This window comes from Blennius ocellaris, assembly GCF_963422515.1.
Source record: "Blennius ocellaris genome assembly, chromosome: 6".
NCBI lineage: Eukaryota > Metazoa > Chordata > Actinopteri > Blenniiformes > Blenniidae > Blennius > Blennius ocellaris.
The window spans coordinates 20,731,651-20,802,396 of NC_137655.1; the positions used below are offsets into that span (position 1 = coordinate 20,731,651).

General features: G+C 41.7%; 3 protein-coding genes across 4 annotated transcripts; 1 reads left to right on the plus strand and 2 right to left on the minus strand.

Annotated features, from left to right (window-relative positions):
• Positions 1–3,868: 3,868 nt before the first annotated feature.
• cwc22 (CWC22 spliceosome associated protein homolog) lies at positions 3,869–16,481 on the minus strand. Its single transcript, XM_080498608.1, has 20 exons — positions 16,420–16,481; positions 15,041–15,097; positions 14,710–14,933; positions 13,151–13,383; positions 12,291–12,536; positions 12,083–12,211; positions 11,347–11,515; positions 10,810–10,863; positions 10,577–10,712; positions 9,867–10,073; positions 9,725–9,787; positions 9,545–9,640; positions 8,787–8,868; positions 8,603–8,663; positions 7,850–7,927; positions 7,191–7,343; positions 6,957–7,084; positions 5,954–6,055; positions 4,733–4,896; positions 3,869–4,652 (listed from the first exon to the last, which is right to left on the minus strand). The coding sequence occupies exons 2-20, from the start codon at positions 15,093–15,095 to the stop codon at positions 4,111–4,113; spliced, it is 2,922 nt and encodes a 973-aa protein (XP_080354734.1). The 5' UTR covers positions 15,096–15,097; positions 16,420–16,481; the 3' UTR covers positions 3,869–4,110.
• Positions 16,482–17,526: 1,045 nt separating this feature from the next.
• itprid2 (ITPR interacting domain containing 2) lies at positions 17,527–59,599 on the minus strand. 2 transcript variants are annotated; one of them, XM_080497685.1, is made up of 23 exons: positions 59,469–59,599; positions 52,194–52,303; positions 50,800–50,952; positions 50,194–50,236; positions 48,010–48,059; positions 47,754–47,807; positions 43,894–43,933; positions 43,679–43,774; positions 41,369–41,428; positions 41,102–41,249; positions 39,901–39,961; positions 34,483–34,590; positions 33,362–33,704; positions 31,742–31,943; positions 30,495–30,546; positions 26,722–26,804; positions 24,094–25,893; positions 22,819–22,878; positions 22,481–22,605; positions 22,257–22,371; positions 21,460–21,525; positions 20,722–21,105; positions 17,527–19,898 (listed from the first exon to the last, which is right to left on the minus strand). In XM_080497685.1, exons 2-23 carry the CDS (start codon positions 52,228–52,230, stop codon positions 19,791–19,793), a joined length of 4,188 nt encoding a protein of 1,395 aa, XP_080353811.1. In that variant the 5' UTR covers positions 52,231–52,303; positions 59,469–59,599; the 3' UTR covers positions 17,527–19,790. The 2 variants fall into 2 exon arrangements, with proteins under 2 accessions (XP_080353811.1, XP_080353812.1); XM_080497686.1 differs by lacking the exon at positions 41,369–41,428.
• A 4,808-nt stretch (positions 59,600–64,407) lies between these two features.
• Positions 64,408–67,693, plus strand: neurod1 (neuronal differentiation 1; the record flags this gene model as incomplete). The annotated part of the gene is made up of 3 exons (XM_080498419.1): positions 64,408–64,688; positions 66,431–66,660; positions 67,125–67,693. 3 exons carry the CDS (start codon positions 64,408–64,410, stop codon positions 67,691–67,693), a joined length of 1,080 nt encoding a protein of 359 aa, XP_080354545.1.
• Between the last annotated feature and the right edge of the window lie 3,053 nt (positions 67,694–70,746).

Sequence of the window (70,746 nt, forward strand, 5' to 3'; positions counted from 1 at the left end):
ATTCGTAGTGTTACATCCACAGATGACTCGTCCAGATGTTTGTGGGATTTTAAGGCAAAATCAACCTGCAGCCAGCCTTTGCAAAGTTTGCACTGGATCCATTCCAGCATTTCTGTGTCTGGATAATTAACTTAAACTGAATAATTATTTTTGTTTGATTTAATTTTAAATAAATTAAATAAAGATATGGACAAAAAAACAACTTAATCTGAATGGATGAACGGGAGAGAAGAACAATCTTATAGTTGTCTGTCTCCAACACACACACTCATTATGAACCAATGGCTGGAGACAAAGCAATACCCTAACCCAGATGGATCAGGTGTGATCTTCACGTCAGTATTTATGTAGGTGGACGATGGGTGATCAGGCTGAGTGAGGAGTGAAGAGTCAGAAGGAAGGAGAACAGACGGCCGAGGTTTGTGGGATGAAGCAGCTTGTGCCACTGGCCAGGTGTTCCCTGTTGACAGCGAGTTTCCTGCCAAGGTGCCAAGACAAGGAAGCAAACAGGGTCAGACAGACATGGTGGCTGGACGCATCGACAGATACTTTCGATACTGCAGGCATGAGGAAGCAGAAACAGATTGTGCACTACACAATTTAAATTGTCAAAAAGGCTTCCCATCTCATAATTTAATGTATCCAGACAGGAGCCAGTTGTTCTATACAGACAACTGACAGTTATATTTCTATAGTCTTGAAAAATAAGTTCAACACTAACACACTCCATAATTTCATCAATAATAGTTGTCTTGGTGTCATCTAAGTCAGTGTTTTTCAACCTTTTTTGAGCCAAGGCACACTTTTGTCTTTGGAAAAATCTGCAGGCACACCACTAACCGAAAATGTTAACATTTTAAACTCTGTAGCCTATATTAACAATATAAAGTCATTCTCATCAAATTTTTATCAAGAGGAGTCAAATAAATACAGAAAAAACTATTTCCCAATTTCTTTTTTTTAATTTGTACTCACTCAGTGTGAAACACTGAGTGACAGAGCTGAGCTCCTGGTTAGATTCTTCCTTTTCAAAAACTTCTCCATCACTGTCACTGACACAGTACTTTGATACAAGATGGGAGCAGCAGGTGGTGGTGATTAACCAGACTGACCTCTGTTAAGTTTCAATTTCAACAACAACATTCTGTGCTGCCATCTATTGGCGAAGAGTATTTATACATGATTACTCTGCAACACACTGTCGGCTGTGAGAGCAAATGTTTCTTTTAGAAAAAATGTGAAACTGGATCATTTCCCACGGCACACCTGACTATCTCGCGGAAACACCAGTGTGCCACGGCACAGTGGTTGAAAAACACTGATCTAAGTTACACCTCAGATTTTCATCCACATACAGTGCAACTCCCCCACCTTTTTCCTACTTCTGTATAATGTGAATTATTCATAACCATCAATTTCCACATCAAACCCATTTTCATCGTCTAACCATGTCTCAGACACAGCAATGGCACTGACATTTTTTTAATTGACTCAAATATTCTTTTATATTATTATTGTTTTTATTTATTTTTTAAACAGTGGTTTCACAGTTATACACTTTAACAGCATGTGTTTACATGCTGTTAAAGTGTATAACTGTGAAACCACTGTCACTATTAATCTCTTTGAATTGACTATCATTCTAATATTTGCAATCATTCACAACACTGTAATATAAATGATTATCGAGTTCAGTGTCAATACCAAATTCATTCCTTTTTGCAATCCACAGGGTCATGTGTGTTAAGAGTTAAGTTCTCATTCATGCTATTTCCTAGCATTGTTGTCTCCTTTAGTATCCCTGAAGGAGGCATAAGTATTTGATAGTTCATCCTCACTAGGAGTCATTGTTAGTTATTGTATCGTATGATTTTAGGTGCTTTACCAAAATAGCTCATAATATGTATTACAAAGTTAACTACACAGATCCAGACAAACACACACACACACACACACACACACACACACACACACACACACGCACACAGATAGAGAGAGCCTGTCATACTGTCACCAATGTGAAAATTAGCAACATCCCCATGACAGAAACAGAGATGGAGATGGCACTACCCACTTGGTTGAGACCACCTACCTACTTAATAATTATCACAATCAATATGTGGAAATGCCGAGCTGAATTCTTGCTGTTTGATGATTTAACTCTTGTTATTATTTTTGTTAAAAAAAAGCCCTTCTGGATGGAAGCAAAGTGCATTTCGTGGCCTTGTACTTGTGACATGTGCAATGACAATAAAGTTGAGTTCAATTCAATTCCAGTGGTCACCATGTGTGAAACAGACGGAATAGCTGGTCTCACTATGGGCCTTATACCTCCATCCGAGCTGGAACCCTTCTGTCACAGACCACTGCTGCAATCGAGTCCACTCGGCCTTCCTCTTTTTTCATCTTGCTCACGCCTTCCACTATTTTGGATAGTTGGACACAAGGAGTTGACCTCCTGTCACTTTTTTCAGGATGAAAACTGGAATTTGTGATTCCTGAATAACCGTACAAAGACCACCGACAAGGTAACAGAACGTCTGTGTTCACCTCGTCGTCGTAAAAATGTTGACCTGCCGTGTTAAGGGGCGGGGCTTCTATATGTGCTTCACACATGCAGCAGAGTCAAAGAAAGGCCGTCTTCATGACAACGAACAAATTCTGTGCCAATGTCACCGTCGGGTTGAAGGTTTGCTTTGTCAGCTACATTAGCTTGAGCTCGCCCTGCAGTGTTTGCCTGCAGGCTTCAGATAAGCGAACACAGCGATTGTTCTGTATGTTTGTTTGTGTAAGCTCGGCCATCTGTAGGATCTCTGTGCCACTGTAACGTAAACAGTACAATCTTCTCTGACGAATCACGGCAGGACATAGTGGCGAGTTTCAATCTGATGAAATTCCTCTGCAAGACGATTCTAAAAAATACTCCGCAATAACTTCAGATGGTGAACCTCTGCTTGGAAAATCGAACAAATTCTGATCATTTCAGGCCTCTGCACGTTGCTTTAGGTTCATTAACGTCCATGAATCAGGTGTTGGTGACAACACAGCTTCATAACTGATCAGACATCTAGAGCACAAACAAAAAGTATGTATGGATGTGATCGTCGTCTGAAGAGATTGACTTTATTTATGCCGACATGAAGCACAACTACATGAAAACAGCTCATGTGCACCAGAATTGATGTTCTTAGAAGATCCGGGATTAATAAGGTTTATATAAATGACGCCTTCACAACCTCTGAGAGGGATCACAAAAGTACAACTAAAAGAAAAACATGGAATGAAAGCATAACTATTCCTGTGCATTCATAAAACTTACTTTTGTGGAGATGAATGACGGCCTAAAAAAAAAAATTTTTTTAAAAGGTGAAGCCAAAATATGTTAATTGCTTTCTGGTGGCGGCTTTAAAAAAACAACTTTTAAAAAACATTTTACTGAGGCTTTGAGTCACTTTTTGATGCGGCTCTCGAAATAATGGCCCATATTTGTGCCTTCCTTTGAATTTGAGTGGATCTATTTAGTGAGGAACCACATTGATACTGACAACCTTTATTACCGTAATGTCCGTACTATAAGCTTCTACTTTTTTCACAAGGCTGAAACAATGACTGGGCTCATTTTTAAAGATTAACGAGCTTTGTGCTGGCGATACATGGGTGATGTGTTCAGGTGCGTCACTTAACTCAGACCTTTCTTTTAAAATTTGGTGGTGTGACTTATATTCTCGAGCCAGAGAGCTCAGCATTCGCAGTGTTAAAGCATGTCTGTGGCGTTCACAGCACCAGCGAGCACTTCTGTATCCGAGCACCAAAGGAAGTGGTGGCGGCCACGAGTCAAAGTAGAAACAGAAAGCGATTTAAAAACATCTAAAGCAACTTTTTAATGTTTTTAACTCATTGACAGCAAAATTAAACAATAGAAAAAAAACACTGATGGAGAGACGAGGCTCCCGGAGCCACGATGCAAAAAGGGAGCAAAGGATGAATGGGCGGTATTGGACCATGAGAGGAGGTAAAGAGAGGGATGAGAGGGTGAGGTAAAAAGGGACTGGGGGAGGCAGGAGTTGTCAATCAACAGTCCATCACTGCTTTGTTGGGGAATGAAGACTTTCATCTCCTCCTCTTCTCCTCTCTATTCCGGTCTCGGTTCTCTTTGTTCCTCTCTTGATCTCGGTCTCTGTCCCTGTGCTTCTCCACCTCCCTCTCTCGCTTCTCCTCGGTTTCTCTCTCCCTCACTCGCTCCCTGTCCCTCCCTTGGTCTCGGCCCCTCCCCCTCTCCCGGTCTCTCTCCCTCTCTCTGTTCTCCTCGGTCTCCCTCTCTCTTGCCCGCTCCCTCCCCTGGTCTCTGTCTCGCTCTCGCCCGCTGTCCCTTTGCCTGTCCATATTTCGCCTCCTCTCCTCCTCCTCCTCCTCTTCTGAGCCCTTGTCTCGTCGGCCCCGCCGGGCGCCATCACGTGCACGCTCCTCCACCTCACGTGCACGGTGCCTCTTGTCCTTCCCCGCCCGGTTCTCATCGCCGCTGTCGTCGTCGTCGTCATTTTTGCGCCTCTTATCGGACTGCTTCCCTTTCTTCTTCCTCCTGTCCTTCTCTTTCTTCTTCTTCTCCACACTTTCTTTCCTCTTCTTCTTCTTCCTGTGTTTGTTGTCCGAGTCTGGAGGACCAACAGAAATTTTTACGAGATTCAAACCATGAAAAACACACTTGGATAATGCGCTCTCTGCCTGAATGTACCTGAGCTGCTGGAGGAGTCGGAGGAGTCACTGGAGGAGTCCGAGGACGACGAGTCCGATGAAGACGAGGACGACGAGGACGAAGAGGTGTCAGAAGATTCAACCTCCTGGTTTTGGGTCATAATCATCTTCGGCGCGTTCTTCAAGTGTTCCCTCAGCTCATCTCTGAGGCGCAGAGAGGAAACGTCAGGTTATTTACATCGAATCGAATTTCTCTGGATAACATGAGTCTCATCCTGGGGAAGAACAAGACCAGAAACAACATTAAGGCCAAAAGCACAACGCCGCCGTTCACTGGCCTCTGATAATCAGACATCTGATTTCAGTTTACGTTCCATTTGTAGACCAGTCCTGAGGCCTGCAATACCACGGATTTTCTCTTATCGAGGTAACTTCAAGGATTAACTCTGGGTTTTTTTGTACCGCGACGCTCGTTCACTCCTCACCGGGATAAATCACCGTGGTAACCGACTCTGAATATCTGACCTGCTCCGGACCAGGTTATGTTCTGGATAAGATCACAGTGAGTGTAAAGCTTCCCCTCTTGGCCAATCAGATGTCTCTGAAAATGACCCTCCCATTCTTAAATGAGTCATTGGTGCGCAGGTTCAGCGCTGAGCTGCTCAGGGGGGAGGAGAGAAAGTGTTTAGAACAATCTTTTTGACATAATAAAATAAATCCTGCTCACTGAGGCTTTGAAGGATGTTTGTTGCTTGTCCAATTCTGCTTAGGGTTGATCTGTAATAATGAGCCTAATGATCACAACTGCAGAAACGGGAATTTATGAAGCGCAGAACTTCTCATGCCGTCGTGGTGATGAATTAACATTCCAACACAAAGCACACTCACCTTAAAAAAAACTATAAACTAAAAGAAGAGCAGTGAGGAAGTTCAGCCTGAAACCTTTTGTGCTGTAATAAAGTGAGAGTGAGTGATTAATATTGTCTGATGAATTAATATTATATAATCTCACAAAGTCACGCTTTAATTAATTATTTGAGCCTGGTGGAAGGCGTTTTAATTCTTCATATTCTCAGAGAATAATTGCTCCTTCAGTAATCTGCTCTGCTTGGTTCCTCCATGTGTGTGATTGGTCAGTCGCTGCAAACTCCGCCTCTTTCACGAGAACACACACTGATCCTGAAGGGTCTCGGTAAGTCACCCCAGGAAACAGAGCGACATCCTGGATATGTGTACGTATGTTAATGTTGGCGTTGCTTACGTCAGTCCTCCCAGTCCGATGGATGTGAAGAAGTTGATGGCGAAGCGAGTGTTTCTGGGATTATCACGAGGGAAAAGACCTTCAAAGAACGGCTGCAGAGTCCTGAAAACACACACACACACCGACACACACAATGACGGGATAAATGTAGCAGTTAGCAGGTAGAAGTCAAAGTCGACTTAAAGAGCTTATGACACCAAGACATTTGTGAAAAAAAGCAATATAAAATAAAAGTATTTAAAACATTTTTGTCGAGTGAAATCCAGTGGAGTCTCGATCTCCGCCTATCAAGCTGTTTCAGCCTCCTGCATCTTGCAGCCAAGCTCAACACACGGCGGCGGACGTGAAAAGTAGAGTATGAGAGAGTGTCCGCGGGAGTTGGAGGTCAAGCCGAACAGATTTGGGGGAATATTGACGATCAACCAGCAACGACAGACGGTCCGTTTGCTGAAGAAATTTCCCGCCGGAGGACAAACGAGCGACGAATAAGAAATCAACTCCGCCGTCGATCTGTTTAGTGCAGTGAATGTCTGCTCCAATGCTCCCACGGCGTAGAGATATGCTAGTAGGTCCTTCACACTGTAGAGCCTCTCGTCTGCACGATATAGAGGACAATCTACTAGACAGGTTGTGCAATGGACACACAATAGTAGAGTTCTACCACTGTACATCTATATCATTCTGTATTGAAAATCCCCTCCAATAAAAAAAGCACAAAATGAAAATGCAGCATTCCCTATGGACTGAGAGAAAGTGTTCCTCCTGCTACGTCACCTCCACATTCCTCTGCAGTCTCGGCCTCCAGGTGAGGTTTCTTGTCAACAGGGCAAAATTTAAAAAAATGTGTAAAGTTCCGGGGGCGTCTGATGAAGGCAACAGTGTCTTTCGCTGTTATTTTTGACAGGGAAAATAATTCAACCAACATGGAATGTGGTGTCATGAGCTCTTGAAGATCAGGTAAATCCAAGGCACGACTGCACATTGAGTGTGTGTGAGTTCGTACATGTCTTTGAGCCTCTGGTTGAGCTTGGGGAGGCCCATGTAGGCGCAGAGCTCCTGGAAGAGGATCTTCACGAAGATCCTGCTCGACGACGTCGTCGTCTCCTCGCTCATTCGGATGCACTCCAGCACCTGTTTGTACGGGATGGTTTAACCAGAGTGTAGTCAGGCTGAGAGATTTAATAACCATGAAGGAGAGAGAGTGTGTATGTGTGTGTGTGTGTGTGTGTGTGCTTACACTCCAGGGCACAGAGTCTGTGTAGAGCAGGTGAGCGAAGAGTCGAGCCACGTTCCTCAGTTTGTTGGTCTCCAGACGGTGAATCGTCTCGTACTGCTCGGCGAATATGGCCTCAAAGCTTTCCATGTACTCCTTCTTCAGCAAACAGAACCTCTGAAAACACCCATAGTAACAATTATATGCCACCTTGTGAGGCTGCGAGGGTTTTGAATGTGAACTTCTTAAATTCCTCTGCTCCTTTGTGGCCCGTGGGAGGAGGATCGTTTTATCTACATTTGACCAAGACTCCAATTACAAATCCTGTAAAAACTGTCTTACTGAATGCATTCATGTGGAAATTATCACACTTGATGCTTGTGGTACATAAAGAGGACAAGACTGATCAGGGTGTGTGTGTGTGTGTGTGTATAGGCCTTGAAACCTGTTGGACCTTCTACGAAATCTGATTTTTAGTCTTTTTAAGTATTAGTGACTTTAGTTAATTTATCCAAAGTGATTTACAATAAATTACCAGCAAAATCGGCTGAACATCTTTAAATATGTTTCTTTTTGAAATCATGCATTTTTCTCTGATGCTTTGTAATTTTTATGTGGAGGGACCATAAATAAACATTTTTTAAAAAGGTGTGTGTGTCTCAGATTCAGCGGTGTCATCTCACCCCGGCCAGCAGACCAAAGAACTTCTCGTAGGTTCTTTGTTGAGCGCAGCAGTCAAGTATCATGTTACACAACTCCTTCTGCTCAGAAAAAAACATACAAAAGCTAATTAACACAGTTCAGAGAACATTGAAACTTCCAGAAGAGCAATGACAAGTTAATTTACATTTTTAAACGATGTAACAATACTGTCAAATAGAAAAGCTCATCAGTTCAATGAAATACACACTGAATGAAGGGAAGAGTCGAAATTGATGTTTATTTTTCTGATAGATTTTCTAACCACTATTGAATTTAAAGATTATCATGCACAATTCGAAAAGTGACCTGGAACGATTGACTGGAAGCATTACAATCTAAAAATGTATGCTCAAAACACATTATTTGGTGTGAACACACTCTAGTCAACAGCCCTCTTTTAAAGTTTTTACTGTCAAGAACTGTCGAGAAGAACATGATAGAATCTGAAGAGAATCTGAAATACACTTAAATTGGGACTAAAAAGCAGAATGAAAATACAAATGCTCATTAAAAAACCTTTTAATAGAGATGTATGAAGAATAAACAAGGGGAATGATTAAAGTCATCAAAACATAAACGTATAAATTGTGTTGTGTGTGTGTGTGTGTGTGTGTGTGTGTGTGTGTGTGTGTGTGTGTGTGTGTGTGTGTGTGTGTGTGTGTGTGTGTGTGTGTGTGTGTGTGTGTGTGTGTGTGTGTGTGTGTGTGTGTGTGTGTGTGTGTGTGTGTGTGTACCGTCTGGCTCTCGGGAAAGTCCATCTTGATGAGTTTGTGAGCGCACTCCTCAAAGTCCAAACTGCACAAAGGCACAATGAAGTAAGTAATCATGTGAGCAAACAAATCAACTATGGCAATACAGCTGGAAATAACAGACTGTACTGGAGTGTGAGTGTGAGTGTGAGTGTGAGTGTGTGTGTACCTGGACTGTATAGCAAGGTAAATGGTCCTTCTAAAAGCCACCAGGTTGACTTCTGTCTGATCAAAGATGGTGACTTTCTCATCTGAGGGCGGGACGGAGACAGGCAGAGGTCAACATACATTTTTAAAGTGACAATCAATCACAGGGCGTCGTCCATTATGCAACAAGGAAATACTTTCCCCCATAATGAGTACATCCCCACTTTGGTCAGTTTGCTCTCACTTCTGAGAGTCACCAGAAGAGAGCACCAATAAGAAGCAGTAAAGATGTAATTTCTGTAAACCAACATTTTTTTTTTTCATCAACACAATACAACTCATTTCTTTTTTGTTGTTAATATAATTTTTTTAAATATGAAAATACAAATGAGCAGAATACAACAAATATAGTAGAATTGGTATACGTAGTTCCAATGTTGCTATTTGTGATTGATCAAATGTTTCTTTAATTCTTAAAATGTATTTAAATAAGCATCAATTGGAGTGTTATATATATGTATATACCCACAATTTATCATGACTCAATATATTAATCAATATATTGGAGATCTAGATGTATTTGCATAAAGGTTTGAGGAATTTAATGAAAAATACATTGATTCCGTTTAATTCATAAAGAAACTAAATACATTCAATAAAATTTACGCAAGAAAAATTGTTTTTCCTCAAACAAACCCCTCTCGTGTTTTTTGTCCATTTGACTTGTTTCAGTCCAAACGTTACTCTGAAGTACTTCGACCATCGGCTTGTCTGACTTACCGTCTCCTCCCTCCTCGTTCTCCTCTTCCTCTTCGTCATCTTCATCGCTGCCATCGCCCTCCTCCCCCGAGTCGCTGCTGCCCTCGTCCAGGATGTCTGACAGGAAGTGACAGCTGAATGGTTAAACTGTGAAGGAGGTGACAGCCGGTTGGACGCCAAAAGGTTTGAGTGTTCTCTCACCTCGCTTGATGGTTTTGTATTTTTCCTCGTTGTCCTGGAAGTCTGGATCCAGCTTGAACACGTCTATGTGGAGAGAGACACACACACGATTATTTCCTGGATAGTTCCAAAGCATGGTGACCCCGTCGACCCCGGGTCTTACTGAGGATGTCCTCGGTGTTGTACTCGTCCTCCAGTGGCAACATGTGCGTGAACTGGTCGTCCTCGTCCACCAGGTCCAGACCCTCTGGGACGACGGGATGATCCTTGAAACCGTCTTTCCTGATGGCGAACATCACCTCGATCATGTACTGGACTCTCTTGTCGATGGCCGACTCGTGCAGGACGTTTCGGAGACGCTCAAATATGGCTGGAAACAAGAGGAGGGTTGACAGTTTAAGCACTTTGAGAAAAGCATAATGCAAAAAGCTTCTATTAACGGGACACGTTTATGTTCATGTTCACATATTCCACATAATTTTGGGTCTGTTTCTCTAAAAGACTTGGATTTCTACATTAGAAGAATTTTTTTTATAATCTTTTCTGGTTTAATTATAGATTTGTCCCAAAATTAAACTTTTTGTGTTTTTGTACATTTGGTGATTAATTTAGATTTTACCAAAGAAAACTTAATTTTATTTCAACATTTTTATCAGGAATTTATATCAAAAACACAGTAAATCAACAGTGTAGCCATTGCGTGATGACAAATTATCTTAGATGATACAAGCCGGACTCAAAAAATCCATTTACTAATTTTCTAAATTAATTTGTCTGTGTGAAAACTGTCAATCCAAATGATGTCACTATTATTCCCAGGTCTGCTAGGAGTGATCAGTCTTTTCCCCCCCCGACAGCGACGACATCCAGTACCGTTGATTCCTCGAGGCGACACCTCGGTCAGCTTGAGTCCGCACTCCTTCAGGAAGGAGATGGCGACCTCCACGCTGTCGTCGGTGGGACGCTCCAGCAGCAGAGTGAGCATCTCCAGACACAACACCTCGTGGGCCTGAGAGCCGCAGACACACACCGTCAGAGAGAGGAAACCAGACACCCCCCCCCCCCCCCCCCCCCAGCCTATCCTCAAGTTAAGAATCAGCACGTACCACGTTCTGGTTGATGAGATGAGCCACAAACTTGGAGGCCGTCAGGCACTGTTGCTGAAAGACAGAAGACAAACGGACATTAATATATTCCCAAAACCATAAATATGTAAAACACACACTTATTATTAATGTGGAGAAATTCCTTGATCAAACTGGACACGAGCAGATTATTAGGATACTGACTAAAGGTTGTTCAACAACACTGGGTTCACAAGTTTTCACCGCCTGCATCATTTTTACCCTTAAAAAGAAAAACAAAAAAAACCTTAGTACCGTGAACTCAAACAGTTCAGGTCATATGAAGTTCAAAATGCAAGAATCAGTTTGATCCTCCATCTAAAGTCAATTCTCAAGGGCATGAATAGGAAGGAAGTGTGGCTATTTTTCAAAATTAAACGTTTTATATGTGCATGCTGTGGATATCGGTGAGGCCAACTCTTCGACTCGACCTGACATATTTCTGTGCTTTTGTCAGAACAACTGGAGGCGCATTTCCCCGCGAAGCTCAGTTGTTGCCATTAGAAACGTCGGAGATACCTTGAGGTTGCGTCGGTAGCTCCTCCTGAAAGCCAGGATGAGACGCTTGAGGATCAGCTCGCCGATCTGCGGGAACTTTGAGTTGATGATGGAGACGACGGCGGAGTAGACGTGAGTGAAGATGGGCGACGCCGCCTGAGCCTGCAGCACGGAGCGAGCCAGCAGGCCCCTGCAAGGAAGAACGAAAAGGTAAACGCTCACCGGAGACAAGAGGATCATCACATTATGTATTCCATTACATTCAATTAATTAATCAAACTATCAAGAAGCATGATTTTAACAAGCTCGACATTATTCACCTGATTTTCACAAATTTTCATAACGTAAACGTATATTTCTATATTTAGGATAAAACAACTGAAGTTAGAACTCAAATATTGTGTTTACACTTGTTTGATTTAGTCCGATTAAAACAGAACAAAACAAAAAAAGATGTTTTTTATTTGCAGGATTTAGTTTCACTGGTATTCTGGAGATGATGCTGCATGATTTGAGCAAATCCTAACCCACAATGATGCAATCGTCTAAAAATAGAAACAAAAGCAATTGGAGGTACGTGGGACAATTTCTACAAAAAAAATATCAAGATCTTAAATAAATTGGCAATCATGGATCTTATTTAAGAGTTATAAAGATGCGCAAAGATAAATGTGTCCGTTGTGGTGGTGAGGGCGAGACGTGACGGGAATTGGAATAGCGAGTGTGGACGAGGTTTGGGTGTTTCGTGTTGGCTCACCTCCCCCGGACAATGTTTTCCTGCAGCAGCTCCTGGATGATGTTCACGATGTTGGACACGTTGACTTTGTTGATCAGACCGTTGATGGACTTCTTCAGAGCCTCCCAGCTCATCCTCTGATAGGCCAGACTGCACCGACACGTGGCTTTGGTGAATACATGGAGCCATTCGTGGCGTTCATTAAAGAGGCAGTGAAAGTGTCGCTCACCTGCTTTTGTCTGTGATCTGCTGCTGCATCATGCGCAGCTTGGCGGGGGGGATATAGGCTCCGCCCGTCCTGGTCAGGATGGGATCCACCTCTTCCTTCTTCTTCTTGACCGGCGGTTCTGCCGCGGCCTTTTCATTTTGAGGGGAAGTGGAGCGGCCCCGCCTCCTGAAATCAGAGTTGCCGTCTCGATTTCCACGCCGGTCAAAGCGGCCGTCCCTGTCGTCACGGCGATCGTCATTGCGACCACTGCAAAGTTGAGAGAAAAAATTATGTTATTCGTCTCGGAGCCACTTGGTTGTGAAAAGTGTTTAGAGCATCTAAGAAAAGTCTGGTAATTAGAAAATATAATTGGTTCAAACCAGAATTCCACTCTGCAGCTCATTTTACAAAAGCATGTTACTTACAAATGTGGCACATTTTGGCAAAACAAAATAGACTACACACACACACACACACACACACACGCACGCACGCACACACGCACACACACTCTGTTAGTCTAAACTATTCAGGGACAAAACAACAGATTTTGTCAAAGTGAAAAAAGGAGGACAAGGAGCTGGACAATTCTCTCAAAATAAAGAAACCTAACCTACATTCGTTTTGTGAAAAACTTGAACAAAAGGGTCTAAACTGTGAGCAGATTGCAAGTCTAGTACTTGATCCTGATATGTGATGCGGATGTGTTTCCTATCAGGTATTTGATGACAGCATGACAAATCTAAAACTTCACAACAAAAAAGGCTTCTTAAGAGAAAGTAACAACATGGAGGCAATTTATCTCCCAAACTATAACAAGTCACTGAAGTAAAAGTAATCTAGGTTCATCAGAACTGAAACGGGTTTGTGTGTCTGGTCACCGAGTGTAGCGTCTCCGGTCCCTCTCCCTGGATCTGGATCGATCCCATCCCCTGGACCTGGACCTGTCCTTTCCTCGTGACCTTGATCTGGATCGGTCTCGCCCCCGTGATCTGGATCGGTCTCGACCCCGTGATCTGGATCGGTCTCTGTCTCTGGACTTCGATCGGGATCTGGATTGGCTTTTTTCTCCAGACTTGGACCTGGACCGGTCTTGTTCTTTGGGTCCAGCTGCCTGTCACAACAAAAGCAGAGCATCAACAGATTTCAGTCTTTACATGTTAACAGGATTTGAAAAGAGGAAAAAAACTGAAATAGAAAAACATGGTGCTTGTTTTAAAAGTTTAGAGAGTCTTGCTGAACGGGAGTGACAGCCCAGCATCAGTCAGTCTGGCTCAGTTTCTGCTTGGATTAAAAGCCTTTAGGTACCCGGGGAGTCTTAAGATGACAGTAATGGACACAAAGTCACATTTGATTTGTTCTTCTGTCAATCAACAAGCTGCATCTTTATTCAAAGTTTTTTCCCCCCCTCCCTTCAATGGTCACTTTCATAAAGCAGCTGACCATGAACCGACTACTCAGTCTGAGGACAACATTTCGAGGTTAAACAGGGACCCGTTGTCATGGCAACTACTATTTCAGACCACAGTGTTTTGACACCAGCTGTCCAGTACTGAGAAAAACCTTGTGATGCCTTAAGCAAGACGATGCGCTTTGAGCTGCACCTTTCAAAATGTAAAATTATTGATTAGAGAAAGAATACATTTGAAAACTTTTCTTATTTCTTCAGAAAAATAAAGGTTTCAGATTATTTTTCATGTTTATGAACGAGAAAATCTGAAGATACTTTTGCTTTTTCAATTAAACTGCCTCCTATGGTTCAGAAAGACAAAGTCAATCTAAATGGCATTTTAAAGAAAAGAGTATTGCTATCATTATCAAGACCATGTACATCAATGTGTCATGAGGTTGATTGGATTTATTTACATTGTTACGTCACCAAACTTGTCAAAAATGTTGGTTGAGTGAGCGTGTAGGCCCTGTTGGTTTTCATCTTAAGTATCTTTAATATTTGACCGTTCTTCTTCATTACTGTGTTTTTGATAGCGCTGAAAATTGCACGTTACAAATGTGTGACAACCATCCAGCAGGCGTCCTGGTCCTTCTCACTGCAATAACCGACTATATGAGCACAAAGATCTGTTTGTCTGCCGAGTGTCTGAGATGTGTTGATGAGAAGTACGCACAGCAAAACCTTAAGTTCACAATAAAGTTAACAGGTAATCATGATTCGTACACACTGAAGCAAACTCTCTTAACTGAGTTGGCTCCTAATGTCTGAATCATGGATTTTGGATGCTCCCTGAAAGGTATAATGGGATGAATACATTTATATATATATATTTTTTAGATTGGAACCTCAGACAGTGTTTTGGATTTTATCTAGAGAACTAAGAGAGAACCGCAGTCTTTGCTACTTCACATGTCGAAGATGGCACATGGTAATCATGCATGTAAACAAGTCAAATGTCATTTATGTCCACATCGGCCCTGCTCTTACTTTGATTTGAGCGATACTGCTCCTGATCTTCCTCATTGCCCCTTCATGTTCATCGTCATCGTCACTGCTGCTGCTGCTGTCTGAGCCACTGGAGGCAGCGCTACCGGACTGGCTGCTGCCTGCAGGGCTGGCTTGAGGGGACGGACGCTCGATGGGACTTTTCTCCGCTGCACCAGCCTCCTGGGAACCGTCTGCCACAGGTCCGGACACATCCTCAGAGTCTCCTGAAACAAGAAAGGAGACGAGAGATTGAGCAATGTTGGATGATCAGATACATCAAAGCTTGTTGCTACGAACATAATAAAAAAAAAAGCAAAAATGTTTGATTTACTATTGTGCTCCCTTTGTGCAGGGCTGGAACTTCGGCTTCTGTCTGAAGAGCTCATACCTGGAAAAAAACAGATAGATTAGCCATTAATGAAATCAAATTAACAACCAAAAATAACAAAACCGCCTTTCATTTATGTCTGCATTTAGTCTTCTATTCCTATGGTGTCTGTCGCTACAGGAGATATAATGATGTCTCACAAATACAGTTTTAAAAGGGCAGGTCCAGCAATGGGGTTAAATAATTCCACAATATTTGATAATATTATACAAAATATGACAAGTGAAGGAAGATCATCACTTGATCTCTGTTGATCATTTCACTGCTAAAAACTTTCCATTGTGAACTTGTTGATTTCTACACTCCAACCATTGGTTCAGTTCCACAAAACATCACACGCAGCCTTAAAGATACTGATATAAGTCACCAACGTAGGAATGAAAACGTGATGTTAATTTTTCCCAGCGTGCACACTGACATTCAGAGGATTGATCCACTCTGTAAACTTCAAATACCTAATTTCCTCACTGATGGTAAAATCATTTCACCCCAGCAGCCAAATATCATCTTTGGTGAATGACTTGTGTGACACAACGCAAATAATGCTTGCATCAAATGCTTAGAGTAAACTTTCCAGCTGACATATTTGAAATATGTCAGCTGGAAAGTTTACTCTAAGCAAAGAAACTATCCAAATTTAAATCGAAAACATCAAACTGAACAAGCTTATGGAGATAAAAAATTTAAAATATATATGCAAGAACAGTATTAGGAATCTTTTACAGATTAAGACTTTACACAAATAAACCATTGGTCTTAAAGATGTACAATGACACATATTTACAAAAAGCTTCCTCTCATGGTGTCACAAAAACATAATAACACACCCAATACTTGAGGCTGATTTGAGTTTTCTAATTACATCAATGAATTGAATCAGAACTCTTTCTTGTCAATAACTGCACCAGTGTCAAACTGTCGTTGTGTCAACATGACAAACTTTGCTCTACATGTTTTTGTGTGAACTGACGATTCAAAGACAATATGTATTGTTTTACAGGTCCGACTAATGCAAACGTGGGAACGACGCGGCTACGAAACAAAACCATTAAAGGATAATCTTACTTAAAAAATAAGCATACACGTCTTCATTAGCAGTTCAATATGGATTATTAGATTAAAGTGAATTTTACTGCCTTCGCTTTTTTTTTCGCCATGCGCGTTCGGATTAGCAACAGTTAGCATGCTAAGCTTGAGCCGGCGAAAACAACGGACTGTAAAACGAGTTTCTCAATAACCCTTCAAACATCGCTCGCCCGTGTCTCTGAAAGCGGCCCTTCTTCACTTATTTGGCTTTCTTTGTCTTGAAAACGTGAACTTACCCGCCAGTTTCCGACTTTTTTTCAATCACTGTCGTCTTCAAGGCGCTTCACTTCCGTTAACAACTGACCACACTTCCGGGTCACGAGGTGGTCGCTGTGTCTCCCCCTGCTGGTGCCTCGCGCCCCCTGCTGTCTCCCACAAGGGAGGATTTCAACACCTTGTTTCTTAATGTTCTGTATCCAAAATGAGTGATCGATGTTACAGCCGAATTCGAGAACGTATTCAATTCCAAACTAAGAAATCACATGCATGCAAGTATTCAGTCTTTGCCATAGATTTCAAAACTGAGTTGAGTTTGTTTCCTGTTTCCACTGATCACCCTGGAGGTGTTTCTACAGCTTAAAGATGTAAAAATGTCTGTGCACTGATGCTTCTCATCCAACCTGATGGAGCTTGAGAGGTGCTGCAAAGAAGAATTGGGCCAAACGGCCCAAAGATAGGTGCATCAAGCTTGTGGTGCCACAATCAAAGATAATAGAGGCTGAAACTGCTGCCAAAGGTGCATCAATAAAGTATTGAGCAAAGGCTGCAAAGCTCAATAAACATACGATTTCTGTGGTGAAGTGAGCAGACCCTGGTTCAAAGATCAGTCATGGTGTTTGAAAAGGGACACACACAAAATACTGACTTGTCAATGACAGGCAATACTCATTTATACTGAAAATAAATACATCTTTATTATTATCATCTCTACAGAGTGACCCCTCTCTGCGTCCCCTTACAAGACATCCGTACAAAATGCACATCATTATTAGACATTGACAGAAATTATTAGATACCAACAGTCAGACACTATAGCGTAATCAGAAGTGTGAAAAGGGTTTTTGATCACTGAGAGAAAAACAATAAACAAAAACGTGAGTGTTGGTCCAGCAAAGCAAAGTTTGTAGTCAGTGAACATTAAAAGTTAGAAAAAATTGAAAAAAAATAAAATAATTGAGGGTCAAACATTTTGTCAATAACAATCTGGGGCTTTTACCCAACACTCAAACCTGCTGAATAAAAGCCATTCAAGTTGCTGGAAAGTTCCCAATTATTAAAGACTCAAACTTTTGACCTTCTATTTTCTCACAGAGCAACAACAAACATACATGCAGACAAAGATCAGCTTTCAACACAAAATTCCACTTTTAATGCAAGTCAGAATGGACAGTTAAAGAATTGATCTCCCATTATGAAAATAAGAACATAAAACAAGAACAAAATGAACATCACTATGTCTCCCAGACTATCAGATTTGACTCCCAAGATAATTATTTTCCTGTCCTAAATACCTTTGAGGGATTCACAGGCTAAAGTAAACTATTTTTATTTTATGGCTCCATTAGTTACAAGATCGATGAATGTTGTGGTTTGGATATGAGGAGGGTGAAAATGTATTTCTGATGAAACCTGACGGCATCAGATCAACCGGTATGTTGAGAGATAACCAATCACACCTGAAATGTTAGCAAAAATTTGTTGATAATTTATAAACAATCATCCCAATATACAATAAAAAAAAAACCCTGCACGTTCACATTATTGCACACAGATTTGACGTCAGAGTGAAGCTGAAAGGCTAACGGAGCTCTGAGCAGCTGTTACATCATCATCATCATCATTACGGTTACCATGACGACTTACCAAAAACCTCTGACCTGTACGCCAAAGCATCTTGTGATGCACCGACATCATCACCTGCTCAAAAACAACCAACCAACGGAAACAACACAAAGATATTTTCCAGACACGTTTAACTTATCTTAGCAAAGCGATAAGTAGAGAAATGCCATTGAAATCGCGAGCGGAGCCGATTCCAGACATAAAAATTGTGCTTTTAAGTTAAGTTACCTGAAGTTTGTTCACTTTCAGATATAATACATCTGTTGGTGGTTGTGTCTGGAAACCTCTCCTTTATAAAAATCATACAGTAAATAAATGAACATTTTATTGTTGATAATGAGCAGATGAGTGACAGATTCAACAGTGATGGAGGTGAAAGGAACAGAAGCATGATGATGATGATGATGATGATGATGATGATGATGATGATGATGATGATGATGATGATGACCCAACAGCATGCCTTAAGTTTCTACTTTAAACCGCAACCATTTCACCTTTTGACATTCAGGTGAAATGTGCATGAGTGAGTAACTTTAAAGCAGACAAAGAGCTCAGCTCGACCCTCAGCAGACTTCTGTCAGAGATTAAGAAAAGGAACAAGAAATTAAATTAAATTAAATGGGAAGACAACGATGCTTACAGAATTGTTTTAAATAATCTGAGGATCCATTAAGCATGTTTCCTCTCCTCTGTCCAGCAAATTCGGTCACTTGCATCCATTTTCTGCCTCCAAAGATATTTGAACTTTGAGGCTCGAAGCGTTTACATTTATAGCAGTTACATTGAATTATATTATCTTGCTTTTAGATGTTGCTTCACATAAAAAGCAGAAAAAACTGGCAGAAAAAAACAGTGGCTGTGAATCATTCACATTAATGTGAAGTATTGTTGCAGGGTTTTTTTCTAAACTTAATTAGTGAATTACAATATTTATGAATTATTGAGGACTGAAATCTAAGGAGTCTCTTGTTGTTACTTCAACTTTGCCACTGTTTCTGATCCAAATGTGTTAAATGCCAAGTTTGTTTTGCTGTAAACAACACAAACTAAATTCAACTAACAATTATTTATGGCTGGCAACAGAAATTTTGGCCTTTAACAATAAAAGAACTTGTGACCAGAAAAAAAAAAGAAAGCTAACAGTAGGAGAGGAAATACACACATTACTTTGCAATTTAAGTGACCCAACAACTTAGGAGCCTGAGTTCCTCTCAGTCTAAGTTTTAGATTCTATTCTTGTACGAGGGAACCCTAAACGCGCATTACAGTTTCAGAATCACAGATTGCATTTGTCGGTTCAAAATTCATATTTTTGTGCAGCTTTCTATATGTGCAGAAATATTCTGACGTGATGTGCTGATCAGGGTCAACCTGACAGAGATGGTCAGGGTTAGTGGTGGCGGTGCTGGTGGAAATACTCGTTATTAGTATTAGTGGTCGTGGTCAGGTAGCTGGTTGGGGTTGTTGATGGCAGCATTCCAGAAAGGACGTGGGAAGAGTGCGCCCCATCGATCCCAATGGCCGAGAAGTGACGGGTTTGTCGGTATCGATGTTCCCAGCATGCATTGCACTGGTCGTGAGCAGTGCTGGCCGCAGGTGAGGTGGGCGGGGTTTTGTTTCAGCATCAGTGTTACAGACATACAGTGTTACAGACACATAGTGTTCCTCAGTGTAGCTCAGCTATACAGTGTTACAGACCGACAGTGGCTGTGGTTGCTAATGCTGGAGGTGAAAAGGAGACGGCGCTCTGCTGTTGTCATGACTACGGGCGGTGTTGTTGGGCGGGTATGGGAGACTGCGGCGTTGTAACGGCGGCCAGCAGCTCGCTGTAGATCTCCTTTCTGACCTCCTGCGCCACGCTCTCTCGAATCTGGAAAGAAAGAAACGCAGAGAGTAGAAAGTTTATTTTTGTAGAGTTTTTTTTTTAGACCTTGACTGGGTCAAATACAGAAAATAATGTACAACTGCTGAGTACCAGTCATGACCATGTTGCTCTGCTTGAGTGTGTCTGCTCCTTGTGTATACGAATACTGTATGTATAAGGTATCACTAATGCATGATGCATTAACATATGTTTTGTTCAAGTCATACTTCAATAACAAAGTCAAACATTGTTATTAGAGGTTGCAAAAGCAAATTTTATTGTACTGTTTTTAACTGTAATGACTGTGATTGTAATACAAATTCTGACAATAACAAAAGAGTTGTGGCATCAGGCACCGTCACACAGAAAACAACCAACTATCCTGCGTTAAGTACTCTTGAAAATATTACTATACTATTTGAAAATATCCGGAATTTGTCAGCAGCTGAGCTTAAGTGACATATTACTATATTTTACCTGCTCTGGAAACATTAACAAGGAAATATAATGAGAATGAATAGTTTGCAGCTCTTTTAAAAATTTGACTTCAAATGCAATTAAACATTTATCAGTTTTCTCAGCCATAAAATCAAAATACACAAAATCAGTCTATTCAAGAGTGGGAAAAAAGTAGTTGATTTTGCCCTTGTATTATTCGCTTGCATGACTCAAGATTTTATTATTTTTTTAACTTAATTTGAACAATTTCGTTTCTCTTGACTGGATTTACTTTGAGACCTCAATACATTTATGCTGAGAATTTTTTAAACACTCGGCTTACTGTTTTGAAGATAAGGGAATAAATGCAAGCATGAATATGATCGGTTACCTCTTTAATGAGCTGCTGAAGGTTGTCCAGTCTGACTCCTCCAGTGGCTCCGTCCTCCTCCTCCTTTCCCGGTGCATCACCTTTGCCTGCTGCTTCTTCCTCCACTCCCACACGGTCCCTCTCCTTCTCCTCCTTCGTCTCCTCCTTCTCCTGCAGCTTTCTCTTGGTGCGCGCGTTGGGTCGAGGAGGCGTGGCAGGCGTTATGTCAACAGATGTCCGATACAGTTCTTGTTTCTGATCGCCGTCTCCTCCTCTTTGTTCTCCTCCTGCGCCTCTTCCTCTGAGTGGACTGGACGACCGAGAGAAGGGGTAGGTGGACGACTCGTGACTGTCGTAGTTGAGCTCTGACTGGAGGTAGAACTGCTCGGTGAGGAGGTCCGACATCTGGAAATACAAATGACCAAACATTTAGAACAGAGAAAAACCCACACAAACAGCTGTCTGTGCATGTGAGACTGTAGTATTGTTTTCGTTATTTAAATCGGCTATAAGAACATGTCATGCTTTGTGCTTATTATTGTTGTCGGGACTGAAATCTATTCACAATTTCAGATTACGGGGAGTTATCTTCTTATTAGAGGTTAGAATTAGTCTGCAAGAAACGAATGCAAGTCAGTAGCTTTACTTGAAAGACATGGGAACACAACATAGCGTATGTGTGTGTGTGTGTGTGTGTGTGTGTGTGTGTGTGTGTGTGTGTGTGTGTGTGTGTGTGTGTGTGTGTGTGTGTGTGCTGACCGGTTCCATTGCTCTTAATGCCGAGATGGAGGACAAATTGTCAACACTGCTGTTGCTTCGAAGACCCTGCAGAAGGAAGACAACAAGGCTAACGTTAATATGTAGTCCACTGAGGTCATGATCTACTTTGGTGATTGAGTCATAAATCCTCCGAATAACCACAAATTAAGTTAATCTAACATAACGCATGTTGGATATTAATTACATGTATCACAAGTTTAGAGGAGCCTGCTTATTCATGGTTTTGTTTTTGTCTTTTTTTTAACTTGTAAATGTAAAGATGTTTACACCTCTTGCTGTAAGAAGAAAGCATTACGGATCCAACAGGAGTCCAACCATTGAATTTATTCTCTTACCTGCATTGCTAAAAAACACTTGAGGAAAGCTTTTATCTCCTGACTGATAACTAAAAAATAACACTCAGTGTTTGCAGGTGGGTCTTTGACTACTCATTTCAGGTTATTTTCCTTCCAGCTTCTATACAGCTTTATCCAGTTTAGGGTCGTGGGGGCCTGAGCCCCCCCCCCAAAAAATAAATGTACATCTCTTGGGTATTTTTAGGACGTTTTATTAATATGCTCAGTTTAATAATGACAATTTTCTCTCTGAGTCTTTCAGGATGCATTTACTGAACACGGTACTCTTAACTTTGAATTGGATTGAATAGACAAAATGGAAGCAGTGAATTTATCCTTCAGTTAGGTAAGAAGCTCTCTCGTTGACAATCTTATTAATTTCCCAAATGCTTATCTTGTGCCAGCCACACATCCTGTGTTGTGCGTCTTGTGTGTATTTACTCTGTGTTGCGTGCTGTGTATCAGATCCACCAGTTTCTCCTCCAGCTGCTGTTCCAGCTCCTGCAGCTCCTCTCTGACGCTGGACCTCAGAGACTGAAGCTTCTCCACCTCCATCCTACAAACAAACACGTACGGCAGGTTGGCTTAATTCAGAGTCCTGCCCATCGTCACGGTCCGATGACGGCGAAACGCATGCAGCCTGTCTGTCGATCGTGACCAGTCACCTGTCGGCAGGGCTCAGGTGGTTGTAGACCATCGCCTGCTGCTGCACGATCGACAGCTCCAGGTCCATCATCTGCCTGCGGAACAAGTTCAGACTCCGCCTCTTCTGCTGAAACTCTGACAGAGACTGAAAGACAAGAGCAAAAAAAACACTCTATTGATCATGCCGACTCTAAAACACACACAGAAGATACAGCGTGGGCATTTACATGCATGTAATAAGAGCGGTTTTACTGTATTTATGTACAGATTATTTCATCCTATGTTTAGTAAAACCTAGAAGAAGAAGTACACCCTTGCTACACGAAAAGAAGAAGTGCGACCGACGGGGTGACGATACCTGGAGGCTGGGCTGAGCTGCTCTGTGCTCTCTGAACGTGTCCGGAGTGTTGGCCCCGTTCTAGATGAGGAGCACAAACACACAAACCATTATTAAGATCCGTTAAGTCCGTTATCTTAATAATAGTATGAATTCCCGGAACTACTTTCAAGATTTAGATGATGTTATTTCAAGAAGCAGCGATGGCTGTCAGATGATGTTATAATCTCACATTTAACAAACGTCTTTTGTGACGCGTGTTTGTTTGGGAGAACAGCTGACCATGAAGGAGTCTCAGCAGAGAGTGGAAGATTAACAGGCTGAATAGGTGGTGGATTTTTTTTTTTTTTTTTGCAGAGCTCTGCTGGAGATATGCTAAAAGTATTACATGGTGATAAGTGTTGACCTTGGCATGCCTGGGTGATGTGTTTGCGTTTATCAGCTGTGAAAATGTTCCATGCGGTGACCTGGTTAGACTGTACAAAAAGTACAAAAAGCTTGCGTGTCAAGAGAATTGAGTCAATCTGCTCCTCTGACCAGACCCAAAGTAAATGTGTGAGAAAATGACCCAAGGAAAAACAGACTGATTACTCCTACAATTTTGATCTATAACTTCACAACAAAATTGAATCACGCAGTTTGCCGCGTCAGGCTTGTTCCCGGAATGAGGAAAAACAGGATCCTCACTGAAGCCGGGTCAAGTGAGGCAACAGGCTTACACTTTCCAGAAACCCTCACATTAATCAAATAAGAAGAGTAAACAAAGGCCATTTGCAAAACTACAACCAAACTTTCTGATGTTGACATCTTTTACAGCTGAGAGCCCAAATGGCCCTGTTGTTTCAAAAGGTCTAAAACACAAAGTCTAAAGTCTGAGGTGTGTCCAATTGCACCTTTGTAATTTCATTGGCAAGCATTGTAGTGTAGTAGCTTTTAGACATATTCATGAGAATCCACTAAAAATAATTAAACCACACAACCATCAACGTGTTCCTTTGAATTATCAGTATGCATCCCTAATCTCTTAGAGTTACTGAATTTCTTTCCACCATCTTATGTGAGCGAACTGCTGTGGCTGTTTATGTGTAAATTCAAAAAATATATACTGTGTGACACAACATTGTGGCCTTTTAACAAGGTACACCTCGTTGCGATGTTGTGTCGCTAAAGTCAGTTAAAGCAGACATGTAGACTGACTGCACAACTAAAATGTATGATAATGGACTACAACCATAGTGCAGGACAACTGATGTAATGTTGATAGAGTGAAAAACTGATAAAGTGAAAAGCACCAACCTCACTGAGACTCTGAACTGTCCCCCTGATCTCATGCAGGACTCTTCTCAGCTGAATCTCGGCGCCGGAGGCACCGTGGCCAGGTCCTGAAGCCGGGCCAGGAGGATTGACAAATCCCGAGTGGAGGTTGTAACCCTGGCTGAAGGCCGACCCGTGGCCGGGGTGAAAACCAGGAGCTGAAGGAGCCAGACCAGGATAGAGGCTGTGCTCCACGGCACTATGTGGAGGAGGAGGGTACTGGGAGGTGGGATGGGGAAATGAGTTGACGTACCCTTGATAAGGAAGGTACTGTGGCGCAGACTGAGCCCCGTGTGGAGTGGCATTATATGGTGACGGGTTAGTGTATGGATGGTTGTAGCCATGGGGTTGCATCATGGGATTTCCAGGATGTAGATGACTTGGGCCTACATGGTAAGGAAGCGTGGAGTTTGAAGGATGATGGAGGTTGGACATGCTTTGGTACTGGGCGACTGGTGGAGTTGCAGATGTGTGATGACCGGTTAGACCAGTATGAGGGTTCATGGAGGGATTTTGGTGGTGAAAGAGGTTTGGAAGACTTGAGTATGGCTGTGAGTGGTGGAGTGGGTGTATATGCTGAGGGACGGCATATGGGCTGAAGTTGAACCTTGGACTAGGACTCGGACTGGGGTCAAAATACTGCTCCGAAGGGTTACGACCAGGGAACGTTGTGAAGCCTTGATTCCAACTTTTCTGGTGTTGGCTGGCGCTCAGGTTCGGCAGATGGGGCTGGTTGAACGGGCGCTGGTCAGAGGACAGGTCGGGTACACTCTGGGTGGTCCAGGACTCGCCTCCTTGAGTCCAGTCAGGAGGAGGACTGGCACTCTGCAGCGAGCAACATGATCGCATCAGGTGAGAAGGGATGGATTTTGGTGGGATGGCGGTTGGTGGTTTTTTGTTAGAGGCAGATGAAGGGGCAGGATTTATAATCAGAGTAGACAGAACATTAGTGGGTTCTTCTTGCTCTACCTCCTGTTCCTGTCCGTCCTCGTGAGTGTATTTCACGGAGAACCTGGGCTGGGAGCAGGACGCCTGGCCTCGCCCAAGCTGGATCTTGACAGAGGACACCACCCTGGAAGGCGAGAGGAGCGAGGAGGGCAGGGACGATGACCTCTGTAGGCGGATGCCACTACCTCGGCTTCTCCCTCTTCCGGGGCTCTGGGGCATTTCGTTGCTCTCGGGTTCAATCCGCTGGCCCATTCGGCTCAGCTTGTTCTGTTTGGCTCGGTTCAGAGCGCAGAGAACCTGAGCGGACTGGGTGGGAGGACAGAGTTGATTATGATCATCCGAGAAAGAAGACTCTTGTTGGGCCCCGTTGTCCTCGCGGTCTCCTTCCGTTGGTGGACTGGTGTCTACGACAATCTCAGAGGGGTTCTCTGATTGCTGTAGGTCTTGCTCTGCAACAGACTGACTCTGGGGGTCTTCTGATTCCCGTAGCGTTTCTTCTTCTGCAGCAGACACACTCTGGTTAATCTCTGGTTCTGGTTTAGGTTCGCTATCCTCGTCCAGACTCTCCTCCTGCTGCTCTCCCACTGGTATGAGCTTGGGAAGGTGGTGGACCGTGTACTGAGGAAACTCCTCCGCACCCAATTTGCTCTTGTCTTCTTCCACAGAGTTACTCCTCCCATCAACCTCGACAGCGTCCTCGGGACCCGCCTCTTCCTGCCTGATGTCAGGCAGATCAAACGCCGGTTGGTCGAGGGCGACGGGCGTGGCCAAGTCTTGTGACGGGTGGGATGTCACAGTGGTCTCGCTGTCACAGCTGTCGCTGCTCTCCTGCACCTTTAATCACAATCAATCAAGTACTGTATAAGATACAAGATGCATTTATGTTACACTTATGTTACTGAAGCAGAAAAACAAGTATAAAAGAGGAATAATAGTTCTGTAAAAAGAAATGTTTCCAATGATATAATAGGATTAAATTGTTCAGAGCAGCATAAAGAAACTAGTCCAAATTTAAAAAAATAATTTACATTAGATGATTTAGAATGATTATTTGACACATAAATAATGAGTTAATGCCAAGATTTCTGTGGTGGTTGCATTTTATGTGAAATATTAAAAATGTAACTACCAATCCAGGCCTTCCATAAACACAGCATCAACAAAAGAGTTTGATAACAATCTTGTATGTTACAATACTGGGAAAAATGGCAGCCAAGTTCAATATTCAATAAACAACTGATTAAACTTCATTAGAATCAAAGTATGCTTTAATTACGCTTGTTTCATTTCTCTCACTATTCTGATTGCAGAAACTCATTTTTGTGAATGAAGACAATCATCCGGAGACTTTTATGTTGTATCCCAAATCATTTTCTCGTAACTGATGTGCGGGGCGTCTTCTCGTGTTTACATTTCTATGTTGGAAGGAAATTCCCAAGTGAATGTGACCACCGGCATTACCTGACTATTTCATTGCTCACTCCGACTTAAAAGCTTCTCTCACAAACAATGAAAGCTCACATGTGATTTATCTGCCTCAATCGTTCTTCCCCAGGTGTGATAAACATCTGACTGAAGTTTTATAAGTCACTTAAATGAAGATTAAAAAAAGGAGAAAAGAAGCGTTTCATGTAGGAGAGACGTTACAAAAGGTAAACAGACCTTGAGGGAGCTGCTGGAGTCGGTGGACGGCTCCTCTGCAAAGCCACTGCTGTCCGACTGCTGACTGACCGTCCTCGACAGGTCTGGGGGAGACACACACCATGAATGTTACTGCAGTACCCTGACAGACCTGCAGGTGGCGGAGCAGAATTATTCACTTTGTGCACAAAGCACCATCCTAAAAAGACAGGACAGTCTGTCCTCGCTGAGTGAAGTGAGAAAGAGGAATGCATATGGAAACGGCCTCCAGTACAGTATGGAGAGACTCTGGACACCCGAGATGATCCGAAGTCTCAGTTCTGACAGAAACTTCATAGAAAGTCTGCAAAACAATAAGTGAGTAAGGGTGGATGATGCCACAGAAGGAGGTAACAACAGGTTAATAGACAGTAAACTTTCTGGACTCCAAAAATCATAGTGCAGTCAGAAGCCAGAGATTTCAGTATAGAAAAGACTGCACTGAATGTTGCACATTTAACTCCACAGCATTTTAAACCATCATCATTTCATCTTCCTGAACACTTGTTTGAACTCGGATATATTTCTAAAAATCCTGCAAGACTTTACACGCCAGTTACATGAAAAGTAAAAAAAAATTTCTGTGTGGAGTCTGCAGGTTCTCCCCATTTCACAGTGAATGAGTTTTCTCCAGGTGCTCCAATTTTCCTCCCACAAAAGAAAAAGGCAAATTTTCAATCGCCTGTGTGACGTGTGAAAAAGTATTTCCGACACCTCATGAATTTGTGAAATATCTCTCTTATGTCTTCGAGTGCATTTTCTGTTAGTACAGTCACAGCCCAGATACTAAAAGGAAACCCCTTAAAAAATCCATTAAAAACTTAAAATCAATTGGTTCTATAATAAATATATACAACATTTTGTGTATTGGGTCATTTTGGTACAACTGATCCACTAATGAAGCTGTTTCTTATTAAAAGGCACAATTTGTTTTGCCATGCTTCTTGGGTCTCTACGGGCAGCACATTCTCCACAGAAAGAAATGGATAAAACAAGGAACCCAATGCAGGAAACAAGCCTGAAGATACAGATTCTCAGCCAGGAAGGGTACAGCTGGCGGAAGATAGCCAGGGAGACTTGGAGAACAAACCAAGATCTGGGCATCCTATGGTACGTAGCCGACTTTTTGATAACGGCTTTCGGTTCTACGAGGCTGTCAAGAAGCCCATGACCAATGAGAGGCGCTCAGTCAGGAATTAAGAGATTCTGTGGTCAGATGCATCCGGCTTCCAGCTTTATCTTCTAATGTGAATTTACTTAGAAGGTTCGGCAAGTCATCATCTCCAACACGTACAGTACCTGCTGTCAAGCACGGTGGAGGCAGTATCATGGTTTAGGGATGTATGAGTGCTGCTGGTGTTGGTCAGCTCACTCTGTGATGGCAGACTGAACTCCGCTAAGTATTGTGCCATTCTCGAAACCCACATGCTCGGTTCTGCACGTCCACCGTTCCATCGAGGTCAAAATAGGATGTTTCAACAAGATAATTCCTTTAAGGCCACACATCCAGAACCTGTTGAACTTGGCTAATAGCAGGACAAATAAATATTAACTTGATGATAAGATGGTTCGCTTATGTTTTGTTCAGTTTTGAACACGTTCTTTATTATTTGTTGACTTCGATGGCCACAACGCCGAGAACTGACATATTACAAATGTCAATAATTCAGCTTTTGTTAGTTTTTCTTGAAAACAATGAACAAAATGTTGATCTAAAGCAAACCTTTTGAGACACAAAAAAAAAAAATTTCCCCCAGAAAATCTCATGATGGTACTAGATTGTGTAAAATATTAAGGGTGCCATGAAAACTTTTTTCCATCACTGTAGGTGTGTGAGTCTCTCTGCGTTTGTCCAGTGATTGACTCCGCTTTCACCCACAGCTGAGATAAGATGGATTATCAAGTAAAAAAAGATATTTATGTTCTCCACATCAAACCCCCAAAAAATTAAAAAGTCCCGATATACATGTACAAGAACATATTTTCAAAGAAAAAAAAAAGGTAAATGTTAAGATTTCCTCAGCTTTTGGCGCCTTTAAAATGCTCAAACCTAACATATAGCGAGAAATACTGGAAAGAAAAAGGTCAGTGGTGTGGTTCACAGAGAATGAAAAAAAAAAAAAGTAAAATCTCAGCTGGACATAAAAGTTTCTGCTGGACATCAGAAACAAACAGAGATTCGACCACTTTTCTCTGGTGAAAATTTTCCTGTGCACCGTTCTTTCTGCTGGATTCCTCCTGACGGACCTTTTTTCCAGAAGTCACTGTACGCCAGCATTATTTCTTTGATTTACTTTATCAGTAACATCAGCTTGGGATTTCGTTGCTCCACATATAGCTGATGTTTATACTTTGGCATGCGAAGGGTTAAAGGACAGATTCAGATTTCCTCCGAGTCCGTAAAGAAACAATTCTAACGTGACCTCAAGCAAACAAAGAGAACTGTGACAGTTTAGATATTCACACGATGTGAGCGAAGAGCATTCATGCTGCAATGTTAAAGAAATGAAATGAAGATTTGCTGTAAATTTTATCTGACGCCACTGTGTGTGTTAGAAAACATTAGTTTATACAATAATTCAAATGTATGTCTACTTTCAGTTTTGCTTTTGACACCTGAGAGCAAAGAACAGAGAAAACTATTTTAATTACCTTTATTATCAAATTTTATAACTTTGACAGTAGCTAAATCTTTATTACTTGATTACATCTTTTTTGTTGTTCAATGTAACAACCAATTATGTAATAAATTCCAATAACATAATTTTCCCTCCATCAAAAGTAATAAAGCTAATAAATTAATAGCCTTCCAGATGTGCAATAAAATATTTGAGCCAATATCCTGTTAATATTTTGTAAATAACTGAATAAAGAATCATACTATTGGCTGGTTATTAAGAAATCCCCTGAAAACTAGTACAAATAATATAATACTACATGAAAAAGACAGCATTTCTTGGAAATAGAAAATTCTCTGTGTAGTTTTTTTAAGAGAAAAGTATGATGGATTAAATGAGATTACATACACTTTATATTTCATGACATTGTTGATGAATGATTAAATATTTGGTTTTATCATATTTAAAATGGCCCAAATTATTGCATCAGCGTTTTGTCTGTTTAATCAAATTGGTTGTTTTAGCAGTGATAAAGGTGTTGAGAAATGAAAATGTTGTTTTGTTCTTTTTCTTTGTTACGTTCATATCCAAGACCAAAATAACGACACACTCGACCAATTATTCTTTATTTTGAGTGATGTACTTTCCAAATGGAACTTTTCCAGATTTCTGTCTTAAAGCTAAATCAACCTATATCTCAAAGTTATGACGGTATTGGTGCAGGTATGTGATAATATCTGGGTTTCACTATTGACTGAAACAAAATAAAACTGACTGCTTTAAGTAGATATTTGATGGGCTGTTGTAGACTTGTAATTTTTTTATTTAACATGGGGTTTTTTTTCTTTTTTTTTCATAAAACATGTATTGTACAATTAATTACTATTTTTCAACCTTTAAATGAACAAAATCTGAAAATATTAAATGAAATGCTTTGAAAACCTAAAAGACATAAAACACCGTTATGAACATGTTTCTTTATCCGTAAACTCACTAATGTCTAAATTATATCTGAAAAGTGGAGTGACATATTTGCATTTTTTTCCAGGCAGTGAACGCTTTCACCCGGCGTGACGCGTGTCTGAGAATAGGTCAAACACAAGTTGTAAACTGAAACTTGAGCAAACTGGAACTCACCTGCGGCTCTGGACGCTCTGGGCGGAAGAGTCTCGTCTTCGTTGCTCTGAATCTGAACGACAAACAACAGGCTGAATTTTACAAGCCAAAAACAATCAAGCTGCGGGCTCAAGAAAAGCCCAGGCAGTTACACAACAGATAAGTATTACGTTACAGATAGATAAAGAACTGATTGATTATAAAGCTTCAAACTCTGACACAACCGTACTCTATTAGGTATTAAATGATCTATCAGGTTCGTCGAGGGCAAACACTTCTAACGTGTCACTTCTTACCTCCAGATGCAAATAAGAGCTTTATTTGCATGAATTTGACTTCTTACTGTTTGCAGACAGAGCAGGTGACAAGACAGGGCTGGCATGTCAAACATGGTAACCGCAGGCCAAAATAAACATACAGGGGGGGTTCAATCCTGCTCACAAGCACGAAACAAAACATTTGTTTTTGATAATCTGTCCACTAGACACCACGTAGTTTCAGAAACAACATTTTCAAATGGAAACTCTTAATCTGAAATATTCAGGGTCGACTCAAGTTCCATTAAACGAGGGACTTCGTTCCTCTGTACACTTAGCGGGTTGCCAGGTCAGTGTGAAAATGACGCCGAGGACATAATGCAGCAACGAGGCTCCTACCTGAGGGATCAGGGACGGAGGAGTGAGCAACCTCCCCGCATTTATATCGACTTTGTTAAACCGTGCACGGTGAAAGCTGCAAAAATCTAAAAATCTAATGTTGTGAGACGCGACAGGCTCTCACCAACACTTTCACGATTTCAGATGGCACTTTTATCCTTTGAGACATTCGGTTAAAAGCCGAAGATGCATACGAACAGTGTATTTCTTATGCACGGCGATCAAATCCCACTGCATGCAGGCCGTCGCCGACGGTCCCCGACTAAAGCTCTTAATCTCCGACTGCTCAGGCCGTGTCAGGCAGAGCATTTGGCTTGAAACTTGTGCCAAAACAAACATGCAGGGGAAAAAAAAGTGTCACCGCAGCGGCTCATGTGACGATGACTGTGATCGTCACATGAGCAGTCGAAACACATTCCCTCCGTATGTGTTTTTGAGGTAAAACAAGCAGAATTTGGAAGTAGCTGGTGAAGTTACCACGCGACCATTTATCTGGTCGAACCCAGCGGATGTTAAACTGGAGTGAAATGCGTCTGGTGCCTCTGACTGAGAGGGCGCATGTTGTTGTGAAAGTATGAATGACTCCATGGGAGGGACCGGATGAAGCCTTACCTCCTCCATGTCGAACGAGTCGGCGTTTTCGATTCGAAGCTGGGCCAGAAGTGGCGGGGTCAGAGTGGGAGGAGCTTTCTCCGGGGTGGAGGCGGTCTGGTCCCGCTCCTCTGAGGCCACCTGAGCGCCTCCCTGCTCTGGGCTCCGAGCCTGGAGGTCTGCCGAGTCCGCCTGACGCTCCGCTTCACTGCTCTGTTCAGGACTGACGGGGGATCAGACATGAGAGACCGTAGCGTTCAGTTCAGGAACATCTCATCAATGAACATTCTTTCCGTAATTCAGTTCAGGGTTTAAATCCATTACGCAAACTGAAAAATAATTCAATCATCATTATTGCTATATATTTTTATTATTACCTTATAAGTTATGAAAATCAAAACTATAATATCTCAAGATAGTATTATATTTTATGAGGTCCCATGCGCTTATTGTTTAAGTATAGAAAACTATTGAATGATTACATAACATTTTTTTATTTTAGATGTGCCTGTATTCCATTCAAGAAATATAGAGCTCAGATCAGGGGTCGGCAACCCGCAGCTCTTTGGTCCCTCCACTGCGGCTCCTTGAGCCTCCGTCCCACTACAGTTCATCCCGGAGGGACGTAAGGAGGCAAGGCCACCCAGAGCGCAGTCCCGCTACAGAGGTAAAATGTAGGCGGGTCGTGAACGACGCAGCGATGTAACGTCATTACGCAACAATAATGGCATGAAGAACGTAGAATTGCGGCTGCAGGTTATGACAGCTGCTCAACTGGTGTCTGAAGCCGGGAGCTTCCTGTACCTTTCACAGTAAAACCGCTGCGCTGCGGAGCGCCGACAGTTCCAGGAGGTTCATTGCAGACTTGTTGAGAGTGACGGCAAATAATAGTGAATTACACAACAACTACAGGACATTGAAAGCCACAACACTCACACTCATGGTTCTAAAAATCCCAGATCTCCCACATTTATCTTCCATTTTAATAATGTATAGCAATAAAGGAGCTGAGAGCTGCAATGCATTATGGGAATTTCTGTTTGTGGTGTTTTAAATGTAATTATTGGGGGTTATGTTAGGTTTGTAGTGTTGGTAATAATTTTGTTGTGTTGTGTTTTTGTTGCTTAGTTCATGTAGTTTAGTTTATTAGTTGTAAGTTGTCAACCAGCAGTGAAGGTTTTGTGTGTCGTGTCCTCCTGGCATGGTCTACCTGTGGGACTGTCAAAATAAAATGTGTGCAGCTCTCTGGGTGTTGTGTTCAGTGGGAAACGGGACCAAACGGCTCTTTGAGCATTAAAGGTTGCCGACCCCTGGCTTAGATACTTCAGCTGTATATTTCTTTTGTTATTACATACCTAATATTACAACACTAGATGTGACTCATTATAACATCACTTTGGTTCCTGAGCTCTTTGGCATCAAGCACTTAGCGGTTTGAGTGAAAGCGTTTTAGTGCCTCATGTGACCTGATCACCTGAAGTTAATGCCGGGTGGAAACGGGCCCAGAGTTTATGGTTCCCTGACCTTTAGCCCTGCATGAAGAGTTTTGGGAACTATCCAGTCTGCCTCCCTGGTTATGACACAGGTCATGCTGACTCCACCCTAAACGCTTGTTGAAGCACAACAACTAACTCCTGCTACCTGTTGTCCGGCGGAGGCTCTGGCTCCGCGTCTCCGCTGCTCTCCTCCGTAACCGTCGCCAGACAGCAGTTGTCCTTCTTCCGGACGGGTTTCTGGCCCCCGGCCTCGGCGCAGTCGGCGGCTTCGCCCTCCTGTTCCGACCCGGCGGGCGCGTGACTGTTCTCCTGCGCGTGATTGGAGACGGCGGGCGTGCGCCCGTTGGGCTGCGAGTCGGGCGAAGCGGCCAGCAGGTTGTGCTTGGTGATGGTTTTTTTCAGGAGTTTGGCGACGTTCAGGGCCGAGTTGCTCTTCTTCAGAGGGGGAGGCTTCTCCTCGCTCCGTCCTTCGTCGCCTCCCTCTGAATCTACGAGAGATACAAAACAGAGAACGGAATAAATAAAAATTATATGGCGCGCTCCTCAGTTTGTCAATAAACCCACAATCTCATGTTTGACAAACATTTTTAAAATAAAAAAATTTTCTGGTTCAATCAATCATAACAGAATGAATAGAAATAATGACCTTATCTAATGTGATGATATACAATTATATTGCATTTATTGAATCAATTAAAAGATATCTGAATAAAGTATTTTTAAAAAACAAACTGTATTCTTTACATCTTTTGACAAAGTGGTGGCATTTCTTCTTCAGTTTTATGATTCTATGTTTTTGAATCTGATTTGTTTTCAACAATACAATAAATATGAAATCATTTTTCAATCAAATCTTCTTTTTACGATTCAAGTTTAATGAATGGCTGAAACTCAGATAAATATTTAATGTAATGACTACAACAATGAAGATAAAATATATTTTATTCTTAATAATTAATACATTTTGTTAAGAGTTTCATTCAATAGATTTTATTTGTTTGTTTTTTCTTTATTTTAACCTCAGATGACCGTCCTGGCCCATCAGGGATTCAAAGTTCCCCCACAGTCAAAGTCCAGATGTAACTGAGGCGATAAGAAGAAGAATATGAACAATCAAAGACAATCAAAGATGCCGCAGTTTAAATAAACTTCCTCTTAATGGTAATTTTGCTCTTTAACAGTCCAGTCAGGATCAGCAGCTGCTCGTGGACAATGGATCTGAATCGCAGGAAGTGAAATGCCCTTGCGGGCGGTTGCTATGGTTACCTTGATCCTTGGAGCTGATGCGCTGGACGGGCTGTCCGGACACTTGACTGTAGAGCTGGAAGAACTCATTAGCAACTGTCGTCAAGACCTCGATCTGACGGAAACGACCTGAGAGAGACGGCAAAAAAAAACAAAAAAGAAAGAAAAACCAGCAAGAGTCACACAGGCCCAAAGTCGACGGACAGAATAAGTTCACAAGTTTTTACCGGGACGCAGCGAGAAGAAGTTTCACAGTTGAAAGAAGGCAGACTTGTGTTCACTAATCTCACACTTCAGGTTCACATTCACACCCTGACGCCGTCCCATTGGCTGAGTTTCACAATAAAACATTCTTCAACTGAAAAATGAAAATAGAACACAAAAGTGCATGTTGGGACTGAACTGGGACGTCATATCTACTCCTCCCTCTTCCTCCTCCTCCTCCTCCTCCTCTTTTGTGGTTATGCAAGCCCAGCTGTCAGTCTCGCATGTAACAGGATGATGACTCTCATACTTTCCTGCCTTCCCTCCTGCGCTCCTCTCCTTCATCGCTTGCTGTCTAAATACCTGTCAGTCTGTTAGAAAACATTGAGCTCTGTCTTCTGTCTGTGGCGCTGCAAACATCCCATCCTCACCTGAAACGCTTCTTCACACATTCTTATCTCAAATCCAGGCTGACAGTTTCCTGTAGAGACGTGCGATTTTAACCATTCCACCTCCATTAAAGGAGAGAAACCTTTGATCGGAGTTGAAAATGACAGTAATTGCTGCGACGGGTGAGTTTAGTTCTATAGAGACATTTTGTAAACACGGGAGGTTTTTACCATCAACACACTTTTAACAATGTTTTTATACCAGGGGATTCAAAATATATACAGTTTATTCTGCAACAGGAGCTTCAGAAACATCTTTAAATGTGTGTTTAAGTATAAATGCAGTGTCTGCTGCACAGCATATCTTTGACGTGAGCTCAGTAAAAATGCAAGCAGAAAATAATCTAAGCCACAAGTTTAGAAGCTGGGAGGAGAGAGAGCGAGAGCGAGAGCGAGAGCGAGAGCGAGAGCGAGAGCGAGAGCGAGAGAGAGAGAGAGAGAGAGAGAGAGACTTCAGACACAACTCAACCTAAACTATTTCATTCTGAAACATTTATGCAAGAATCACACTCCTTCATCGACATCCCCGGCAGGTCTCACTACAATAAATCACATAGGATATAGAGTGCAGTTTAAACTACCCGACATCAATCACACATTTAAAGTTTCTTTTTCTTCCCCCCATTGTGAAAACCTTCATGCTTTTTGAATGCTGTTTGGTAACCCAAAGATGAACTCCAACAGCTGAGCAGGCATACTGATGAAACCAACGAGGGAAACAAAACATTGCCTGAAAGCTTCAAAATTGATGGTCATCTAAACATCATTTTCAATATACGTGTGAATTAAGGTCAGTTGTCTCACATTATGTTGAGAATATACCCAGATTAAGTCTGGTTAGGGCTGGGCTGGTTAGTTTGCATGTTTCTTCCCATGCATGTGGGTTTACTCCAGGTTTTGTCATTTGTTATTTCGCAGTCCAAATAGTTTTCTTTTAATTGGTCACTCTGAAATTGTGACATAATAAACATTTGGTGTGCACATTTGGAGAGCAATTGTCTTGCAGTTTCATGGCCTAAAAAGTGAAAAGAGGATAGCAGGCATTCCAGTGCTGCTGCTGCGGTGAAGAGGCGGTTGTAACGCCTGTCACGTCCTGCATTTTGTACACTTAGTGGTCTCTGGTCCGGCGCTGCGTTCCTGTTCCAGTTGGACCAACACGGCACAGTTTGTTTGGACTGGTGTAAAACAGGCTCCGGATGGCAGCGCTCATGCTTCTTCATATAAACCACACTGACAAGGCAAATGTAGCACAGCTTGTCCTGACCCCAACCCTAATTAAATCTCACGAGCGTAAACACTCCATTTAGATCCATAATTCAAAGATGAGAGAAAGTCAAGAGACGATACCCTTTATGACCGTCTGCTGGATGTGGAAGCACACAAACCTTTCCTGGAGTTTTACTACAACAGTTCGTTTATGCGTCCTTTCACGAAGCAGCGTGCCATTCTGTCATTTCACTCTGCATAGACCGCTGCAGCTCAGAGCAGCCAGCTGCACACAATGATAATGACACCATGTGAGTGCATTTCCTGCTTGCTCAGCATTATTCTGAAGACCCTAAAACAGGAAGTGAGGAATAGGCGAAAAACGACACATGCTCCGTCTTTTTTTTCTCTCTCCCTCCCCTTCCCAGGAGATTCGTTCTGATGGTGAGAACAGAGATTACATAACAAACGACAACATGTGTATGTATGTGTGCATATGCGTGCCCGTGCACGCACGTGCACGTGTCTGTGTGTGTGTGTGTGTGTGCAGTTGTCTGGGATCCAGGGAACCGATGGAACAGTATGAGAATGTTCTGGAAAAGTAAAAAGCTTCCAGGAACCACAAAGACTGTTAAAGGAGCCGCTCATCTAATTCGATCAGTCTGTTTTAAACTCGGGCCGCAACTTCCTTCTATCCATCTTCTGCACGTGATTTTATAAAAATGCAAAGCTGCAAGAGCTGGAGTGTGGATATAGATCACCAAGATGTCATATTAGCACAGAGACCCACAAATGCATTCACACATATTACCTAACGCACACAAAACTGAAGTCCACAGAGAAAACCATGTGACTGCAGGGAGATTCCGCAAACTCCATGAAAAGTTACAACTGACCAGGTACGAAGAAAACAACAAACAAAATAACCAGCAGTTGCTTGAACAATCAATTCACATTCTTAAGAAGGATTTTAGAGCAAGCAGGTCATTTGATGAGAAGATTTGATGGTACATGCGCTCCATAATAATAAATGTTGTGTGTATTTTCGGGTAGTAAACCTTTGTCATTATAAAATGGAGCATTTCAGATTGCATCAGAACAACATCTGGGATATTTTTTTCAATATTAAAACATCTGGTCTCACCTCACAGTGGATATGACCTGGTTTGAGGCATTTCTGTGTTGATTTAACATTTTCTTCATTTGACATGGGTGAGGTTTTTTTTGCACACTCTTTCCCACAAGCGTTCGCGCACGCATTGACACACCAAACGACAAACCTCCATGCAGGAGGCAGCCGAGAGCAGAGCTAAACGGAGAGATGATACGAAGCGGTAAAAATCCCACCACAATAATCCAGCCTTCAGCGAGCTGCAATTAGTGCAGCAAAGTAAGAATGAACACAGAGCTGACCACCAGACTATGGTGCAATCTTATGCGTGAACACATCAATTCGCTCATCGTGTTTTTCTGCCTGGAAGGCTTTGGCAGCGGTGCACGTCGTCGGCCTGCTCCTCTGCTGACTTCGATGACTCACTGAGCTTTGGTGAGCATGCCACCACACACACACACACACTCATGACTCACGTAATTGTTATCTGAAGATAAGAAGGAAACTGGGTCATGATCCTCCTATACACAGTTGGGAAGTAACTGAATGCAGAAGCAGCCACACCTGCTCTGTTAACCTGTGGTGTCTCGGGTTGTTTGTTTTATAGATCTGACTTTCAGGTTTTAATGTCTGTGACAAAAGGATCCATTTTGACCAAAAGAGATGATTGACAGGAAATTAGTTGCAGTCAAAATTACTGGATAAATTCCGGTAATCCGAGGTTCACACAACTATTCAAATATTTGAACAAGCTTTTAATTATTACGGCATTCTGTCTGCATCTGACTTGGGAATGGGACTGACGCCTGCTGGTGGTTGTCAAGAAAATCCTTGGAGCTTCAAAATGTGCAGCTTATTGTGCCGAGACGGCTGCAACAACAGGATGAGACACTTTCTACCAGATCAGCAAAACTGAACACAGTCCAACTGTACAACCCACCAGCTCACATGTCACAGAGTGTGACATATGTGGCTGATGTGTGTGGGGCTCGCCGAGTACGCCGACGTCTTTGCATGGCTGCAGCAACGACTTTAATGTGCAGAAATTTGGTTTTTACTATCAAGGGATCTCAAGTAAAGGAAGATAGTATTAAGTGACCAAAAAGTGAAAGAACAAATTCTAGAACTGGTTTTCAAGAACGTAGTAGAAAATTACATTCTGTTGATATGTGACGTTTGTTACGCACTTCTGAGATATTATTCTCAACATACTTTATTTCTGTTGGTGAATTGGGCTTTGTGTAGTTTTAAACCCAGCTTTTATAGGACATATTTCATGGCGTTTCATTTATTGTCAAACCTACATATGAGAGTCCTCCGTCTCATCTTGAACAAGTGTCGAAGTGTGTTTGAGCGTAGCTTAGCAGTATCCATTGCCATTGGTGTGTGAATGAATGTAGGTGGATGGGTGAAAATGACTGATACTGATAATGTGGTTAAATACACTATAAAGTCCATTCAACACATATTCGATGGACATTATAAGGATCTGTTTGGTTTGGACGGAGCAAAGCAATGTGATGATAATCGAGCCCAAAACATTATTACTCTCGGGTGAATCCCCATGTGAGTGAGGATTTGAGTTTCAACTTTGGAAAAGAAGACAACTTGTCTGAATAAGAAGATTTAAAAACCTATGAATGATATCTTAATGACAATTGAATTTTTGGACATCTCATACATGGATTTGTCATCGGAAAGGATTAATAAAACACAAGAAAATTAATTAATGTGAGTAACTCTGATGTGAACGATATTTTGTCAAAAGAAAGACTGCTCATGGGAGTAGTTGTTGTTGGTGCCAAGACTTAAACTGTCAAGAAGAGAATCAGCCGTGCATGTTTTTAGTGTGTGTAGTGTGTGTGTGTGTGTGTGGGTGTGTGTGTGTGTGTGTGTGTGTGTGTGTGTGTGTGTGTGTGTGTGTGTGTGTGTGTGTGTGTGTGTGTGTGTGTGTGCGCAATTAGCGAGCCAGTACCTTCATGGAAACACGAGTTTGGAAACAAAAAGGGGCCAGGATGTTAGCGGAGCAAGTCTGTGTGAATGTGTGTGTCTTTTGAGGACAAACAGAGCTTTGTCCTTGTTGGCAGTGATGTCCAGGCAGTTGGCAGAACAGCTAAAAAAAACAGCCGAAGGACCCCACAAAACACCACAGTGACACTGGGGACAGGCCACACACACACACACACACACACACACACACACACACACACACACACACACACACACACACACACACACACACACACACACACACACACACACACACACACACACACACACACACACACACACACACACACACACACACACACACACACACACACACACACACACAGAGTTTTCTGAGCTCCACTTTTAGCGCCGAGCTTCTCATCAATAGCGACATTTAGCCCTCCATCTGCAGCAGTGAGGTGATCTCCGGCCAGAACACTGATAAACATGAGAATTGTTGGAGTTGGAGGTACTTACTGGTCAGGGCGTAGTTGGGGTTTTCCAGTTCCATACGCTGCAGCTGAGCTTTTAAGTAAACCTGCAGGTGAATCACAGGAGAGGGTCAATATCAGATCAGTCAAAAAAAAAAAAAGTACAGATAATTAGGTTTTGATAAAAACCTGAAAGAACTAAATCTACGAATTAACGTTTCTATAAGTGCTTAAGAAACAAAAACGATGAAAAGAAATGGGGGCTTCATGTGTGGAGCTTTGGTCTCCTGTGCATAGGTTTCCTGTGAAGTTATTGATCACTGCGTCATCTTCCAATCCCAATGTCGGAGCTTGATTCTTTATCTCACATTGTCCATGTGTTGAAATGCCCTTCAGAAACACATGGAACTAAGATTAATGTACTCAAAATAAACTCCTGGTGCCGCTTTGAATCTTTTACATCGTTTGGTCAGTCCTTTGCAGTAAAAAAAAAAAAAAGAAAAATCCAACCTCAACAGTCCAACATGCATTGTGTTGCAATTCACACACAGCATTTTTGAAGTTAGGAATTTTCAAGTTAAGAATATCCACCACGACAGCCGTTCACATATTTTGGTGCCATGTTGAGAATGTCAGTGTCTGGGCGAAACTAAAGCAGTGTACTTTTCTCTCTCTCTCTCTCTTTTTTTTAACCTCAAACTTGGATCAGGACAAACGAGGAACACCACAAGTGGTCGTTTCTGTTCTGCCACCCAACAACTTCAAACACTTGACTGAAGTAATTAATCTTCACTACTGATGCGCTTATGTGGCTTATTTTCTGTCATGTGGCAACTAGTTCTCTTTCCTAGCATCATTTTTAATAGGCACTTTTCCTCTGTGGTCAAGTCTTTTATCTGATCCATTCAGTAATATTCTGTTTTCATCTTTTTGGGGGCTTGAAATACACTGACCAACCACTTTATTAGGTACACACATTGAACTTCTTATTAACACAAACAATTAACTTACAATAAGCCAATAACACTGTCGCCCCCAACTGTGGATGGATGGATGTATGTATGTATGGATGGATGGATGGATGGATCTAAAGCTTTTCCCTTATAATTAAACTCGTACGTGACAAAGTTGCTTCAAAACATTGCAGTCTCTTTTAATGGGAGAAAACATCTTGGAGAGATGAAGGGACAAGCAGCTCCATCCCCTGAGCCGACCTTTGTTTGGTGCCACACTGTTGCCATGGTTACCTTAATGTCGATGCCTCGCGCCAGTGACGAGTTGTTGAAGAACCTGGAGGGAATCTTTGCGTTTAAGTCGGGTTCTTCTAGGCCAAAACCCAGATTGAAGAGGATCTCCTCAGGGTCCTCCTCGTACAGGTCCAGCAGCTCGGACACACTGCAGACACACACACACACACACACACACACATATCCGAACAGGTGGTTAGTCCCTCTTATAGCTGGTTAGTCAGTTAGCTGGTGAGTTAGACCGCTGGTTAGTTTAGTAAGGCTAACCGCAGGGTAAGAAGGATCTCCACTGGCTGCTCGTCTGATTGCTCCAGCTTCACTGAAACACTATGAAAACACAAACATCCAGTTAGTACTTCCTACACACGGCTTCCTGGCTTATCTGTCAATGAGGCGGCTCGTCGGCTTTAGTTACTGAGGGAGTTAGAACAGTTTGACCACTGTGAGGGAAAGAATGCTTCCACCTGGGCACAACAACACTGGAAAACAAACAAAATGGGATTCTTTTAGGTTCAGCTGCAAACTGCTGTACAGACTTCTCTTGTGCAAACACTCCTGTTGCATCAAGCAGAGAAAATGGTAGTTGAATCGCCATACATTTGTGCCGTTTTGCTCTATACGACAGAGGACTCTTGCAAATGGACACTGCAGTGTCCAATAGTGCAGTATAATGTGCCGCCTTTCTATTTCCTCCATCGTCCCATGAGGAGTCCAGGTCAACACACAAACAAGAGGAGAAGAAATTCTATCCTACACAACCCCAGAGGATGCACCAAAGCCCAGTCACACACAACTGGCCATCTACCACCAAGGGATGACCCCACCGGACGCTAAACCACTGATACGTCACCAACAATAAGACCACACTTATCTGTCCTTTTCAAGCACAATGGCGATCTGGAAACCAAACGGTTACGATAGAGCGGTGGCACTGTGAGCTGCGATTATTCTAACCAACCAAATAGTACTTTATGGAAGTCTGATTCCAATAGTCCTCATTGTAATACAAATCTTTTATAATTCGGTAAAGCAAAGAAGTTTCCAAAGTCAGAGAAATAATCTTTCACATATTTTTTTTTTTTTAAGAGTCGTGACACAGACATGCAGCGAGTGAGACATTTTATAATTGTAAATATTGGGTTAGTGCTGCCGGCAGCTTAATGAAGCTCTTATATGACTACAGGAGAGTGGCTGGTAAATATGAGGCTCACACCAGTAGCAAAGGATTACATGCTCCCTTGCGTCTACTGAATCACACGGCTTACAATAACGTCAATGACACAGGGAGGGAACAAAATAAAGTAAATAGCATTCACAGTAAACACACAACTAACCACAAAACTTACCAAACGCAGGCTATATAGTTGTTGTTTTTTTAATGATTTTTACAAATTATAACAGCAGCAGAGAAGTGGGAAGAAAAAGGTAGAAAGCAGCTGGTGCTAACAAAGAAAACGTGGATGTGTAATCTGATTGATCAGTGGTTCCTGTTCGCACCACTTGAACCAGAGATTTGTTATGGGGCCCCGAGGCTTCAGTTCTCTGAGGTGAGAGAAAACCACCATAAGAGACTTTTTGAAACCAGACCTTGGACACAGGCTGGCGAGTCGCTGTAATGTTTCAGCAAACGAGAGATAGGAGAAGGAGCCTATGAGATTCAAACTATTGGATTATTGTAGAGCCATAGTTTCATTTGCCTGAAGTTTTTATCCCGTGATTAAATGGTAAATAGATTTCACTTGTATAGGGCTCTTCCACTACGCAAGTCGGCCCCAAAGTATTCACACACACACATTTACACACCAATGGAGGCGGCCACCGTGCACTGGGAGCAGTGAGGGGTTCAGTGTCTTGCTCAAGGACACTTTGACATGTGGAAAGGCCTTTAGCTCGGACAAAAACCAGAAAACCTCTGATTACAAGCTTGCTCTACTGTCCGATAATATTCATGATATTCTGACAATAGTGCACGCCTCTAAAATCACATGGTGTCAGAATCAATACATTTCTTCAACTAGATGTCTCTTTTTGAAGAAGCAATTTGCAGTGGTGCTGCAGTGAAAGGCATTATATTGAGCGGTGCTTTGAAAATGTTCGCCACCCTATTCACACGCCCTGTGGTTGTAAAGTGAAATCTTAAAAATTGACATATAATTAAAGAAAGCTGAAGACTCCATGTAAAACTGATCATTATCCATATTTGAAAAGGCAGATTATGTAACACAACGGCTGACTCACTTCAGACTGTATAACTGCACCTACTCAAGTGGTATGAATGCTAAATATGGGGCGGGATCCATAAGCGGTATCCATAAGCTGCCACCTTAAACCAATCTGGGAATACAATGAACTTTACATGACCAGCTTGCAGAAGCACTGCACAAAGACAGCTGGGTGTGTGACTATCGGCACTGGTATTTTCAGGTTTGGGTGCAAAGGAGTCCAAGAATCATTAAATTGTTTGGGAGATAGTAACAGCCGCCTGTGTCCGTGTCTCCCTCCACCTGAGACGGCCGTGTTACTTTTCCCAGAAAACTCAAGAGTTTTAACGACTGAGGGCAGACGGTGTGAACCGACCTGGACACGGTGCTACTCTTCCCAGAGCCAGTGGAGTTCATACTTCTGCCACTCTCCTTATACTGGCTCCTCTTCTGATCCGCCACCAGACCAAAGCTGCACAAAGCACACAGAAATCAGCAGGTACAGATGGTGTTGACATGAATTATCATCGAGCTGCAGCTCTTTTTTTTTCTTAAAACTTCATTCAGAGAGTAGATTCAAGGAAAACTCACCAGGATTCAGTTTTGTTGTTATTGGATAGAAGATGGTTTGCTGTAAAGGGGAAAAAAACAAAAACAAAAACATGGTTAAGGATACTGGCCTTCATAAAACCAGCACTCAGCAGTGAATTAGGTGTGTCACCGGCAGTCTGTTACTTATTAATCAGTCAGCAAATTCTCAGACTGGTTAAGGAAGCATTTAGCTCTTCAAAACGAGAAAAGCAAAAAAAAAAACTACATCCGATTAGCGCCTTATAGGAAATCATTTAATTTAAATATTACCATCCCGGTGTTTTGTTTAAGGAAATTTAAGAAATTATAGAAATCTCAAACATTCTAGAACTCTTAGAAATACCAGAGTTGAACAGAACTGATTTTCTAATGATGTTCTGTGACGATCTTTAAATCCATCAATGTGAGTTTGGAAGGAGCAAAGAGAAACGTGATTGTTATCAGATATGGTCACTTGACCAATAAAAGGTCCACTTTGAAGCCGTTTGTAGGGAGCAGAGGTGAGACAGATAGAGAGTAAATAAACAGTGAAAAACATGATGAAAAAAAAAAAAATCCTCCTGCGAGTTTAACCATCAGACAAAGGAATCTGTTCGTCTGCTAATCGGTAACAACTCGTGTTGCAACCTTGGAAAAAGGTCACCATTCTTCCTGTGAGATAACCCAGAGCCATCAACCTGCTTTGAGGTGTGACTCTTGTTTTCTTTTCCATTTCACAAGAACCGGTTGAGACATGTCACCCTGCCACCATCCTCGTGTGAGTGCGTGTCTGCATTTTACTCTCCATTTCAGGAGAATTTCTTTGAATCGCTAAATGTTTTTTTTCCCTTCTCTGACAGAGAGCGGGATTAAATGACAGAATGTGACTAAAGCGCACCTCCTTCACTGATTCACTTCCATTCAATTCATCACGGACCATTTCATTTGCTAATTCACTTCCAGCCTGTTCACCCACTCACTCTTAAATCCCTGCTTATCCTGCCCCGGTCGTGTTTGCCATTATTACGGCCAGTTGGTAAGTGCTCATACATGACATGTGCAAGCCGCAGTGGCTGCTGCTTCTGTCAAAAAGATTTACAGAATAATTGAAAAGATCACTCTCATCATAATTAGAGCACTTACTGTCAGCGGAGCAAACACTCGCGTTTGCTTCAGTTTCCAAGGAAAACACTCCGATCCCACAACTCGGCTATTATGATTTCAGCGCAACTTCACATTTGTTCATACACAGCCACTTTAACATGGGAAAGTCACGAGAAGGGCTGTAGGAAATGTCATATTGTGGTAAAATAACCCAGTAATGATCGGACAAAAACCATGATTGGAATATATTTTCCTGATAACGTCCATTTTTGTTCCACACTTAAATATTTCATAAAATGTATGCGTTTCTCTAAAAGACAAATGTTTGCGGACATTCAGTTAACAACACAATAATAATTGTTTCTTGAATGAATCATGCTTTAACTTTTTTCATTCTATTGTTTGGTCAGATTTAAAGGGACGGACCACCGAGAGGTCCAAAATGACCATATCATCAGAATTACATTAATTGACACCAAACAAAGCCGATAGAAAACATCAACTGCACATTTAAACACCAACACAATACTTGTATGTATACTATAATCGTGCAAAATGTCACAATCAGCTGGTAAATTATTCCTTAACTCTATTATGGTAGTTAGTCAGCGTTTAAACTAAACATGTTACATGCTGGGGATTCATACCACAGACCTCTGGAGAATCACCGTATCAGTGTATGAGCATAAAACTGTTTCTTTGCTTTCTGGTAGTTTTTAACATTCTTAGTCATCGTCAGTGTGGGAGTTATGGTTATGAGAGGTATGCGTGCCGAATCCCCTTCATTGTGTTAAAGATGGAGACCTGTGGATGTTGTGGTTGTGTTTGTTTTCAATCAGGGCATGGCCAAAGAAAAACACAACTTTTTTTTTTTTTTCTGCAGCACAATAATCTTTGTTACACTGACTGCAATCTGCCCACGCAAGTGTTGCAGCACTTAAGAAACTATTCGTGTGAAACATTTTCAGTGTCTCAGCTGTCGGAAAGAAAACAAAGAGCGAGTAAACTGCCATTCAGTTGTGAACTGGACGAGCAGCTGCCTTCAGCTGTCGGCCCTGTGTTTGCATAAAATTAGAAGAAGTCGACTTCGTGTGATGAAAAAGCATCGCACGAAATGCACGCGGGTCAGTGCGCGTCAAATCAGATCTACGCAAACTGCGGCGACTTTCTCTGTCGACTAATTAGCATCCTTTCAGACCCAGATTCCACCAGCTGACCTGCGACCACAAACACACGCGCTTCAAAGAGAACGTCATCACAGGCTATTGTGCACCCGGCAACAAATACACCCTCTCGCCATCGGCACGGCCGCCGGCGTGTTCACGGTAGATGACGGGAATTTGTAAATATACACAGGCTCATTTACACATTGGGGGGGGGGAGTCAGTCATGCATGCAGTGTTGCTTCAACACCTCTGCGACTGTTGACTTTTCCCTCTGGAAGAATGAAGACTGAAGATGAAGCACAAGATAGTCTGTTGAATCGGCGCGGCCAGTTTCTTTGCCAGACGTCCGACCCTCATTTTACTCCCGTGGGACTGAGCCCATTTAATTAAAATGCACACAAGCAGCTAAATAATTAATTATCAACATATCACAGTCAGTCCTTAAAAGTCTTTAGCAAAGCAAACCATGAATGTGTTCCTGAAAGGTTTGCGGGATTTTTCTTTCAATCCATCAACGCTCAAAATGAAAGGCTCCTAAACACTGGGTTGCTGGGTTTTATCAGCGTTATCCAGTAAACTACACTGCCAAAACGGCTTTATAGACGTCGTCTCCATACAGCAATGTTGCCTTCGGGAAACATGTCAATGAAGCAAAGCAGTCATGATGTTGTGTCGCGTTCCACATAAACGCAAGATTATCTCGGTGGCAAAACCACCATGACAGCAGACATCTTTGAACCAATCTCATAAACAAGATCACATATCAAAGAGATCAACCGCCGGCTGACTGAGAAGACCTTTAGAGACGCCTCCCAACACATTTCCCAGTTGGAGCAAGCCTGATTGAAAATAAAAAAGATTTTCATCAACCCCCTGCAGAGTTTCCTTCGTGGTATTAAGTCTTGCAAACGGCTTCACTCTTGTCACCTGAATCGTTTCAAGTCTGCAACCAAACATGAATCCAGCATGACAAGATGTACAGAACTCCAAGCTTCCATTACTTTAGTTGCTGAATTTTATATAAACAAGACCGATAATGGCTGTAAATGGTTTCTTTTATGTGAGCACGTCCTCAAGACAGTTCAGAGAAACGGCCAAAACCACAGGAATTCCAGACTGGTCGCGATTAGTGAAGCAACAAGCATTTTCGTCAAAAAACGCATGTGTTATGTCGTAGGAACTGATACAATTATGTATCCTCATACGACCCTGCTTCTTTGGCTATGAGCGGAGATATACGAAAGCATCATAAAATATAGGGAGACATTAGAAAACAGGGGCTTTCATCATTTAATTTACCACACTCAGCGCCCACATATGATCAGGAAAAGGTGAGCTTTTCCGCTTTTAATAGATTTAAGTCTGGCGTCACTGAATTTATTGACGCTGAATCGCATCCATCTTGACGTCAGCTCTTCCATATCAACCTTCACATCAGACTCTCTCATAGAAAACAAAGGGGTGTATCAAAAAATGTCATTGTTAGTCTGAGTTTGCCATACGCTTGAAGTGTCCGTCACTCACTATTAAACTATATAAATACAGGAAACCGGGAACAATGAGCAGAGATGGCTAATCTAGTTTGCATTGCGAGTTTTTCTCCGAACTGACCTTCAGCGCCCAGTGAAAGGTCATCTTCAAAGCTGCAGCCGTTCCTCAGCACTCCTGTTCACACACAGTGTCCAACGTTAGGAAAGATCTCAAGTAAGACAAAGGCCACTGATGTAATGCGATTCTAACTTTATTAAAACACAAGTTGTTTCTCGTTTGGAGTGGGGCTATGTATGGAAGACTCAAGAATGGATGTGGTGGCAGCATCTTAAGAAGTCCATGCGAATCAAATCAAACCACGCAAAATGTGGATTACCTTTGTTCGGAGGAGGACTCTGATCATCTAGAGAGGCTCCGAGGGGGGTCCTGCAGGCAAAAGGAGACGTTAGAAGATTCCATCAAACCATCACATCAGAGACACCAGGTCGTCACTTAAACAGCCTCAAACAACGAGTGCAGACGAGGTCGGTTACACAAACTCACCTGGATGTGTCAACCGGTTTCACACATACATCTTTACTAGTGCTCATCAACGGGTTCCTTCTTAACTACGGCAGGAAACTCTGAAGACCTCTGGAGCACTGACGCTACCGCCCCCACCCCGGTGAAGATTTAGGCAACACCTCTCTAAAATGCTGGCGACTCTACAACCAACTAATACCGACGCCCGTTCAACACACAAGACTCATTGCATATTTAAGACTGGCTTCAAGTAAATAACCAATCCACGGCTACTGACCCGATGACGCAACACAAATCTCGGTTGGTCATAAAAATACAGCAGAATACACCAGCTCACTTACACTGCATAAACCACGTCAGAAGTTAGTAAAGTTGAGGTAGAACTTGGACGAGCACTGCAAGTAATACTTCCAAGCTGATTGACATCATCTTCAAATGTAACTACCAGGGGGTTAATAGACTGGATAACAGGTCCAGTTGCTTGGTCGAGTCCCTACGACGTCAAAGCAAAGGATTCCAGGCTCACTGCAAGTCAGACCAAGATAAAATACCTCCAGCCAAATGGACCTGTCAGGAATAAAGTAAAAATCCAAGATCAACTGCAATCAAATGTTAGTAAACCAGACTAACGTCCAGCCATGCTCACGCTCAGTAATCCCAGATTACGCCAAGAGTCAAATAAAGGCTAGCTGCCTTTCGGGCTACATCTCTGCAACCTGCCTGGCAAAGTGTCAGTACCCCAGGCGAAGTACTAAGTCTCAGTCTAGTCTAAGTAATCCAGGCTTTGCCTTTCAGGCTCAGTACCTGTCAGACCACACCAAGCCACGAAGTCTGTGTCAGGTCAGGGTCAGGTAAAAGCTACGAATCTCAGTCCAACTCCTGGTCAGGCTTTGTTCTTTCGTCAACTACTGACCTGGACTACATACCCCAGTTTCTGGAGCATAATCCTAGATGTAGTCTACTGACCAGACTAGTTGTCCCGGGCAAACCAAGCTGACAGCCCAGGCTAGTGAACAGCAGTGAGGTGGTGGGTCTGAGCTGTGGTCTGCAGCCGGACCCTGGAAAGTCTGAGCTGTTACACAACCTGCAGCTCTTATCAATGGGACAAACTTCACGCCACTGTTCCACACACACACACATACACACACACACATACACACACACATACACACACACGGGGGGGGTTGTGTAACTTTGCGCAGCCGCAATGTTCAGTATTCCTCCCACCGTCTACCAGAAGCCATGTTGGCTGCAGGCCCCTGCCCTGCAGCTGTTGCTATAGTAACCTGTGATTCACATTGTGCCGGTAAAGTTACCGCGGTGATGTTGCACAGGGCGGGTCAGAGTGCTGTGTCGGGCTGAGTGACGGTGTGAAACTGTGTGTGTGTGTGTGTATGCGTGCGTGTGTGTGTGTGTGTGTGTGTGATAACAGTGTTGACTCAGCAGTAGGAACCCCTCCTCTGTTTACTTTCTCTTTTCTGCCTTTCTTTCCTTCTTCTGTCAACGTCTTCCTGCACCTTTCTTCCCCTCTTTATGAGCGGCCTCCATGCTCAACGTCGCTGGGCATTGTGAGTGTGTGAGAGCGCGAGTGTGTGTTGGTCGTGCCTTGGCTCGACGTCAGTGGCTGATAAAACCACTCCTAAACACACACACACACACACACACACACACACACACACACACACACACACACACACTGCAGAAACACACCAATTAACCAGTGAGCGAACCCAGCTAACTGGTCCAAGGCAAAAACCAGTCAGTCAGGATATAAAGGGCCACAAAAGCTGGGTGTCAAGGATTTCAGTCATATTATTATGGGACTTTCCTCAATATCATCCTGTATCTGTGTCAACCACTTGTATAATTTGATTAAACTACAATCAACCTGCAGTAACTTGAAGCTTGTCAGAGCACAGATTCACCAAAACGGCTGCAACCGCTGTGCCCCATGCAAGAGGTAGAAACAGGGCTTGAAATTTTTTTTAAATAAAAACACTGACATAACCTTTTAATCTGGAGTGAACGAATACTGTACCTGCATTCAATCAGCCAGCTGGCGATCTTGCTCGGATTGTGCCCTGACAGAAACATAAACATAAACTTGTTTAAACAGATGCTGTGCAGTCATTACAACACGTGACCGATCAGACCAATACAGTCGCGCCAGATGTCGAAATCCGGCTCTCGATAGCTCAGCAGAGCATTCGAAGGAGCACTTTTGATCATTAAATGATCCACATCCAGCTCCTGTTGGAATCATTGCGACTGCAAATGGTGGCGCACCCAAAGGACACGACCGGTGAAACCTGTCGGGCATTCTGCCACTGGGATAAAAATAGTGTCGCGGAATCAGGTCACTTCTAAACAGTCTAAAGTCATTTTCATTTTTCAGATCAGTGACTTGTTATAGCTGTACAATCAATATGCGCGAGTCCACAACATATACTTTAGATTACAGAAGCACTCTATTGAGTCGTGGTAACGTTGACCACCACGTCCAGAGAGGGTCGTGAGAAAACCCTCGCTTCATCAGAACAAAGTCCCCCAGTTTGAGTCTGGGCTTCGGTGTGGAGACTTTTAGTTTGTTTTCTCAGGTAAATCGGAGTCCACGGAGTAGATCGGAGCTTCAGCTCAGTCTGACCTGGTTCCTCGGAGGGCCTCTGTGCGTCCCCGATGCTCTGGCTCCGCGGGGGGCCGTGGGGTTCTGGTTTGGACTCCTGCCAGATGGAGTCTCTGCTCTGAGCCCAGGCCTGGCGCCGCAGACCGGCCATACTGACCGGCTTCACTCTGACATCTGAGGAGCAACAAGGTGGTCAACTTAGCAACAAGTTCACCTCTAAGAACAGTCTCCTGAATGAAACTCAGACGCGTGTCCATTTTATATTGTTTTATACCTATTTTATAATTTCTTAGCTAATAATTGTAACAATTTATCTGCTACTTCATGCATTAATCTATTTCATAGCTGACATTTACAACCATTGTTACTTTCATTTCAAACCCTTTTTGAGTCGTTTATAAATGATTATTTCAAATCTTAATGCCAACATGGCAATGCAGATATTTTCAAACCAATTTTTGCATTTATAATCATATTATATTACAAATTACATCTATAACAAGCAGCGAAGAAAAAAAAATATTGAAAAAAATATTAATAAGAAATTGAAAATAAAGAATATAATCTGAAGCTGAATTACACCAAAAACGGTACAGTTGACACCAAGGATATAATTGCTTCTTTAATCCAGAGGATAATATTACAGTCTTTATACAGACTGCTGAATTTCAAAAAACTTTTTTAGAGGAGTTTAGACTTACTATTTTGTAAATATTTAAACAGTATTTCTGTTTCTGTTGATGTTTTTAGTAATACATTTATGCATTTAATCTGTTTATTAAATTCTAGCGTATTTGAAGTATCAGAATGTTAAAAGTTTATAATTTGTTACGTCAAACTTTGTAATTCAATCGATTGTCCACCTTTAGCAACGTATGACCACTTCATTCTAATCCAATTTCTTTTTTTGTCTGGTCATCAAACTTTTAGCGACATATTCAAATTACTAATACGTCACTTTGACTTTGCATTCTATTTTTACTTGTTTGTAATCTTTGGCAACGTACCTATACTCGTGTTCTATTGTGTTTATATTACGGCTTTTCTATCGTTACTTTTACATATTTTACTAGTTTGCAAATATTCAGATGTAAAATGTTTGCGCTCATTATCTTTAGTTCTGCGTTTTTTTCTATTACTTTCAGTTATTTATTCAATCCATTCTTCCATTACTTTTGGAAACACATTTCCTTATTGTGACTTGAAGCTACTTATTTACTTTGGCTTTGCATTTTCCCCCCAATTTATTTTCTACTTCAGTCAAAACGTAACTGTTCATTAAATTCAGCAACAACTTCTCCATTCCACCCACAATTTTTGTTCTCCTCCGAGGCCACGGTTTTAAAAGGTTTCCCCATGTCCAGTGATGTCCATGTATCGCTTTTAATTTCAGCCGTTTGAAACGAGGAACTCACCAGGAGCAGTGTTCGTCTCCAGAGCTGCACCTTCCATCCTGGTGATTCACGCCGAGGTCAGTCAAAGATGACCAACAACTCTACAGCAACATCAGCAGCAGATAATGAACCTGCAGACAGAGACAGGAGGACCTTTGTTATGTTAGTGAAATGGGAGGTAAACTAAAGACCTTTCAGGAATACATACAATGCAATATGCAGCTATTTACTAATGTGCTCATGCAACACAGGAGCCATTATCAGGGACTGAGGGAGGTGGCAAAGACACAATCAAATTATGAGGATTACACAGCAGGTCAGATCAGGAGAAAGACATGAGGCCATTTTGAGGAATTTGTCAACTCATTTTGAATCACATTGCATTACAATGTAATATCCCAGTTCAAAGCTAAAGTCCCTTTCACAAGGACAACAGGAAACACAGTTTCAAACATGATCTATTTCCGTTTTACCAAAACTCTGTGACTCACTAAAGGAGCCTCCTTTTTAAAGTGATGTGCGCCTTTTCTTAATGCTGCGTTGAGACAGTCTATGAGTAATCGGCGTACGTCAGGAGCTCTGTAGAAATGGCTTGAGTCAACTCTCCAGAGCTCGTTTACTTTACCTGCTAAGTTCTTCTACCTCTCAACAAAACAGAGATACGAAAACACCACCTTTCCTTTCGTATATCTGAAACATCACCTCATATCAGGTCATTTATCCCACATTGAGCTTCATGAACATGAATGAAATTGGAAGAAATGGTGAAAAGGCTTCGTTGCCAAGCCTTTTAAAATTGACGGTGTACATGAATCATTAACAAAACACTGAATTTGAAATAATCGCAGGACCCGTGACGTCATCGGGCCACTGAGCTACACACCTAAAATTTCTTTGACAAATAGTTTGAACAGTCATTGGCCGGGAGGAAATGAAACGGCAAAAGAGTTCGGTGGTGAAAAGAGAAGTTGAGACGTGGCCTTTTATTATTGATGACCGAGTCACCCATACCAAGACCAGCTACCACACACACACACACACACACACACACACACACACACACACACACACACACACACACACACACACACACACACACACACACACACACACACACACACACACACACACACACACACACACACACACACACACACACACACACACACACACACACACACACACACTACATGGCTGAGCTGAGCTCAAAGGTGAGTTGATAGATAACATGAATTAATAGCTGTCATGCAAAGAGGACAATCTACCATGAACCATCACTTTATTGAATATTACCTGTAACAGATAAAATTCTCTGGTTCAGGTATAAATACAACAGAACTTACAATCACTAAATTAATAGTAGACAGAGGTCTCATTTGATTTTTCTTTCATTAATGATGCACACAGTATAAATGTAATAACTTTCCCATGGCGGTTTCATCAATCACATAGTATGACTGTCTCCTCAGTGTTGCTTTAAAGCACATTTCTTTAAGCTATTTTGGAGTTTAAATCTTTACAAGAAGGCCATCGGGAATTAATTCATTATTTTTCTCTGGAATCACACATGATCAGTTGCTTCTTCAGTTTATAATATTCTGCTGTTTATCCACTTCAGCCCGTAAATAGACACATCATCACACCAAACCTCTGAGAAAGTGTGTAAAACTGAAAGGGTTATATTCTCCTGAAAAGACTGGATTATTTACCACTACTGTGTAACAAAACAATGCATCACTTCAAAAAAGAAAGAAAAGAAAATACACTCAATCTGACTGACTGACACTTATTGGTGTTAGTTTAAAAACAGACACTGTCACTGATCAAGTAAATAAATCGATCAGGGAAATAAATCGATCAGGGAAATAAATCGATCAGGGAAACTCAATGTGAAGAAGAGATGCTTCGCTAAAGACCAAATAAGAAACCCTGCAAAGACAACATGCATCTACATAATTAGCACAACTATTTTTCCCCCCCTAGATTCTCATATTACCTTCAATTTACCCGTGTTAATTTAGAAGAAAACACTTGTCCAATAACAGGGTTAACGTCATTAATTTGAGGATTGCGGCAGGTTGAGGTTGCCTCAAAGCACAGACCATTATATGGTGTCCATGTTTTCACGACACTGCTTTTGAGGGGTGGAGCAAAGAGACAATTGTGTACATTTTAGATAATGTACATATGAGGATTGAAGACTGGCTTTGGAAATTTACAGCCCGACGACCTTCAATTGGAAAATGCTTGTGTGTATTGTTCCTATGTGGTCCTGCTTGAAAACCATTTTTTAAAATGTTGTCCAATACTTGATGAAACAGTTACTCTCTCCATATTATAGATTATTTACTATATATATATATATATATATATATACACCATAATATTCACTCCATACAAATATGGTCACTTCCTATGAGGGGTTCAGGAAGTAACTGTTGTCTTGTGATAGCATTGCGCAGACAGCTGGAACAAGAATCATCTAAATCGAACTCCTCCAGAACACACGCACACAAATATAGAGCTGAAAATGCTCAGTTCACGTTTCACAATATGCCGATTGAACGGCGGTGATGAGTTTTCCATGCTTTTATGCATGTAACCAAGTAGAAGCTCAACTGATTGCTCTAATTACTTCACGGCGAGCAAAACATCAAGGACGAATACAAGAACAAAGCCAACAAACTAAACAAGGGGCAAGAGGAAGAGCACAGTTATTTAATATCATGCAGGCCGAATAACAAGTAAAGCAGGGAGGTCAAAGTCTGCAAGAGGGTGGAGAGGAAGAGGAGGAAACCAGAGGAGTGTGCAGTCAAATCCAACTGGGAACGTGTGAAACAGGAAACGAGTGTTTAGAATAAAGAACAGAACGACTTCCTGTCCGAGGGGGGAGATGGAGCAATGGGGTGGGGTGGGGTGGGGGGGATTTATTTTTAGATTCCTTTTACAAATCCAAAACAAACTGGAATGCCAGAAAAACAACAACAGCACACAGACGGCTGACAGCGAGCGACGCCGCGGCTTCTTCAACAAACGTCGGCAGAACTCGTCTGATCAGCAGCGGCTTTCGCCCTCTGAGTCGTCTTCAATCAAACACCTGAAGAGGCGTCAGTGTCACACCTCACCTCACCCTCACCCTCACCCTCACTCTGTCACTCCCACCATCACATTGAATAAAACGAGCCCGAGAAGTTGAGCCAGCAGCTCAGAAGTCGCTTTGGGAATCGGCTTGTTCCAAACTTTAACACACTTTCATCAAATCAATGATGCGGTTGCCGTGGAAACAGAGGCACAAACATTTAGAGTCGTATTGAAACTGGATTATCGCCCATCCTGTTCATCACTATCCTGATTTACCTTCATTTGCTCCATTTACAAAATTAGCCAGGAGCTATTCTGATATTCAAATAAATTTAAAGATATCCAGCTTCCTTTAGCCAATGCAAAACTAGAAAATATTTGTAAAAAATAAAAACAACCCAACAACAACATACTAACACTGCTAATTTGTGGACTATTTGTTGGAGGAAATTAAAACATTTTAGGCTGTATCACAAACATTAACACATAAAAAAAACACTTTTTAGTAAAAATATCCAACCTGAATAAGTTTATTTGCAACCCTGATCATAAGCAATAAGGATTTTTATAATATCGCCAATTTATATGGAAAATAAATTGAAGATGTTTGATTGACTCATGAATGAACTTTTAAGTAAAGTTCCAAACCTCTAAAAGAACATTAAGGACTTAATTTCACCAGGTAGTTAATGCAGTCATCTACATGCTGCAGAAGCGTAAAGTTGACGTTAAAATCTTTTTGTATTTACTCCAATTTGTAATTGAAAAGACTACATCAGTAAAAAAAAAAACAATAAAACAAGAATTATTTCTAGTAATCACTGACTATTCAGCTCATCTGTTCCACATTTACAAAGCAAAAAAGGGAGCTATTTTGTTTCCAGCATGCAGAAACACGGGATAAACTATTCGATCTCTCGACCACAAAACAGAAAACACGCTCAACTGTATTCCTCTAAACCTGCATGGAGCGATGCAGAGCTGCGACCGGTGACACTGTGAAGTCAGAGGATTAAATATGATTATGAGGGTTTCAAAGTATCACTTCAGCGTGGAGAAGTAACTGATCTTGACCTCATAAAACTGCCCTGAATTTTACATAAGCCATTGTAAATCTTCCTTCTGCCCTGATGGAATGAGCTGTTTAGGAATGCACAGACTATCTGTCCCCCGGCCTGCAGGCGGACTGTTGAGTTCACCTGTCCACCGTGACACAGAGCAGATGCGGCGGTTCCCCCGGTGTGACGGCGAGGCATTAAAGGTCGCCACATTTTGGTGATGAAACACATCAGGCAGCAACGTCTCTTTCCTTTGACAAACATTTGATCTGAATATTCGAGTGCCGGGTCAAAGCCTTGACCTCTCGCCTGGGGGACACAGGTTCAAATCCCTGTAGGGTTTTATAAAACTATTTAATTCTACAATGCAAGTTGAAATGAACAGAGCAACATGAATAACATAGTTTACATGCAATACGCTCCAGACTTCACCAAACAAAAGGATTATTTAAAATTCCCTGCAGAGGTTATTGCTCTCATGGATTTGTTTTACTTGACAAAGAGTATAAAAACCTTATTGTACAAAATCATTAACATCAATGAAAATGTGCAAAAGGATGGTAGCAACCAATAATGTAACAATTTTGGCATTTTTCAATGTAATAAAGCCAATAATGGGATAATTTGCTAAAAGCATATGAAGATATTTGATCTATTTTCTGAATAAACTGTTGCAAATGATGCTATAAGTTATTACATGATTGAAGTAGTATTACAAATTCCTTTCAAAATGTAATAACTGCAGCCAACAATGTAACAACACATAAATAGAGCTGCATTTCATGGAAATAAAAGCCGTCTTTGCAGGTCTTGTGCAGTATTTCTGTTGAAAATTAAGTAGAGTGGATGGGATAGTTGTCATATTTATTCAGTGAGGAAACTAAAATATTATGGTTGTAAAAAATATTTCATAATTTTATTACGTCGCTGCTAAGTCCTTACATTATCGGCTTTATTACATTCAGAATAGTAAAATTATAATTACACTGGTTACTACAAGGATGTTTCATACAGAGGAAGAAGAGACATATATTTAATATATAGTTCAAAAACATGAAAGTTCTGCTATTTTTCTCATCCGTTATATAAAAAGAGTGAATGTCCTCGTCTAATCACAGTGCTGGATTAATTTTTTATGTGTATTTGTCCCAAACTGTTTCACTGTTTACATCTGGTTAGCAGCTTCCTGTGAAAACTCTTGGAAACTGCCGTCACATTTTACTGTACTGTACTGTACAAATAAAGCGCTTCCCTGTGAAATCTGTTTCAAATAGACAAAACAAAAACAAACCAAAAAAATGCACGTAAACATCCAGAGGGTCATACAGAGGTAGGCGAGAAATGTTTGTGTCGACTGTGTGAGCTGACGCTCACATGCCAACAAAGAGGAAGACACTTGAAAGGGCCGTTGTGTTGTTGTCAGAGGTTACGTCCATCACAAATGAACGCTCTGATCTGCACGTACAGAGCAGAGCGACTTGCATGGCAACACCTTTAATTAGCTGTTGATCTACATTCTGTATGAAAATATTAATGATGGCGTGTCTGCCGAATGAGTCACGAGCGCTGGAGTTGGAGATAACACCAGCGAAAGTGAAAAAGGACATAAAGCCTGAGTTACAGTGTATTTAACAGGTACCGGTACTCCACTTGAATGAGGAAAGGGGGAAATACTCTTTATGCAAAGTTACATCGTAACAGTGGATCTATGCTATTGGTGGATTAATTTCTCTCAAGACTCACAGAAAACTGGTGTTAAGAGAATCACAGAAGCGCTGAAAGGCTGCAGCTGTTTCTACTTATTTACATCTGCCTTTGTATCCTATTTAATGCTTTGAAACTGTGTTAAAAAACTGTGAGACCCTATTATTAAAGGATTTTAGATCCAAAATATGACAGTAAGCACTTATTAATATGTAGGAAATATTTGTCATATTCGGTGTTATGTTATTTATTTTTGTGTTACAAGGAAGAAAAAAACTAAACCGAATATGAAAACATTTCTGATCATTCTGATAACACACAGAATTTTAAATGACATATGCCAGTGAAATTTTTCATTTTGAACTAAACCTCAATTCTAAAATTACCTTTCTGAGTCAAGAAAGTTTGCACAGTGAAATTGCTGCCACTCTACAGAGTATCCAGCCTCCAATGGGGTTAGTGTGGATTTCAGGGTCTTAATAAAAAAGACAATTCAACATATGAATGGAGTGAGATGAAAAATCGAATGTGCGACTGGAAGATGACCTGCTCTACCAACTGACTCACAGCTGCTTCTAACCCTGTATGAAGATCAGTCTGCAACTACAATAATAACCACTTTCAGACATGTATAATCTTTTACTCAGCTTCGAGAACAAACTGAAAACGTTCGGATTTCTAAACTTAGTTGCAGCGACTAGGGAACAGCATTTTTAAACACAATTTCAGACATTACAACAGTGAGAAATGTTAAATATTATCAGCTTGTCATTGGTTTTGGACACTTATACTGATCCTATTGACACGAAATCTTAACTACAGTTGTAGTCAAACCTGCAAACCCACTTCATATACACAACAATACATAAACACAACCGACTTGACAGTTTCTTTCTATTCAACCAGAACATAAAACCGAGCTTTAATCCTCTATTATATACACCAATGGATCTTTTCTTAAAGGGCAGTATTGCAGCGAGGAGCAGAAAGGAGGCGTTTCACTTCCAGTAAAACTCACCTTGTGTTGTTGTCAAGTGTGTTTGCTCATCGTGTGTTTTAATCGTGTCTGTGTTCAAACACAGATCAAAGTGTTCATCTAAACTAAATGTCTATACTTATATTAAAGCAATGCGACGCTGTGGTGTTAAGTTAAGTTAATGGAGTTTGGTAAATGATCCGCAGTCTGTTGAGCTCAGCTGGTTTGCAGCTTCATCACAACACACTTCGTTCACACCGCTCCGCTTCTGAATCTCCTGCCTTTAAAACTCTCCAGCGGTTTCCAAACTTTCCTCCTGAAGCTTCACGCCAACTAGTCGGTCCAGTTCAGCAGTTCCTGTTCACTTTTGACACGGATGAGGAGGCTGACAGCAGCCGCGCTTGGGAGCCTCCCGCTGCGGGACGCAGCCGCGGCGGCGCCCCGCGGCCCGGACGGAGCGACGCACCGGGGACTCACCGTCATGTTCCCCCGCAGGTTGAGCCTCTGATCCGGAGCTGTCACGAATGTCCAAACTTTTCTAAAAAACACTCCAACATTCCTGCTTCCGCTTCCTGAAAACAGCAGAGGCAGCAGCGTGGAGGGAGGAGAGGAGGAGGAGGAGGAGGAGGAGGAGGAGGAGGAGGTGTGTCTTCTTCACGCTGCAGCGAAGGAGAAACAGTGACATCTGCCGGCGCGCTTCTGCCACTACAACAACAACCAAAATCAGCTGAGGTGACCTTAAGGGCGTTTTTGAACTCTGACCTTCTGCCACCGTCAGTCTCGATAGCTTAGAACAAGAACAGCGCGAGCAGATCATAAATAGATAAGTAAATAGTTCATTGACGAAAGTAATCATACTTTATTGATCTCCTTGGGGAAATTCTTTTTTTCCACATTTTACAAATCCTGTTTCTAGAATGCGGAGGTGCAGAAATATTACCGCCCTCCGGAGCTGATAGGGGGTCAAGGGTCTTGCTAACTCTCAATGCCATGATAGATAGATAGATAGATAGATAGATAGATAGATAGATAGATAGATAGATAGATAGATAGATAGATAGATAGATAGAGAGATAGACACTGCAGTGTATTTGTTGCCAGGACACATCATCAAACTTGTTGAAAATGCACCCATTTTTCTCTAAAATGTGGACATTTTGAAGGATTTATTAAGCAATATTAAACTATGAGCATAACTGACAGTGTTACTGTTTTTGTAGTTGTTGTTTTTCTTTTGTTTTTTTCAACTCAATCATTAAATCCCCTTCTTAACTGACACAAACTCTTGTGCTGGTATATTTTTAATAGTATATGGGACAGAGGAGGATGTTAACCAGAATGTCCTCCATCATGGACAACACACTCCACCCACTGCTCCCGACAGTGGAGGAGCTCAGCAGCTCCATCAGCGGCAGGCTCCGACACCCGCAGTGTAAAACAGAACGTGACCAGAAGTCATTCATCCCAACAGCTGTTAGGACATTTAACAACGCGCTGTAAATGTACCGTTACACCTGCACTGTACACAGCTCTTTACCTATCTACACTGTGTGTGCAACAATCCTGGCAATTTACTCTATCTTAGAGGATTCTTCTTTCTTTTTAGTGGATTGTTTTATTTATATTTATTTTTTATATTTCTATATTCTTTTTTTGTGCTCTTTTTTGCTCTTGTTTAGATATTTACATGTGTTTACATATTTTAATTCCTTAGTTTTATAAGTTCTGCACCTTTTACCTTGAGCTGTTGTAAGTTTGTGTTTCCCCCTGGGGAGGAATAATAAAGCTCTCTCTATATATAGAGAGAGTATTTTCCGCTCTAAAAATAACTACAATCATGTTTAGCCCGAGATTTACAAAATATACCAATGTCTAATTTTCAACATGATTTTGAATATGTTAAGAAAAGCAATGAAAAGGAGTGAGGTGAAGAGTTGAAGATAAAGACAGGAGTTATGAGCTGACTTTAAAGTGGACAGTTTTACGTGCAGTACTTACTTATAACCACAAGAGGGAAGCCGAGCTCCACATGGTTCAGCTGTTTCCACCACTGACATCCAGAGTGGGGAAAAAAAGACTCCGCGACAAACTCAAGTTTGTTATTGTGATTTAATGCGTGGATTTAGAGAGAGATTAATTAATGAATTAATCAAAACTATATATTTTTTCTTAATTCATCTCCTGATTACATCAAATTTCATGTCAGCATGTCTTTTTCGAAGCCTGTCTTCCTTATGGCGTTTACAAATATAAATAATTTAGCAATTAAGCATTGTTGTTGCTCGATATCTCTTTTTAACATCTCATTTCGTTTGGCCATGTGGCACAGTTTATTTGTTTCGTCGGTCCCATTCAGATTTCAGGGATTCAAGCATCAGACAACAAAGTCAATACAACACAATCATTAAATTATACAGGTAGAGCATAAATAATAACAATAAAAAAAAAAAACCGTTTATAGTATATATAAATATAGTATGAATATGCACTAATATATTCAAAATATGTAAACCATTTACTGTATGTACTAAGGTGTTTTACATAATTTTGGTTAAATAATAAATAGCTACATTTTACAAAAGTTGGCACGTGGCATTTCACTATGCTTCTGTGTGTGTGTGTCTTATATATAAACATGTAAAGGTATAAACGGGTTAATCTGACCTTTTCTGTCCAGACAGGCAGGCCACGGTATTAAATGATCTTTCCTATTCAACAGTGAGTCACTTTACTGTTGGTTCACGATGCTTCAAATAACAGAGCAGATCGTACAATCTTGTATTATCGTCTCTCAGATAGAGATAGAACTGATCACTGTAATGTTAAAACACTTTCTAAGACACTAAATCTGAACTATTCCTTAGTTTGTTTGTTTTTTGCATTCAGTCATCATGAGGCGAGCAGCACAGCGACGCAGATATTGATTCAGAGTTAAATATTAGCTGTGAGGGACACACAGGTCCTCCCTGGTTGCCTGGAAAAGAGCCTGACGACCAGCACAGCATCGCAGGAACCAACTGGTCCAAAGATCACTGCCTCGCTTCTTCTGCCGGTTCAACTCCAGAGGAAGCAGAGTTACTGAAGTGATGACGACGACTTGCTCAAGGTCAAAAAACAAAAAAACAAAAAACATGTAAAGACATGTGAAGGTTCGTTCTTCTTCTTAATATGAGCAGAGGGTTTATTCTAACTTCTCCATCTGTAAAGAAGAGTCAGTCGTCTCGTTCCTTTAATTATTACCTGGAGATGATGGCGATAGGTTCAAGTACCACATGAGAAGCACAAAACTTTGCCCTGCTGCTGCCCTGACTTCTCCTATTTGACTGAACATCACTGTTGGCCAGCCACATTTATTTTGCTCCCATGAGAACCAGATTTCTGCATTTTTTTTAAACATTTTTTTTTTTTTTTAGAACTAAACCAGGTTTGACAGTTGAGCCGCTCCAATCTCACTGAGATCTTCCATCGGTCACCCTGATATGTTCCATCCATGCATTCTGTCATTGAAAACCATCTTCATTACCACAGGGACCTTCAACACGATCATCATCGTCATGTTTATCGTCATGTTTGTTACAACGAAGCGTCTGAGTGAAGAGATGGACTGAGAGGTAGTCGCTTCTTCCTCACACCTCCTTCATCCTCCTCACCGTTACAGTCTTTCCGTGCTCGGTGAGCATCATTCATTTGGAGGTTTCACATGCCGCATTCGCACTTTTGGAGCGCTCTTGTGTGTGTGCGCATGCGTGCTTTCATGCCGCGACAGATGGTCAACTTTCCTCGCGCGCGCACGAGAGAGAGAGAGAGAGAGAGAGAGAGCGAGAGAGAGAGAGAGAGAGAGAGAGAGAGAGAGAGACACTCTGGGCAGTGCAAATGGAAGATTTGTCACGTGATCCCCGGGGCCGTTTTAATGACGTAAGCACCATATGGCGCGTGCCGGGAGGGGGGCGTGTGGGTGCTGGATATGCTAATTGCCCCCCGCCGCCGCCGCCACCACCACCTCCTCCTCCACCACCTCCTCCTCCTCACGCCGGGTATAAAAGATGCTCCACTCCACGCACACGTCTCAGAAATCTAACGGAACGACACGCACGGTCACGCACGGATAACGCAGGGACAGAGCACGCGGGATGCCTGCGATCTGACGGACTGCGTCTCATTACAACAGGTGAGTTTTTAATTGGGACGGACAAGAAACTGAATGATAAATTCCTCCTGAGACTGGTTACACTTGAATTTATGGTTGATTAATATTCATTTGAATTGTTAGAAATCAACACAGTGATAATCTAATAATTGTATCCTCAAACGCAGATAATTTAAATACATGTACAAAGAATAAATCAACAACAGTTGGGTTTTGATTTAAGATTCAGGTATTTTTCAAAAGCAAAAATGTGTGCCTTTAAAATTTGGATTTCAAAACATAGTTTTGTCTTTGTTATTATTGTGGGTTCTTTCTTCGTTTATATTCATCAGGTTCGTTTTTACTGTGTCTGAAATTGATAGGATCAGTCAGTTTAATTTGTTTATGTATTATTATTATTATTATTATTATTATTATTATTATTACTATTATTATTACTATTATCATTACAGCGCCAAAAAAGTAATTGTGTCGCCTTAAAAAAAGTAAAGAACTGAAAGAAGTACTTAGTAGCGAACAGTTTAGTAGTTTTACAGATCAAATATAAACTGTTCATTTCATGTAATAGAATTAGTTTTCATCCAGCCGACATTTATTTAAGGGTTTTTTTTGTTTGTTTTTTGTTTTTTTTACAAATGATTGTGGATTTTTTTTTCCTGTTAGAAACGATAACCATGTCTTGAAAGAAAGAAAGAAGGAAAGAAAGGAAGAAAGAAAGAAAGAAAGAAAGAAAGAAAGAAAGAAAGAAAGAAAGAAAGAAAGAAAGAAAGAAAGTAGATTTGATTTGTTCGCGCTCGGTCTGTGTTGAAAGTTTGAATCTTATGCGACCATTTCACTGTAATCGCACAATTATTTCTTTTCTTAAACGTTCGGCCTTTTAATAACTGATTTTAAGATTCCGTCTCAGCCCTCAGATGAATAAAACTTCAAGTAACCTTTTTATGTTCTCTGGTTTAATCACAATTATTTGGAAATGCCAAATTTTCCGTCAACGACTGTGAACGATTTTCTGTTTTACTCCAGGAAAAAGTAAAAAAGATTGTGTGCAATATTAAATATTGGTTTCTACTACTTCGTGCGTTATTTGAACGAATTTAAACATTTTGCGTTGATTTTTCATTAACACAGACGTCTTATATAGGATATACTTAGTTAATCATAATGGTGTCATTTCAGCACAAATGTAACGTAAAAAATTGGAAATAGTGGTTGATCTTATAAAACGCTTACATTTGTTATTCATAAATGTTTCCTCAGGAACTCAGCATAATGACCAGGTCTGTTCGGGAGGAGAAGACACCCATGGAGCCGGAGGAGCTGGAAGAGCTCCGCAGCCCCGCAGACAGAGAGGAGGAGGAGGAGAGGGAAGCAGGAGGAGCAGGAGAAGAAGGGATGGAGGACGAGGATGACCGCCTCCACCATATGGACGAAGATGATGATGATGAGGACGATGAGGAGGACGAGGATGATGAAGAGGAGGAAGACGGCGAGAACAAACCCAAGCGGCGCGGGCCGAAGAAGAAGAAGATGACCAAGGCTCGGATTCAAAGGTAAAACTGGGCTTTTGTCTGTGCGCTCACCTGCACCGTGCAGATATCCACAGTGAGATACCGCATCTCCTCTCCCACTTCTCTAGCTTTTAAAATGCATTAGACATTTTTAAAATGCCTTCTTAAAATGGACTTAATATGAACGTTTAAGAAAATAAATGTCAAAATGTGCATAATACTGACTGAAAACTTTTCAGATTTGTACTTTAAAAAAAAAAAAAACATTTCAAAAGATTTATAGTGAAAGTATTAAAAATCAACAACATTATACCATATACATTTCGTAATAGTTTTTTTTTAATGGATTTAATAATTGGGTGAGAGATATGGAAATGTTGAACCAATTGGTTTTAAGAAGTTTCAGCTTGATGCTTGCTGGCCAACGACTACTGCAACTGAAAATTCCTTATGTTGCTTTCAGGAGGTGAAATAGAACGAAGCAGTGCAAAAAGTAAAAGAGAAGATCCCACTCATAATTACAACATGAGAACACTTAATACAACCTAAAATTATTCCATCAGAAGAGGAAAAACGTACAAAAGCTCCGGAGCCAGCCAGTGGAATGCAGCTATTGCTTTACTATATTCTGTTATTAATAACTTTTCTGCATACTCACCTCTTCCTATTTATTTTAATTTATTTCTTTTAGATTTTGCAGTTAAAACTACAGTGAAATTCATAGGATTTTTGACTATTGCAATAATAAGAAATTATAGTATGTAGGTGTAGATCGATTAGAACAATATGACAGGGGATGCTCACGTTCATAAAAGTTGTAACTTCTAGTAGTCAGCCTTTGCTTCCAGAATTTTTTTTTTAAAAGCTGGGAACAGGCAGCTCTCCACAGTAAAGAAGATTTAAAGGATTAGAATTATTAGCAACACTTTTTGCAGATTGCCAATAATTATGAAACAGTCCCAAGGTCATTGTTCCATAAGTAATGTGGAAATGGAGTAAAGCACCACTGGAACTGAAGGGTTAATTCACACTGGTCCTCTGACAGCTATAGTTTAATCAACTCATTAAATCTTCTCAGTGGATTTAGTCTCTCAGGCTTTATACCGACGGCTCTGCAGCGCAGCGAAACCGCTTCAAGTCACTTTGCAATTTTTTTTGTTGCCAATTTGTCCTGGAATACGGGACTTCATAAAGTGCACTCGACTATTTTGGGTGATAATTTCATCATGGGGCTCCCAACAGGACAGTTGCTGTCAGTTTGCATTAGTTTTAGAAATATGGGTCAGTTGGGCCAAATAGCATCTAGTTTGTCCTAGAAAATTGGATTCATGTAAAATTCTCGTGGTTCTGCTGTCCAGATTATACAAGGCAGAAATCTATACAAGACAACTTATAAAATCCATATCAGGAGGAAAGTTTGGGATAAAAGGTACTAAGACAAGATGATTCATTGTAAAAGAACTTATAGTACCCAAGTCCCTGTGGTGTACCTGTCTGGTGTAACCTCATATCTCTTGAACAACTGGGAACACAAGTTTCTATAACAGACAACTGTGTACTTTTTTTTTTATTATCCTGTCAACAAGGACATGGCTGACATATTTTAATTCAATTATCATATTAAAGAAATCTCAATCGACAGTTAAATTGCAATCATATATATGAGCATAAAAACAGCCAACTGAATCAAACGGAAGGCAAAAGTCACCCCACAACTTAACATGCGGATTTCCGTCATAGGCAACAAACTAACCGGTCACTTGTATCTGTTAATGTTTCGACAGGTTTAAGGTGCGACGGATGAAGGCAAACGCCCGGGAAAGGAATCGAATGCACGGACTGAACGACGCTCTGGAGAGCCTGAGAAAAGTCGTCCCCTGTTACTCTAAAACCCAGAAACTGTCCAAGATCGAGACGCTCCGTCTTGCCAAGAACTACATTTGGGCCCTGAGCGAGATCCTGCGTTCCGGCAAGGCGCCCGACCTCATGAGCTTTGTTCAGGCTCTCTGCAAAGGTGAGCAGCGGCTAACGTTCGCGAGGCATTCAGCGGAATCAATGCACTGTCTGATATGTAGCCAGTAATGACATGACAGGAGGAGTTTTAACTAAACGTCCTCAGCTTGGATCATTTCTGCCACTAGAGTCATCAGGACAAACCAATCCATTGCATTAACCTGTTGATATTTTATCAAATACACACATGGGTAAAGTGAATTTGGCCTGAAAAGGAACAATCGTACTATGGAGTGAAGAAAATCTGCAGATGAACTTGGTCCAGGACACGCATACTTCTACACTTAAAGAAATCTAAATGGTTCTATAAAAAAAATATAAACTATGAAATGAGGTGTGGCCAATTTTGACCTCTTTTATATTAACCACCAACTTCTGCAATCTGTGATGAATGAAATTCCAGCATGTAACCACATCGAAGTATTGCGACGAGTATTGATTGGGGGCTTACCTCTGTGTTGTCAGGTCTCTCTCAGCCCACCACCAACCTGGTGGCCGGCTGCCTGCAGCTCAACCCTCGGACGTTCCTCCCGGAGCAGACGCCCGACATGCCCACTCACCTCCCCCCGGCCGGCAGCGCCCCCTACCCCGGACACTTCTCCTACCAGAGCCCCGGACTGACGGCCGGCCTGCCCAGCCCGCCTTACGGCACCATGGACCCCTCCCACATCTTCCACCAGGTCAAAGGTCAGCCCTACGGCCCGCTGGAGCCTTTCTTTGACGGCGTGCTGGTGTCGGACGGGCCGGCCTTCGACCCGCCCCTCAGCCCGCCGCTGAGCATCAACGGGAACTTCTCTTCGTCGTTCAAGCACGAGCCCATCGCGCCCGCCGACTACGACAAGAGCTTCTCCTTCAGCGTGCACTACGGCGCAGGGGGAGCGGGAGGCCCGGGACACGCCGCTATCTACGGCAGCGGGGGGGCCAACCCGCGGTGCGGGGAGCTGCAGGTGGACGGGCTGATGGGCTTTGATGGACACTCGCACCACGAGCGGCTGATGAACGCCCAGCTGAACGCCATCTTTCACGACTCCTGAAGAAGAGGAGGACTCAGGACTGGAACACCGACGGAGACAGAGAGACCGTTACGCAGAGAGACAGACAGCCACTTGTACTTCTATCATAAAAAAAAAAAAAAAACCCTGTCTCTCTGACGACCTTCATTTTTCTTCTTTCCGTCCGCGTCGGGCGCCGCAACTCTTTCTGACGAGAGCGTGGTCGACGGAGGCGCCACATCGACGACGTAACCTTTGTAGCTCTTCATCCTGCAGGAGGTCCTCTCTGAATGTCTCGTCAATATCAACGTTGTCACTTCAAAATAATCAATAATCAATGAGCAATAATCAGGAGAATACTATGCAATTTTGTTCAAACCTGAGCGAGGCTCAGCTGATGATTCCAAATGTTGAAAGAATAAAGATTTCTCTATTTTTGGGTCAGTGTGTGAGGCGTGACGTTGAGCTGAAGTGTTCATGTTGTTCATGTGGTTTTTACTTTTTGCTTTTTATAACGTTCCTGTAGTGTTCTGTTAACATTTCATGTGACTCATATTTTATAAGATAGATGTTTATAAAAGGCCTTTTATTAAAAGGAATTCAATGGGATATCATCTCAAAGTTTCTGTTTATCTGCAACAACACAACCGACCACGTTGAGCCTACTGCACTTACATCTAATTTAGACTATGGTGAAGTTTGGTAAACAACGACAGAAGAACAGATATTTCTTCATTAAATAACATAACCAGTTTTTGTTATGGTGTTGGTGAGAGTGATTCCTCCTGTAGATACTAACCCCGACATGATTCTATAAAGGCTCAAATAAATATCACTATATGAAAAGAAAGTTCAAACACACCTTCCTGTTGGCCAACCAGTCAATTGACAGCAAATATTTGACAAGAATTTTCGCCATGAATCATTTCTAACGTAATTTATCAAGAAGAAATCAAAATACATTTAAAAATCCAAAATGACCATATTCCGTCTACTCTCAAGTGAGAAAATCTACAATATGATTGTCTATTTCTTCAGATTTGAATTACGTAACAAGACAGCAATCGTTGGGCTGTCCGACTCGTTCTTTGAGACGCTAAGTCTAGAAATAAGTCCCTACCTCTCAGTGAAGTCTCAGTGGTGCAACGATAAAGAGTCTGATCAGATATTTTCAATAAAGAATCCAAGATTCAGAGTTTTTGCTGTGGGATGTCGGAGGAAAGTTTCACTGCAACAACTGTGGTCAGTGCATCAGAGTGTGGCACGAAACACACATCGCCTTACAGAGGAAACCCTGTTAACGGCATTATCACACCTACTGAAGGACAAAACCAGGATTACCGTGTGTGTGTGTGTGTGTGTGTGTGTGTGTGTGTGTGTGTGTGTGTGTGTGTGTGTGTGTGTGTGTGTGTGTGTGTGTGTGTGAAGGGCACAGATGTTCGTTCTGCAGGCAAGACTTTAATTTATGAAAATGATCTCGTTTATGCATGAGAGGCCCCTCCACACACACACACACGCACACACACACACACACACACACACACACACACCGCCATCCCGCTGCGTGAGTGCACGTGTGTAAGTCAACAGGGACAATACGGTGACCATATCCCACCATTTAGTCTCCCTGTTAAATTCGCATAATGATGAGGAGAGTCAGACCGGGACAATTAAATTCATCTTGTGCAACAGAAACCCCTGCGCCGATATTTTCAGGGGACTTAATAATTGATTTAACAACTATTTGATAATCTGAACCTCATTTTATTAATATGTTGGTCAGATTTCCACTTTACCTATTTCTATTTTTTTTTACTAAACTTTGTAAAACTATAGGCAAATAACATGCTATGCAGACCAGCCTGCAACCAATGTCTTTATATGAAACCATATATGCTGATATTATGTGACACATAATAAAGATGAAGATTGGATAAGGAGCTCACCACATTTCCCACAGACCTCAGAACCCTGCTATTGTTGCAACCAGGGCATTAGCAATATCAAATCTAGTATGAGCAGTCGTCTTTGTGATAGCGGTTTAGTGTTTCTGTCTGTTGGCTGATCATAACACTGATTAATGCAGCTTAAACTCAGCCATCTGTCAGCAACACTCATGCTGTGAGCTCGTTTGAGCTGCAGCTCATAATATGGTATTTATACCACACCCACAACACCTTCCTTTGTGATAGGCTTGCAGGTGTCTGTTAATCGGAGGACACATGCGCCGATGACAATGGAGGTGTGACAAACAGCCATAGCAATAGAGAGGATTCTCCGTGCCATGTTTCAATGTCAGGTAAAGTACTTCTGACAGGATTAATTGAAATGGAAAACGGTTCTGAGGTGAGATTAATCAAAAATTAAAATATTTTTTTAGAAAGCAAGCATGAAAAAAGACCATCCAGCTTGGTATAACAGTACAGTTTATAGGGCTTTTAATGGTATGCGCACCTTACACATATAGCAATCATTTTTATATAGAAGGAAAACTAATAGTAGAAGAAGGACAACTTCAGCTTTGATTTATTATATTAGATTAAAAAAAGATTATTTATTTTCTGAATTTATTTTGAATAAAACATTAATCTATGTGACTTGCCAAACACTACATCCTTTTGCCACTTACATATTGTTGAGCCTTTATTGAACTGAAGCTGTATTTTAGATTTATTGAACCTGAACTACGTTTTCAATATATGCTCCAACATTTCACAGCAATTTATCCAAACTCAGGTCATTGTATGCTTGGGTCAATCCCCGTTGAGTATGTGCGAAGGCAAGGCACACCCTGGAGAATTCACTAGTCCATCACTGGGCAAACAGATAGAGACCAACACACAGGGAGAATGTGCAAACCCCACAGAGAAAAGGTTCCAAGCTCTACATGGACTCAAATCACAAACTTCTCAAGATGAGCCAACAGTGTGAACTATGACACCACTCTGTGGTTTTACCCAGCTATTTTATTATAGAATAAATTCTATATCAGTGCAACAAGAATGCATTTTTTATTTGCTGAGTGGAAGAGCCACTACCATAAAATAGCTTAGGGAGAGTGTGCGTGTTTATTTATATATATATGGTCAATTAAT

Bases quoted from the DNA above. Each gene is read 5' to 3' on its own strand.
- cwc22 (XM_080498608.1), bottom strand. From the start codon at position 15,095: ATGAGCTCTTCAGACAGAAGCCGAAGTTCCAGCCCTGCACAAAGGGAG. The intron at 10,864-11,346 runs GTATCTCCGACG...TCTGTCTTTCAG, and splicing joins GCTACCGACGCAACCTCAAG to CAACAGTGCCTGACGGCCTC. The intron at 7,344-7,849 runs GTGAGATGACAC...GGGTGTTTTCAG, and splicing joins TCTTTGGTCTGCTGGCCGGG to AGGTTCTGTTTGCTGAAGAA.
- itprid2 (XM_080497685.1), bottom strand. From the start codon at position 52,230: ATGGAAGGTGCAGCTCTGGAGACGAACACTGCTCCTG. The intron at 50,953-52,193 runs GTGAGTTCCTCG...GTTGCTCCTCAG, and splicing joins GGAGACGAACACTGCTCCTG to ATGTCAGAGTGAAGCCGGTC. The intron at 50,237-50,799 runs GTCAGACTGAGC...TGTTTCTGTCAG, and splicing joins GAGGCCCTCCGAGGAACCAG to GGCACAATCCGAGCAAGATC.